Below are 72089 nucleotides of genomic sequence, written 5' to 3'. Positions count from 1 at the left end.
GTAATTGCTAGTATTCATCTCTTCAGCTTGCTTTTCTCTCAGTTTCTATGATTGGAGGTGATCTCTAAATTGACATCAACCTCTCCACTCACTATCACCATCAGATTAACATATAGAATAATTAAGAAATGATTTTTTTTGCTGTTGTAACTCACCACAATTCTGAGGCATTAGAGTCTATCCTGACTGCTAAAAGAGCAAATAGTTAATGACTACTCACCATATGCTAATGCCATATTCAGTGTTTTCCACAATTGTTAGCATGTTAGTGCACTGGAGCATCTCCAACATGCCTAGAAAAAATGAATATATCAGCACCATACAGACAAATAGAGTAATAGACGCCTTGTTCCTCCTTGCATTATCTTGGTGCAGAATGCTCACCAAATATGATGTATTACGGCCAGCAACAGATGATACATGTTAGAAAACTCAGGACCAAAATGTGCTCCACTGTCCATGGTGGGAAAGCAGACAAATCACATAGGACAGATGCATGGAAGCCTTAAAAAGAGGGCAGAAAAGAGAAAGGAGTTAAAATGCTGGCAATATCTTGTATGCCTATTTGTGAAGCAAAATCTGAAATTACTCTGATTCATCATTAATATGTGATTCCGACTCTTGGCTAACCATCTGTACTAAAACCAAACCTGGAAATGGAGCAAGGAGGAAGACAAAGCCTTGGTATACCAGAGGAAATGTAACTCTAGGGGAAGCTGCCAAAGTTATAGATTCTTGTCTTTAAAACAAAACCCCAAAGGAGGGAAGTTTCCCTGTATCATTAGGGGAACAATTATGATTAAGGAAAGAGTTCAGGGAGCACTAAGTGGAGTCAATAGGTTATTTAAAAAGGAAAGAAAAGACATGAATTTGAGATGAGGATGTCAGTGAGGAGCTAGAGGAGTTGGAGGAAGGCCATGGCTGTGAATATGATTGAAATTCATTGTATGTGTGTATGATATTCTCAAAGAATAAATAATATTGTTTTAAAAATCATCTTAAGACCTTTGCCTGCCTGGTTCCTTCCCATTACTTAGGTCTCTCTTAAAATGTCATCTCTTTAGAGAGCACCTAGAGACATCTAAAACAAATGTAGGTCCCTATTATTTTCTATTATTTAAATGGTTACCTTCAGCCCAGCTTTCATTACTACCTGATACTTTTCCTGTTGATTTCTTCTTCTCTCCTCTTGGTGAAGGATAAGTGTTGTGAAAGTAGTTGTCTTCTTCCACAAGGTACTTCTGATGAACATCGCAAACTAAGATAACCAATACAAGTTCAATAAGCTCATTAGTGAATGAACTATCAACTAACCACTGAAGAGAAGTTAGTGTATCTTAGTAGGGTGATATATGCACAAAAATTCGCAGAAAGGAATACCAAAGTGAAGATAGCCCAGCAAGAGCAGACAGAAGTATGTGCAACACCCAGTTTCATTCTACATCACAGGCCAGGACAGGAGCACAGGTTGGGTTTACTCTCTTGTCCAATCCCAAGAGTATGCTTAGTTTCTGTTCTCACCCATCCTGGAGTGTATGTGCGTGCGTGGACATACATGCATGCTCTGTAAGGATAATGCAGCCCAGAATGTATGCTGAATTCACTGTTGTAACTCAGGTTCCAGTCTACTTTATGCTCTTCCTTAGCTGGGGCAATCAACCGTCTTCTTTTCTTTGCACCACCTTCTCACTATCTGCACTTAGATGCACTTAGACAATTGATGATGTCAATTTAAGAAGTCTGAGCTTAAAATTAGTTTTCCTGCTCCCCAATTTGTTCTTTTCCTTCTGCTTCTTTTTTTTTGTAGATATTACCATGCCTTCTCTGCCACAATCCAAAAGTTCATTTACATTTGCAATTCTTCTTATTTCTAGCATTAAATTGATCCCAAAATTTTGTGGATCAGCCATCCTTTGACTTGCTGCCTTTCTCTGCATTTTATAACTGCTGCAGGAGACCAATCCTTATGCCCTCTTGTCGGAATAGTATACCTGGTCTCCTGGCCCCAAATTTCCCTTCTACTAGTCTAATTTAATGTGTTCAATTGGTATTTGCTGAGAAATATCGAGCTGATCCACTCTCTGTTGGTAAACTTTTAAGTCTCAAGTTGTGGGTTGTGTTGTGTCTTTCCAAAAATAGTACCCCCTATAACTCCTGTGACTTTACTTAGAAATGGGGAATTTGCAAAGATTATCAAATTAGAAAGACAAATAGTAAATGTGTCTATCAAATCTGCATATTTAGATAAATGTGCTTCATTTGAAATACCCATAGGTACTAGTGTCATTGGCATCAACATAACACACCTGCTGTTCTTATAGAAAAGTATTCTATACTAACCATGGGAAGTTGAATAATTGTTCATTATATAAGAGTGTTTGCTGTGTAAACATGAAGACATGAGTTTCAATCCCCAGAACATATGACCACAAACATTTCTGTGACCATAGCACTAAGGTGTACAGAGACAGGAGAATTATGGGGATTTTCTGATCACTAGTCTAGCTGCAAGTTCAATGGGGAACTATTTTTCTACAGAATGTGTTATAGTAAGATGAAACAGGACACCTGCTGTCTTCCCCTGGCCTTCATGCATCTACACACAGGTATGCATAGTAGCACACATATGCCACACAGAAAAACAATCCAGTATGACAAACATATATGGATGGGGTGAAAAGAGGAAGGGAAGGAGAGGAAGGGAAGGAAGGGGGGCTGAGTACCGACATACATGCATGGGGAATGCATGAGATAAATGCACAGATCAGGGTCATTGTCATTAGCAATGACCTAGAGCTAGAAGAGATATAGGGCAAAAAGTTTTTTTCCCTAGTATTCAGAAGGAACTAATACTTGTGACACCTTGAAGGTAGACTTGTAGCTCATCCAAGATATGTTTTAATACATTTTCTAATATCTCTCAAAATTATGCTATCTACAGACAGCATATAGCATCTAGAACCTTCTCAGGGCTCAGAACATGTTGCTACTTATTGTACATGTTCTATGTCTTGCTTATTCTATTTGAACTTTCAGTTATGTATTTGTCATCTTTAGAGGGGTGTCCTGAAGTCCTCTGTCCTCAAAAGGAGTTTCTTTTATTCTCTTGTCTCCTGGTGGAAGCCTCTACTGAGGCATTTATTCCATTGGATTACATCTTCTTCTTTGTTTACAAATGACTGAGAGAAAATTCATGGCGGAAATGTTCTTTTTCTCTTTCCTTCTGGTGTCAAGCTCAAGGAGGTAGCTTATAAATCCATCATTCCTTGTTAAGATGCTATTGAGGAGCTGTGAGTGGACCAGAGAGAAGGAAAGGATTAAAGATGGTGAGAACTTGTTTCTTGGGTTTCCTCTGGTGGTAATATGCTGGGAAATCTCAATCAAGTAGTTTCATCTCTCTAGGCCTTTGCTTTCCTATCTGTAGAGTGGTGAAACTGGTCAGATGGTTCCTAGGAATGACTCAGTGCCATTCAATGGCATCTACTTTCAAGGATGCATTTTTTCTTTTTGATTCTTTCTAGATAGGGTCTCATTTTGTTACTCTAGCTGGCCTGGAACTCATTCTCTAGACAAGGCTGGCTTTGAAATCTTGAATGATCTGTCTGCTTCTGTTTCCCAAGCACCTGGATTTAAGGTATACACCATCATGCCAAGGTAAAGATTTTCTTTTATTTTTTAGTGTTCTCTAAACCATCCCAAATAAAATTATAAATATTAGATTGAAGACTGTCTTAGTCAGGATTTCTATTGCTGTAATGAAACACCATGACCAAAGCAAATCAGGGAGAAAAGGGTCTGTTTGACATAGGCTTCCAAACTACACTGTTTGGTGTAGTTAGGTTTTTATTGCTGTGAAGAGACACCATGACCACAGTAACTCTTAAAAAGAAAACATTTAATTGAGATGGTAGTTTATAGTTTTAGAGGTTCAATCCATTATCATCATGACAGGGAGCATGGTGATGTGCAGACAGATGCTGTGTTGGCTACAACTTGACCAGAAGGCAGCAGGAAGTTGATTGTCACATTGAGTGAAGCTTAAGAAAGGGACCACAAAGCCTGTTCCCCCTGTTCCCACAGTGACACACTTCGTCCAACAAGCCCGCACTTACTCCACCTAGCACCTAGTCCAACAAGGCCACACCTCCTAATAGGGCCACTTCCTTTGGGGGTTATTTTCTTTCATATCACCACACTGTTCCTCATGGGAAGTCAGGACAGGAACTCACACAGGGCAGGAATGGATACAGAAGCCGTGAAGGAGTACTGCTCAGTGACTTGCTCCCATGGCTTGCTCAGTCTTCTTTCTTATGGAGCCCAAGCACACTAGCCCAAAGAAGTTACCACTCACAGTGGACTTGGCCCTCCCCCATCACCCACTAATTTAAAAATGCCTTGCAGGCTTGCTAACAGTCTGATCTTATGAAGGCTTTTTCTTAGTTGAAGTACCCTCTCAGATAGACTTAGCTTGTGCTGAGTGGACATAAAATTAGCCAGCACAAAGAATTAAGACAGATTTAAGTTAATGTCTATTTTGTTTGCCTAAGTTTTCTAACGTTCCTGTCTAGAGAGGCTGGTTGGAACCATAGCTGTACAGATCCTAGAGTTATAGCTTTAAACTGAATAGATCTTTAGAATATCAGCTAATTTGATTAGGTCCATCTTTAATGTATGGCAGGTATCTCAGAGAATGTTAGGAAAAAGATATAATTACATCCAATAAGAAACCTCCACACCCTTGCTGGGAAAGGACTGCCCACCTTGGAGAAGGCTGCATGACTGACCTACCCTTTACTCTGAGTCCTCCTCTCCCAGTATTTTCAATCTTTCTTCAAACAATAAATTGCTTACTTGTCAAGTTGTGTGTCTCCTTTGTTGGTTCACATGAACTTCCAGTCTCCAGTAGAGCAATAGGTTTTTGTGGCTGGTAATCATGATTTTGTGACAGAAGACAGAAACTATTGTTTCTGCAATGGTGTCAGATTGTATTGATAACTGGAAAATTTTCATATGGGAAAGTCTTGGCTAATTTTGCCTTTAGTGAAAGCTCCTTTACCTTCAACACTATTCCCTGAGAGATTCATATCTGCACAGCAGCCTGGGGCAGTTAATGAAACTGCTACCGCGTTCCCTGAGTAACTAGACAGGGCTCTGTGCAAATCATATAGATATGCTTTGCTTCACTTTGCTTTGCTGCACTTGTGTTTAAAATATTCGCTTCATAACTTTCTAGTTTGTACAAATTATTTGTTCTCCACAATGCATGCTGTAAAATGGGTGTAATGGTGCCTTAGTAACTTTGATATTTTATTTTTAAGGTTAATTTCTAAGACTAATGTATTCATTAGTCTCATTGGAAGCCTTCTACTCAATAGTATTGCTTCTAGTTTAAAGACTTTCAGGCAGTTTAAATAAGATTGTAACTTGAATGTAGTTTCACAAAGAAAAAAATTTACTTCATTAACTTTAATATGGAGGAAATCCTATTAAATTCTATTGCCATAGGTCTGGTCATGGCATTATGAAATATTCAAAGACTCTGGCTTAAATAACTTTAATGTCATTTCTTTGTAAGATTTTACCACTGCGTTTTCCTTCCTATTTTGAATTTCATTTTCACCAGTGACCATGGAATTTATGACTATTAGTACTCAGGTGAAAAATATAGTAATTGATCCAATGTCCTGTAGTGGCAAGAATCAGACCCAATCTCCTGTGCAGTGAGCATTCCTCTGTAGAGAGGATTCCCTTCCTTACATCCTAAAGCTGTTGGAAGTCTTTTCTGAACATTAAGTCAAGTACCCACTATAAGCTTGCCTGTCTGATAGACACTGGATAACTACAGTTCCTCATCTGAAGTTCAGAACTGACTGGTCAAATTTCTGAAGAAACAGACTCACTATATGATAGAATATACTTTGGGGATTAGAAAGTGCTCAGGTAAATTAGATAGTTTGGGATTTATTGGTGAGTCATGGGAGTCACTGAAGTCATTGGTGAGTGCACTGTGCTCACTGAATCTTTACCAAATTCTTAATAACACTAAAATGACTTCAGAGCAAGTATCTACATATCCACAGCTACCCAGGGAAAGCAGAAGAGGACTGGCCAATAGGAGGCAGTGATCTGTTCATATTACAATGAGAAATAGGCAGAAATGATAGGCATTCTCCACCAGATGCTTTATTCAGTTTCTTTGATTCAGGAGGGAAGACTGGGAAAAGAAAACAGGGCCTTGTAGGATACAGTGTAGAGAGAAGCCTTTTCCTTGCCAGCTGCTTTGGTTTTTCCCCACCTGTTGCCTGGGCTCTGCTGCATTGTAGTCCCTAAATAATACACAAGATACTGTATTAATTATGAACCTCTTGGCCATTTGCTTGATTCTTATTGGCTATCTCTGACTTAAGTATTTACTCCATAATTGTTAACCTAAGTATTTCTCTTATTGGAGAAAAGGGTCCGGACTTCTTATCCATATGGTAGCTACATCGTGACTCCCTATGTTTCTCCTCCCCAGAGTCCTCCTAGACTCCTAGTCCCACCTATCTTGCTTCCCTATTGGCCAACAGTGCTTTATTGACATATACACAGGACTTCCCCATCAATATAGCACTACTATGGGTTTAATCTCCTTCTTTTCTAGGTCACCATATACAAATATGCTGGCTCTTAGGAGCAGCTGTACCCATGCCAGTATTGTATCCATCTCTTTGAGAGTGGACTTGGCTATGCAACTTCTTTGGTTAATGGGATGCTGGCAAACATAATGGGAGTGACATCTTGAATGGCTTTGCACTCTTTGAGATTTGCTGCTTCATGTCTCTGTTATCACCATTTAAACATGCTGGCTTGTTGTAAGAAGACATTTCAAAATTGCTGGCAAAAAGAGTAGGTACTTGGTCAAGAGAGATACAAGGCCACTGTTGCAAATCACTAGACTTCATTTGTCACCGTGTTACCCTTCTTACCCCAGAATGCTGTCTTTCTGAAGAGTATAAACTATGTTCCATCATGTAGGTTAACCAATACCTAGACCCTAGTGCTACCTTCCTTTCAATTCAGCCCAAGTATTATTTCTTTCAGGAATGTTAATACTAAATGTATCTAAGTCCCGTGAATGATGTCATTCATCGGGTAACTACAAGTACTACTGATATCCTGATTAAGGTGCTGTCTTTTGAAATAGTGCTCTTTTTGTATGTTTCCTTTAAGCAAGTTTGGCAGACATGGATTTCAGAAAGGGGGAAGAGAATGTGTAAGCACATCACAAGTTGGCAGGAATCAATAAGGTGGAGAGTTCCCCACCACAGATGCGTATAGCCTCTTCAACAGTGGTTCCTTAAGAATTCCAGGAGAAGTCTAATTTGAAAAAGAAACAGGGATAATAGGCTCAGTTATGGGTAGATGAAAATTGTAGCAGTGAGCTTGGATTTGTGGACAACCAGGGCACTATGTCATTGCCAAAATTATCAATTAAATACAGCTGTCTTCTTAATAGGTGGTTTAGTTTGCTCCTGTCATATAGATGTTAAAATGCTCATTTAACAGAAGAGGAATTAAGACTCAGCAAAAGAAAATGATTTACCTAAGACATTTCATAATTAGAAATTTAAACTTAGTCCTGCTTAACCCAAAGCCTAGTACTTTCTTCTTTGATGTTTCCAATCTGTGTTCATACTGTTTCCATTTCCAGCTGAAAACTCACCTCTTTTATGTAGGCTATGCCCTTCTGCCTGAGGCTACAGTACTGAGAATAGCTTCTTGAGGAAACTCTGTTATAGAAAAGGCTCTTTAGTGAATCTACGTATAATCTCATGAGCAGGTATATGCATCTGGTTTCTCATGACTGGCTGTCTATATGTCCCATGGAGTACCGCCCCTCATGGCATTTGCTGGAAGCCATAGAGGTACTCAGAAAAGAAGGAACACAGATTCTAGCTCAACATTTGACACTAGCCAAGTTTGAGAACTATCTGACTTCAGTTACTTCAATGACAGTGCAATGGAGATGCTGCATAGTCAACAGACAACTGCTTGCCAACTGGTATTGGTGGTCAAGGAACCAGACAAGTGTCAGTGCTGATTCAACGGAATGTGTGGTATGCTGAAGATGGAAACGCCTTACTCATGTCCCCTGACATAAACGGGGAGAGAGCAAAGTGTTGGTATTGTCCTGTAGGAAATCAAGAAGACAAATATGAGGGATTAAAGAAGCTTGATAGGGAGAGAATAACTCAAGGTGGGAGCCTAGATCCTTTCTGGTCACCAGGTCTACAGATAGCAGTAAGTGAATGAAAGAAACCCATGAGTAGGGTCATTTCAAACTCAGAAATGCTATCGATTCCATCCTTTATAAGCTTAGAAAACAATAAACAAAGCAACAACAAAAAACAAACAAGCAAACATACAAAACAAAAACAACACAAAACAAAAACTGTCTTACTGTATTTGTATTTTAGAATTTGACCAAAATGTCTGGCATTCACAGAAATACTTCTCTTCCTCTTCTTCCTCCCTCCTCCTCCTCCTGAATCAGAGAGTCTGAGTGTAAGCATAATTCTCATCAGAAACATTTTAGAATGTAGGAGAAATTATAAATATGTAGCTAATTTTATCATCCAAAGATGAGAGCAATTAATATTTTAATAAGTCTCCCAATTCTTTCCCTATGTACACACATACACACACACACACACACACACACACACACACACACATACTGGGTTTGCTTCTATTCAGCTTCTGACATCAACTGCCATGTGAGGGACTCATCTTGGGCTTAAGTCTAAGACAACTTTGAAGTCAGTGTTATCCAACCACCAGTTGTCAACAGTCATAAGAAAGTCCATCTGGAAGAGTCCATAAGCTGAGTTCGGTGTACTCAGAGGACTGAGAGAATGAGTTGAGCTAAGTCATTTTTCCTATTCTTGTTATCGTTATACACAAACAGATAATCATAGTGGTGTATTTATCTGGGATGTATTTCAAGCTTTAAGTATTTTCCAGGAAATAGATTTTTGGCTTGAAAAATTCCAATTCTTATGTGGGAAAGATTGTCTTTGTTATGCAACTGATCATTTCTCGTAGATGTTTGCAGGGAGCATTTTTTGCATGTGTATTGGCAAAAATCTGTGAGTAGAAAGATGTTTCAAGAGATTACAATTTGGCAAAGTCATGGACACATTTATAGAGGAAGAAAAATATGGTGTCTGGAGCCAAAGGACTTGTGAACATTCCTGGAAAGCCATGAAAAGATACTTGGAAATACCAGGAGTAGATTAGGCAGTGGACTGACTGACATACAGTAATTGGAGTTCGTATGGGCAGTCTTTCTTTAGAATCTGTGATTGTTTTATTATGTTTATTCAGGTTTTGATAATATTTAATGACAACATGAAGAATTTTCAAAATTAAATTTTAAAAACCTGAACATATAAAATAGTACCAGGGTCACTTTGCTCCAAGGCTTGGCAGAAAGAATATCCCCGGTGTGTGTGTGTGTGTGTGTGTGTGTGTGTGTGTGTGTGTGTGTCTGTGTCTGTGTCTGTGTCTCTGTGTCTGTATGTATCAGGACAGTATGATTAGGAAGAAGTGTCCATGATGATTTATAGAATACTAGCTTTCACATTTTGCATATTTGTCTGGACATTATAGGACATTATGCCATAGCTAAGAGAGCTCTTGAGAAAGGTGGGTCTCAGAAAAGCAAATCATACATTTGATTTTAGAGAAATCAAAAAGAAGGGGCACAATGGTTGTAATATTCATGGTAGGATAAAGATAACATAAGAGCTGTACAGAAACCATATTTCAATATTGTATCAGTTTTCTAATGTTACTGAGACAAAAATATCACATACTGGATGGCTTAAATAATAGAAATTTATCTTACAATTATGAAGGCTAGAAGGTTAAATGTTGGAAATTATGAATCATCCTGTCCCTGGTCTAATTTGTACTAGTTCCATGAATTGTGTCACCAGTCCACACACAGCATTGCCCCCAGCCCTGTGTGTGTGTGTGTATGTGTGTGTGTGTGTGTATGTGTGTGTGTGTGTGTGTGTGTGCATATGTGTGCATCTAAGTTTTAAATTCTTATGAGAACAGTTTTATTGGGTTAAAACCCACTCTAATGCTCTATTTTTTAACTTAATTACTTCTGTTAAATCTGTATCTTCACATAAGCACACATCTGAGATTATTATGTTCAGAACCTCCATGCATTAATTTCCTTTGTTTCCATTAATGGAAACTTGGGAAATGCCCACTTTTCAGTCAGTCCTTGTTGCTGCCTTGAGTGATGTAACCTCAATATATTAAACATCAAACAAACAAACAAAAATACAAGCAAACAAAAAACACACATGATGCTAAGTAAAAGAAGCCAGCAACAGAAACTGTGTATTGTATAGAACCATTGGTAGATATCTGGCCTGGCCTGATGATCCAGGCCTGTATTCCAGACATTTTAAAGTATGAATGAGGAGGATAGCAAATTCAAGGCCCACCTAGTTCAATGTCAGACCAGCATGTTATTGGGACTACTGCGTTGGATTCCTAATGCAATGTTTTGTGCCCAAAATGTGGGTCTGGATACAAGGTTCCTTGGTGAGGTGATGGAAGTGCTCTTCAATTCATTTATGGTATTGGATATATAGCATGTGAATATACTAAAATCTATTGGATTATGACTTTAGCTGAGTGAATTGGGTAGCAATCTGAATCATGCTGTTATTAAAAAAATAGCTTTGTTAGCAGTTGGATATAAAAAATGTTTGTATGAATTTACATCAGCTGTGATGTTTCAAGACCCAACATTTCCATCTTGTCTTCAAATCTCATTTTCATCATTTACAGAATGAACAGGTTAGGTGTTATTTAACAGAGGGATCCTTCCATAATCCGAGTAACTTCCATTTATCTTGTTGATTCAAGCTTATTGTAAGCATTGGCTTAGGAGGTACATGTCTGTATTTAAATCTAGTTCTCCCAAAGACTTGCTTTGCAACTTTAGGCAAATTACGTGCCTCTCTGAGGCCTCATCTCCAAAGAGGGATACAGAGTGGGAATATTATAATAATAACAAGAATGACAATTTCTTCCTTGTGAGGCTATTGAGAAGATTTAATGCAATAATATCTGCAAAAGCTCAGCAAACACACAGCACATTGTAATTTACCAAAAGGCAGTACTTTATTATTATTGGCATACATTTCCAAAAGTCAAGATTAATAGCTCCACTTCAGCAAAATGGGCCAGATGAATTTTAGTCAACAGGAAATAGATCCACAGAGTTGTCCTTTCATTTTTGATGCTCCATCAATTGCACCTCCTACATGATTTTTAATTCTTAAATAATTTAACAGAGCAGCATCTGTGTTAATCCAGAACATATTTCTTCTTGCATTCCTCCTGCAGACTGGTAAGATGCTCATGTTATCAAATAATCAGTTTGACTCTGTTTCCAAGAAGCACCAACTGCCAGGCAAAAATGACAAATCAGTGATCATCCTAAGCAATTCTGACAGATACAAATAGGATTAGTTAGTATTCATTGAGGACCTACTTAAAAACAATATGCTGAGCACATAAGGAGGGGTAGGGATGTACAATTGTAAGACAGAAATGAGACTCTCATAGATACCACAGTTTGGGGGCTGGGTAGGCTGGTGTGTCTAGTTTGTGGTGAATCAGATATTTTGAATTTTCTAGGGCTAGAAAAACTCTAGTGTCCTGTATGATGTTGAAACCCAAACTAGATGCACAGGGCCCTATTCACTCCCTGAAGAAGGGAATAAGAGAAATTAAACCAAGTGGATTGGACTTGGGAGAAGCAACTTAGGAAAGACAGTCCTGAATAAATGTTGGCAATACATGATATTTCTCAACTTCTCATCATCTTCCACCCAAGCCATGCCTTTTCATGATCTGAATTTCTGATCTGGAGACAGGACAGACTTGTTTCCTAGGTAGGATTGCCTCTGAAATGATGGGTTAGAATTTTGATATTTGATTTGAGACTAGAAAGGGTGATGATAGGAAGGGAAACTTGGATTGGGTTATGGAAGGCTTCAAAAATTTTTCAGTAGGAATGACAAAGCTACATACATAAGAGAGAGAGAGAGACAAAGACAGAGAGAGAGAAAGAGAGAGAGGGACAGAGAGAGACAGGGACAGAGAGAGATAGAGACAGAGAGACAGAGACAGAGACAGAGACAGAGACAGAGAGAGCACACATGTGCATGGAGAGAGAGAGAGAGGTGAAAACTGCTTTCCCCCTACATTTTGCATAGTGTTCTCAAGTGACATTTTGTTTGCATCGATCAAGAAGTTGCTTTATATTTTTGCAAAACATGCAGGTATTTGAGCATCATGCCATTTAGTTTCAACATTAAACCCACTGCTTATTCATTTGTCTCCAGCGACTGAGCTTTTCGTTGACAATAACATTAATTATACCTATCATTCACTCTAATATGACCTTTATTTTCCCCCTTATAATATCCCTTCCACACAGACTCACATCTGGGTGGCTGAAATCTAGTAATGTCAACCCCAAGACTTCACTATATGGCAATTAGAATTCCCGAAGGTTAAGTCAGACACACAAACTCATGTGTTGTTCTGCCTCTAGCCTAACATGCCTGAACTGAATTAGGGAGCCTGCACTCCTGCCAGGGTGCAGAAAAGCAGGTTTTTCTGTTCACTAAACAATTTTTCATTTCAAAGGGTTGGGGCAAGTCTTGCAGAAGAAAGTTAGATAAAGCACACATTTATTAAGGTATTATTGGATGAGTGAGGCCCAAAGACTCAAGCCTGATCTTGGCCGTGTTATTTATTTGCTGGGTAATTTTGAACAAATGTCTTCCAGGATCCAGGTGTAATAAAGGTGGTAATATCTACAGCGCAGTGTGGACATAACTTGGATGGAGTTCAGACTCTGGCAGAAGCCCGACTCCCTTTCCCAGAGGCCCAGGAGAAATGACATCTGTGAAGTACAGTCACCTCCTGTAGTGTTGAGGAAGTCAGTACATGGAGAGAGAATCTCTTTCTCTATCTCCCTCTCCCCAACCCGTCTCTGGAATATCTGAAGTCAAAGAACTACATATATAATTTTATTCACAGAGAAAGAAATTTTTGAGATTAGTGGCCAAGCTGTAACATACAACTACCCAGGGAGCAAGTGTATGTTTTATTTTTATGACCATGCTTGTAATGGAGTGTGCTCATCACTCTGGAGATACTGGGGAAACAGCATCCATTGAGATATGAGAACAGGGAAGTCAGACTCAAGGCCAGCATCCTAGTGTTCAACCTAAGCAGTTGCAAAAGGCCTCACACTCATGGTTCCTGTGCTATTCCCCTTGAAAATTTTAATATTTGAATGAGGGCCCTCTCAATTTACCTTTTCTTCTAAGTCTCCCAAATTATATAGTCAGTACTGGTCATGTCTTTAGACAATTACTTTTTTACATTCCTCCTCATCTTTATTTACATGGAATAAAGGTTTCTGTGCCACTGTGGTATACTAGCTAATATGCAGCATCACAGTACATACCTAGAAATTGGTATAATTGTCCCCATTGGACAGATATGTAATTTATTCAAGGTCACATGATTTGTGAGAGGTCAGAGTGGCATCAGTACAGCTGTCTATTCTTTATATTATGTATGGTAAATGATAAAAGCCTAAATGGTTATAACTATTCAAGATAACCAGTTCAGAAGTAACACACAACATCAATGCCGTTGAAAGGCATTTGAATAGTGACAATGTGTAGGACCGTGTTGAACTTAGGAACACTGTTTATAGTAAAAGTCACCAAACACTCGCTTGCTTCTTGACATGGTATCTGCAAAGCTTTATTTACCACTGGTTTCCCAGCCTCTCCTGTAGGAGCTCACACATAGACTACACTAAATAAATATTTGTTAAATTCATTCTGAATGAATTTTGCTCCCCTTCTTTCAAATTTTACCTTTGTTGCCTTCTTTGAAGCTTCATGTGTTTGACACAAGAATGTTCTTTGGCAAGTTTGGTGACTGGTTATATCAGGCAGAAAGACTCAAGTTTTAATATTTGATGTTATTCCTTTGGTGTGCTTCTTTGCTGGGTAATTATCTGTTTTGATGCTGCCAAGCATTACAGTCACCATTTGATGCTCACTGGTTCCCCATGTTCTCACTGTAAACCAAGCTAGCATCTCTCTCTCTCTCTCTCTCTCTCTCTCTCTCTCTCTCTCTCTCTCTCTCTCTCTCTCTCTCTCTCTCTCTCTCTCTCTCATTCTGGGAGTTAACCTAAGTTCCTCTTGACATTCTCACCATCCCTCATTCTGTTTCCTTAGGCAGTATTCCATGGGTGGATACCTCTGCCTAAATTCTCCTTGGTGGCCTGTCACAGGTTGACAGTCTAGTTCACTAAGAAGTTGACACTGAGACTTTATTGTTGAAGTCAACAGGCTTTATCATTGAGAAGACACAGATACAAAGCTACAGTGATATAGGACCCATGGTGGCCTGTGCCATCCCCACCCAGAGCTCTGAAGTAAGAAGGCACCAGAAATGTCCCCATTAAATCCAAATAGTCAAGTGACCACCACCTCCACCTCAGCTATCCCTTGTAATAGTATGACCTAGAGTGAGGTCATGTACAGCTGCCACTCCTGAGGACTGACGGCTGGGGGTGCTTGCCCTTGTCGGGTCAGCACCTGTGGAGACAGTTCTTCCCTCCCAGAAGGGGAGACAGACAGCACAATGTCTGTTCCACTTAACCTCCTATCACTCCACAGAGCTTCTCCTCTCTTTAGCGGGTGCATGCCTGACACTCGCCTTTTCTTGTGCTTGAAAGATTCTGTGCTTGTCTCTTTCTCTGTTTGATCTGAGTACTTTCAGGTTTCCTTTACGACTGATGGCAAAAGTCAAGTCCTCCTGGGGCCTCCTCCCCTTGCTTTCCATACAGAGTGAGCTGCTGTGTCATGCCCTTAGTCAATGCCCGCTGCTTCCATGTGGTACATCATAGTCTCTGAACTAGCCTCTTAAGATGATTGAGGTGCAGCCCTTTCTGCCTGATGTGCTGAGAAAATACCCCTCTCCTGCACTCTCAAAGAGCTGCACCCTCTACTCTGTTATGTCATTTGGCCACATATTTACTTGCCTGTTTGATCATTCATTTGTTCACTGAGTAGTTATGAAACCCCAATTGCCCCTGTGGCTGCTGTTCTATTAAACCTTAAAGTTATAAAGACAATTAGTTTTACTAAAGGATAAGTGATGATAAATGTTAATCAATGGATCATACATAATGCACACTTTTGACTTGGATAGAGACTGTAGAAGTTCATAAAGCACACAGTTTTACAGGTATGGGTTTGACCCAGTTAGGAGATTTAGGGAAAGGGATAGTTTGAAATTACCATTACAGTATAGCTTGGTAAACTTGGAAATACAGAATGTGTACAAGGGAAGAGTTGGGAGATGAAGTGGAGAATTTGAAGGTGGAGATAAAGTTGAATGTAACAGGTTCATCAGGCAAGAGTAGAGAATGATGTACTGTGACTGCAGATGCCCACGTGAATACTTATGGTTTGTGATTACACAGGGAGCTGGGGGAAGTCATTAGAGGGTTTTAAGCAAAGTGTCAAAATGATCAGATTAGAGATCTGAACATGTGAGCTGGCTGCTTTGTGGAGAGCAGATTGTAGGAGGGCAAGTGCACCATGGGAGGCAGTTGGGAGACCATTCTCAGTTATCTGATAAGATGAAGGTTGCTTGAACCTAGATGCCCCTCAACTGAAGAGTGGATAGAGAAAATGTGTTACATTTACACAATGGAGTATTACTCAGCAGAAAAAAACAATGTAATCTTGAAATTTGCAGGTAAATGAATAGCACAGGAAGAAACCATCCTGAGTGAGGTAACCCAAGTCACAAAAAGACAAACATGGCATGTACTCACACATATATGGATTTTACACATGGATCAGGATAGTGCCAGTCTGCACTTCCAGTGACAGAGAGTCTGGGAAACAGGAAAGAACCTAAGAGATATGCATGCTACCCAAGAGAAGAAGAATGAGGCAAGATCCTCTGAACAGATGGGGAACATGGCCAGGGGTGGGGGGGAAGTGGGAGCTGGGAAGAAGAGAGGGGGAGAAGAGGAAGAGAGAGTAGGTCTTGGGGGAACAGGAAGGTTGAGTGGGGGGTAGAATAGGGGGAAGAGGGAATCATAGGTTAGAAGACAAATCAGGCACCAGTGTGACCTCTAGTGATCTAAAGGGATGACACCAATTGGCAAGCTAAGCAATAGTGGAGAGACCACCTCGAATGCCCATTCCTGATAATGAACTTGATGTCTATAACCATTCTGCAGCCTTCATCCAGTGACTGATGGAAGCAGAGGCAAACATCCACAGTTAAACACTGAACTGAACCCGAGGAACCCAGTGACAGAGAGAGGAGCGATGAGCAAATTGGCAAAGAATAGGCTGGCAAAACCAGCAGAGACAGCTGATCTGAACAGGGGAGAGCTCTTGGACCCCAGACCGACAGCTGGGAGGCCAGCATGAGACTGATCCAGACGCCCCCCCCCCCCAATGTGAGAGGCCTGGGCAACCTATGGGCCCTGAGTAGTGGATCAGTGTTTATCCCTGGAATACAAACAGACATCGTGTGTCCATAACACAAAAAGGGATGCTCTCTCAGCCTGGACTCTTAGGGGAGTGCCTGGACCCTACCCTAAGTGAAATGACAGACTCTAGATATCCCCTATGTGGAAGGAATTGGCAATAGGGTGGGAGGCTGGGGGGGGGAATGGTGGAGGGGTGCGGGAGGAGGGGAGGGAGAGGGAACTGGGATTGACATGTAAAACAAGCTATTTAAAATTAAAATAATAAAAAAATATAAAAAAAAAGATGAAGGTTGCTATGAACAGGGGTTGATGGTGAAGGAGATAGGATGGGGACTAGCAAAGCTGGGGACAAAACTAAAACCAGGCAAAACATCTGACAGTTCTTAGTGATATTTTTGTTTCAATATGTGCAATGGAAAAGCCCTGTAAAATGGCAGTATTATATTTCTGTTGATCTTTTTGATTCAGAGTTTGATGAACATTATAAAACTCATATACTCAGGGAATGAGGGGAAAAGAAGGGGGGGCAGCTGCATTCTGGATGAAAAATAAATGAATTAAATAATAAAAAAACCCTCTCACACAGTATTTAGTGGTGATCTTGGAGGGACACACAGTACTTCTGAAGCCCATTTATGAGCCCTGGGTGAGAAAAGAAACCAAGACTCTTATTCCTTTAGTGAATTCTATTTCAGAACTGATTGTAGGAACTAGCATAGGACATGTTTGTGGAAGAATGGATAATGATGACGGAGGATACATAGAGGCTCTTGATGGTCAAATATTGACCTTTCCCCTTACACTGTGGATACAAGAATCTAGATCGCAGAACTCATGACTTGCTTCACTATGAACTGAACTCTCCTTAGTTTGCAAGACAGCACGAGGTGGAAATATCCAGAAATGGACTCATGAGCCTCCAGGTGGTGAAGAGCAATACATTTCAAAACATTAATGTTCCAAAGACCCAAATTTCATCTACAGCAGATGCCTCTCCACAATGCTAAGTACTGTGGACTGAAGAATAAAGTTGTCATCTTCTATTTTATGTGAGGGGATTGCATCATTTAGGGATGAAGACAGGGTGCCTATGGCTGGGTGGATAAGTTACTATCTTGCATCTTGTGATTCATTTTTACTTTGTGGAAGAAACAGATGTGCTAATTGTGTTCATAGAGATTTAGAACAGAGCCTGCCTTTGCAGAAAAGGCATTTCAGGAAACCAATAAAGATAAGAGGGAGGACAGATGCAGAGGAGGAAGTGTTTAGGGAGGGAGGGCTTAGTTCTCAGGTGTTAATCATATACCAGGTAGGTGTTTCCTCTCTGTGCTTGTTACAGGTACAGTTTAGGAAAGAGGGAGAACCCCTGTCTGGGTTGCTTCAAAGATTGTCTGGCTTAAACTCTAATTAAGGAGCAACTCCCTCTGAAGGATCTTGACAGTGTCTGAGTCTCGCCCTGAAGCTGCTTCAGTGACACTCCAGTTTTGAGCACCTCTGACATGAAGTCCTGTACTGCTCACTTAGTGCATTCCAGGACAGAAGAATAGGCTTGGTTATGCCTGACCAGGCCAGCCACTTAGTAGTACTGGCCATTGTACTAGCTTGAGGAATTCCAAGGCTGAGTCTGGATTTAAAAATAAAAAAAGCAGGGTATAGTGTGCTTCTGTAATCCTACCACTTAGAGGATGAAGCTGGAAGAATGTCCTGAGTCCGAGGCCAACATACTGAGTTCCAAGTCAGTCAAAAATATATCATGAGACCCCATTTCAGGAGAGAGAGAGGGGGAGAGGGAGGCAGAGAACTAGAGAATGAGTTAGAGATAGAAAAGGGGAGGGAAAAAGGGAAGGGAGGGAGAGACAGAGAGACCTGAATTTCTGTCATGGAACCAGGAGAGGAGAATGAGAAGATGTAATCTCATTCTTGGACTACATCCTTTAGTTAATTAGTCCAAATTCTACCATCTACTCTGTGTCATCCACTATCCTAGGTGCTAGAGATGTAAACTCTATGGTCATTTGTTAGTCCTCAATTTATCTGCTCTATCTGCCAGCTGGATACACTTATCTATGCTTTAGTGAGTGTGTGTTCCTTTTTCATACCTCACCTGGGCCCCTGACTTCCCCAAACCAGGTTCTCTTTTGTGTTCATCTCACGGGCCCTTCCCATTCGATTTTCTCTCTCTCTCTCTCTCTCTTTTTGTCTATCTCATGATGTCAGAGGGACCTTAGTTTGGTCCTGCATCTTGTTGTCTCCTCTTTCAGTCTTGTCTTGGTGAGCACATCAAGTTCCAGGTCTTCAAGTGACAGTAATAGACAAGCTTTATGTCTCTGACTACAATATATATACATTGTATATGCCCATTGGCCACTTCCTATTTCCACCTTGAGAACTGGAATGATTCTCAAACACAAGCATTCAAATAATATTGATCCCCTCATTATCTCTATCTTCCTTCAAAATACCAACCCCCAACTCAAATCACGGGATTTTCCAGCCCAGGATATGCATCACTGTGCGTGCCAACCAGACAGGATTTCTTTCTTCCCCTTAGCTAAGTCACTAGCTATTCAATTCTTCCTCCCAAACATTACTGCACCATTTGCTTACCATGCTTAGCCCAGTGACCTTCTTACTATCTCAGTTGTCTCTAGCACGTCTGTCAATATAGGTCCACAATGGACCCATTCTGAGTCTGGTTTGGTGGCTCCAAGAACTCACAGCTAATCTCAACTGGGCAGTTGCTAGGGGAAGTGTTTACCAGGAGCATCTGTTTACCTAAGGGCCAAAGTGACCGATCCCTTATGATTGTGGGCCTGAAACCATAAAGCCATAATCACACGGCAGGATATCAGTGCAGAGAAACACTGGTCATAATAACATGGTGTGATTCGAGCATGAGGGAGGTACTTTGGAGCTACCCCACCTACCCACACCCTGTTAGCCCTGCAGCATTCTAGCAAGGCAGCATTCCTGGCCTCAGACGTAACTCTTGTTGTGTTGCTTCCAAATCTGACTGGATAGAATAACTGCTCTCTTCTTTCCAACTAACTCAGTCTCTCCAAGGTGAGTATTGTCTTCTCTCTCTGCACCAAGCAGGTTCTTAGGGCAACTTTAGATGGAAAATGCTCACCAGTCTTCACCAACAGTTATCAGGGCCATTTTCCTCCAAGTATAATATGAAGTTTCCTCTTATCATATTTCTCTTAACATGTTAGGAAGATTGCCTATTATGCCTGTTACACACTAAGTGTGTCATAATATTTATATTATTAACATGTGCCCTAGCTGATGAGTTGAAGATCTGAAGGATTCATTGGGTTGATAAAACGAGGCATTTAGGCTGGGGAGAGGATGGTTTTCTGTCCTTATGGTAGCACTTCCTAGTAGAGTGATTTTCAGTGTGATATTTATTGTTCACCAGGACCCCTGAAAATGAAAGTCTATATACCGTGTGCATAGCTACTCACTCTCTAAAGCATGTCTGATCCTTAACTAATGAAGAATGAATACAAGCACACAGGAGTGAAGGTAGTTTTCAAAGATTTATGTATGCATATGTGTGTGTTCATGTGCCTATAAGCACACCTGTAATGTGAAGGTGTTCATACCTCTGTGCATATGGAGGCCAAAAGGATGTGTCAGATCTCTCAGAATTGGAGTAAGAGGTGTTTTATGGATGCCCAACTTGGGTTCTGGAATCCCAACTCAGGTCATGACTGTACAACAAAATGCTCTTAACCACTGAGCCATCTTTTTAGCCCCAGGAAGAAAAACATTAACCTACCCTGCATCTCCTGTATGAGAGCTCAGGGAACAATTTGTACAATGTCTTGCCCATAGTAGATACTCACCAAGTGCAATTCTCATTCATTTCCCTTGGTACAGAGCTCTGTTGTTTGTGCGTAACTTACATGGGGACATACTGGATAGGTGACACACATGACAAATACTTAGATGGCTACCTCAGATTCCCTGGTGATAAGTACTCTGGCATTCTCAAAACTTCCTGGTTAGTACATTTAGTATGCCTCTCAGACCATTGTGCTGGGAGTCATAAAGATCTTGAAGATCAAGAAAGACCAGTCCCAGACCCAGAGAAGCAGTTATGGCTGTCAGTGTGTACAGTCTTTAGCTTGAGAGATCACTTGGTGAATGCCAGGTCTGCGTGCAGAGGTAGAAGTCAGTCATGGCTGTGACCAGATGTTAAGTGTAAGAAGATTAAGCTGGGGATTATGGATTTGGGGTTTACAAAAAGGAACCCAGAATTTAACAGTTAAGATACCATTGAGTAAGTAGAGGGTCAGTAAGTCCTTCTGCACCTACCCCCGCAATTATTGTAGCAAGCAATTGAGGTAATAAGGATTTCATTGTCCCTTTGTGTGTTACAGTGAGATGTGAGATGCTCAGAATGCGGTCCTTGAACTAGCAGCAGCATTCTTAATCAAAAGAATATCAGAACATGGGTTTCTCAGCTCCTACCCCAGACCTCCTGAATTAGAGCCTCAAATTCACATCAAGTCTGAGTGCCAGCAAATGTAAGGAACTTTTAGCTCCAGCTCTGTGAGTACTGTTTTCTGTAGAGCCACTTGGAAGAATGAGATATGTCCGACTTCTCTCTTTTGCACCTAGGATACACTTGACCATTAACTCCTGTTGAATGGATGACTGCCTAGAGACCTTAACCTTTGTAGTCTTGAGTCCCACCTACTGCTTGGAGATCTTCACCCATTGCTTTCTGCTTTGACAGCAGGGACTGGGGGGGGGTTCAGTGGTGACTGCAGCTGCCACACACTCAGCTGATGCCAGCCACAGATGCAGGCATTTAGCATGTGATTAAGGACAGGATAATCCACTTAATGTGGGTTGTGGGAGATACTTGGCAAGAACCAAGGTATTCAAGGGTTGGATTTTAGCTTCCAAAGATAATGTCTTTCCCAATTATTTAAAGCCCTCAGTACCTTGGATCACACCCAGATAGAAATAAGCCTCTTTAAGACAGACATCTGTAAATAGGATGCCTGTTCACTTGTTTTTTCCAGCAGAATCTTGAGTCTAATGTGCTATTATGTCAGATGACATAGGGGCATTGTCCAGTTGGGATCTTAGTGGTGCTCAAGCCAACTGAACTTAACACCTGTAAAGGAGCAAGTCCTTCTTTTGTGTTGTTTAGTGGAGTTTACCACTGGCTAACTTAATTAAAAAATAATCTATTCTATCATTCAACAAAATACTGCAGTGCCTGGCTTGAGGTTACCATAGTGAATATGAGAGCAGTTGCTGTTTCTACTCGGTAATTGCCGGGTGGTGAGGACGGAATGAGAATGAGGCAATTACAGAGAGAGCTGGGAAAATGCAGACAGAGGTGGGAGAGGAAGGCACACAAACCTAGTCACGGAAGAGCAGAGCTGCACTAAGCTACTGCCTCGGAAAGTGACCTGTAGGCTGATACTTGAAGGGCCACTAAGAGGTAAACAATTGGGGTAGGAGGGAGGAAATGAAACCTGGACAAAGAACAGACTGAAAACAAGAGCATGAGCCATGGCAGAGGAAGTGAGGAAGCAGTTTATTATGTGGACAGCTGGGGAGATGTGTGTGGGGTGTCAGTGAACCTATGTGAAGGTCTGACTGGTGACAAGAGATAAGGTGGAAGGAGCCAGCGCTGAACTTTACCAGCTATTGTGAAACCTTTTAAGCATTGACATTTTATCCCAAGTCTAACAGGAACTCTGGAGCGCTCAGGTCTTAGCAGAGTCTCCCATTGTTCTCAAAATCTCTCTCACAGACTGCACTAGCAGGCACCTTCATCAGCACACTCCTGGGTGGGACAAGATAGGTTTGGGTCTGTGTGCTTCACAGGGCCCTCAAGCTGCTGCTCTGGGCTTAACACCTCTTTCTTGCTTTGAATCTGACCATCCAAACAGTGCGAGCATTCTCAATGGCACCTTAGGAACTCCTTCAAAAACCAATGCAGCTGTCGCTCCATGTCTGCTCGCTCTGCATCTATGGATTCAGAAAACTCTGGTGACTTGCTTCCATGTACAGCCATTCTTCTTGTCATTATTTTCTAAACAGTACAGGATATGCCATTACTTGGACTCTGTCAGTGACTGCACATCCAGTCATTCCCTATGGCCTTCCCCTGGGCTCCCTGTGACAGGTCTGCTTCAGGTCACCTCCTCTTTGTGGTGTCGTTTTCATATCTGGAGATGTGCTGGCCACATTTACATTGTATGTCTCCATTGCCAAACCTATCCCTCTGTACTGTCACTACTAAAGGTCTTAGACTGGTCCCATAGTGTTGTGGGTGCCCCAGGAGTGGGGGTAGGAAGTTCTGTCTCTAACATGGCCATTTCCTGTGCTTGTCGAATGACGTTGGTGAGTCATTTGAATTATGACTTTAGTTTTCCCAGCTGTGAAATGAGCACAGCAGAGCACCTGTACTGTTCATTCAAAGGTGGTGCAGAGATCACAGTGGCTTATGAGACAGTGATCTGTGAAGTTACATGGAATGGTGGGCTTTTGTGAGCAAGGTGGGCAAGGATGGGGTTATCGCTGGCACTGTGAACAAGAACAGGGCCATCACTGGCTACATTTACATGTATGTCTCCGTTGCCAAACCTATCGCTCTGTACTTTCTGAAAGAGCTAGAGGAGATCTCGCGAGCTTCTCACCTTCTAGAACTAATCACCACCTTCCTGTCTGCAGCTTGCAAATGAGGTTTTATGTCATGACTGCCTCTACATGCAGTCACTTAATGGGCAGCTCAATTAGAGACCATTTGGCCAAATGTAAATGCCATTTGAATCTATAATAGTGGGGACAGGATAATTTCAAATAGTTTTTGATGACACAATCTACTCTGAAGCATTTAGGGGGGTCTGGTAGACCTGTGTGAGACAAACACACCCAATTTGTTCCCTCTTGTATGTAATTATCAGTTGGAGCTTCTTGCTGGCATTTCCCGAAATGTTAATGGAATGACATTAAATTCCAGTTCATTTCAGAGATCCTGTTGTCTGAAAAAAAATGGCTCTCCAAGAAACTTTTCAAACAGGTTTTATCTATCCATGGGTAGATAAAAAGAAAAGGAAATAATTTCTTATCTTCACATAATTGTTCATACTGCCAGGATAGCAGAGGAAGGTAGGTGGTAGGGATCAGCGATTGTGTGAGAAGGGCTTAGAGACTTTTGGAACATCAGGCATTCTGGCCTCAAGAAGGAGTCTTGAATCCTTATTGTTCAGTGCATATGATGCCGCTGGCCTGAATTAGGATGTCCAGACAGTTACACTTGGGCCAGTTGGGAGGAAGGAGCCTTACAGCCCTTCTCTTCTCTGGGGCTTCCTGGGCCTCGTCTCCACCACGATCAGACACCACTGCTTTCTTTAGCTTCTGGGACATACATCTTTTCCACCATTATTCTCCTTCCTTCTGCCCTCCCAGCTCTCTTTATTAAGAAATGGGCCCCAGTAAACCATGAACTTCCCAAGGGCAAGGACTAAGTGTCTTTTGCCTTGAAACATCTGTGAAATAAATCCCTGCCCCTGAGACCTTGCAGGGTCAGAAGACTACAATTGTCCCTGACTTCTCTTTTATGATCTCCCTTTGTTCTCACAGCAGTATAGAAGTCTCTAAGGTGTCAATCAGCTCAGTCTCCCCTGATCAATCCCTCCTGGTGGATGCTCTTGTCCTCAGTCCTGCCCAGACTCCTTGACATGGTACTGGAAGCCTTTGATCACCTCAAACAGGGTGAGCCATCCAGCTGTGTCTCTACCTAGCCTCCCTTCACAGACCAAGTTACAGCTACCAGCAAGCCACTGTGATTCTCTAGATCCTTCCTGTATTCCCTCATGATAACATCAGAGGAGAGGGCTGTGTTTCATGTGCTAGACACATCAATCCATCTCAGAGATAGGTCATAGATATTACACACACACACACACACACACACACACACACACACACACACACACACACACACACACACACTTTAAAGACAGAAAATCTGAGATTTGGAAAGAAAGGAAACTTACGTTAGTCCGGATAGTTACAGGCACTGAAGGAGAATGAGGCCTGTGACTTTGAAGCTTGAGAATTTTGTTTGCCATGTTATATGGAAATAGATGAATAAATGAACTTCTTTCTCACTGATAGATCTCTCATGTCTAGCTGGGAAGGCATGGCAGTACAGTCTGAGAGGTGCTGATGACATTCCACCAGAGATGTGGTCTGGATCCAGTATTATTGGAGGTGGGGGTAGAAATCCAAGGAAAGCTCAACAGGAGTAGATATAGAATTCCCGGCAAGGAAGATTTTTCTAATAGTAGATTTATGAGGCCAGAGACAATACCGCAATACTGTGCAGTTGCAAAGAAAAGGACAGGCCCACAGCATTTAGAGTCATATCTTGCAATGATACTGTTGGTCCTAGGATCTATGGACCTCAGAGGGTTTTAAATGAAGTCTTCAACATGGCCATAAGCCTATGTGTAGCAGTTCACATCTCTAGGCCAGGATCAAGAGGCTGGAGTCCTTGGTGGAATGGCCCTGTTTACCTGGTAATTGTAACAGGTGATGGGCTTATTTGATCTGCTCTACAGAAATCCGTGTACAGCAGGATAGCAGAGCACCTACTGAAGTACTTTGGGTAATGCTGGTCAGATCTCGCTTGTCACCATCCTCTTGATGAGACACCCAAGTGAGGCTGCCAGTAATCACTGCCTCTGTTTGCCTGAAGTAGAGGGTATATTACAGTCTTCACTTAAAAGTGTGAGAAAGAGACAAAGGCATGCTGGGAACTTCTCAGCCAAAGCAGAAAAGAGATTTTACATAAAAGCTCTCCCAGGGCCAAGTTTCATCTGCCTTGGAATCCTGCACATCAGGAAATCAACTTGCTGAAACAAGCTACAGTTCTCAATAACCCATAGCCACAGAGAAATAAAATGAGAACTTTCTATATGGGGATTCAAAGGATACCAGGAGGAACATTAAGGAAACACAGAGGGTGACTTGACTAAATCCAAAGTCAGTCTGAGAAAAAATAGTCATTGTGTAACATCCATCAATCCATTTATTCATGAATTCATTCACCTACTCCACATTTTATGTCAGTACTCCCTACGTGCGACAGTTTAACAGAGTTCTCTGTTAGAGAGGCACGTATCCTTTCTGTCAGCCTGCTATCATGGCTACCAGTGACCATGGTGGGATATGTGCCCAGCACTGGACCCTCACATGAGTGATTGGGAACTGGAACACAGCCTCTGTTTTGCTTGCTTGGGGCTCCTCCAGTTGGGAGAAACAGCTACTTCTTCCAATGAACACAGAGGCACCCACTGTTTGCTCAGCTGTGTTCCCTAAGAACTGTGTGTACACATTTTGATTGGTTGGCTCCAAGGATGCATATTCTATTTTCAACAAATGTTCTTTTTGTTAGAGTGGTGACCATGAATACTATGGGGCTGATAGAGTGATATTGCATTCCAAGTTTTCCAGGAAAAAATGTTTTAGGCACCTAACTGTTTACTAAGGAGGGTAGTCAGTTGGTATTGCCTCATTATGCAGAGCTGCATATAGCAAAATGATGACTCTTTGCCCTTTAGGGAGACAGTCACATAACCTAGTAATGTCAGATAAGTCAGAATAAATACCCAGGCCTGTGAAGAAGAAATAGTTTGTTATTCTTCCCAGGTTCTTTTCCTGTATTATAATAGCTCCCATCCGTGAGTGCTTTGAACCAATGTGCTAGGTGCTTCGAAAGCATCATCTCAGTGAAATCCTTATGAGCTTTCAAGAAGGGATTGAACTGGCACTCATGCACTCATGCATGTATATGTGTGTGTTTGTATATGCATGTTAGAGTGTGTGTTATGGATGTTGCATGTATGTGAAGGCACAGAGGCTAATATTGGGTATCTTTCTTGATTACTTGCCACTTTATTTACTGAGTCGAGTTCTGTTACTGAGCCAGGAACTCATGCATTCAGCTAATCTAGACAGCCAGCTTTCTCCTGGAATGCCTCAAATGAATTAGGATTACAGCCACCTGTAATTACAGCCCCGTGGCACTGTGCCAAAGCACTACATGTGTGTTCTGTGACTCCAACTGCAGTGTTTGTACTTATGAAGCAAGAGCTCTTCCATGCAGCTTCCCGCCCCCAGTTCACAACGTCTACATTCTTAATCACTAATATTATATATAGTCCCCTAAAAGGATGTGCCATAACACGAAGACGGGGGCACATAAATACATCTGAAAACACAGAAGTGATCACATGGTATCTTTCTCTTGGTCTTCTATTTTAGATTTCTACGTAATGGTCACATAGTCTACTCCTTTCTGTCTTGGAAAAATCACTTTTGGGTTGCTGGACGGCAAACCGTTTTTCTGTGACACTCGAAGCAAGTCAGTCTTGAAGATCTCTTTTTCATACACTTTACATTAGGCCTCCCTTCTGAGCTCCCTCATATTCAGTCCTTAACTCCTCACTCCTGTGGGGTTCTTGTCTGCCTTTTCCTCAGCTGTTTCTATTTCCTCTTCAGCCTAGGAGGAGGGGAAAGCTAGAAGCCGCCAGAGGAAGCCAAGTGCCCACATGCCCTTATTTTATGACAGCATGTCATAAGGGCATTGCTTCAGTCTTGAAGGCTTTCTCAAACTGGTGTGTGTGTGTGTGTGTGTGTGTGTGTGTGTGTGTGATTTCATATGAATAGGCCTGGGTGAGAGGGCATTTTGCAAATCAAGAAGTTAATGGGCTGGTTAAGCAATCAGGGTAGTGAATCTTCAGTAAGAGTTGCCATAAAAATTTAGGTCCTAGAACACCAAACTTTCAGTAGAATGCAAGCTGTTCACATATAAGTTGGAACTGGCCACTGGAGGCATTTTCTCCTGCAGTATGCTAATCCTGGGCACTGAGTTCCCAGGGGCACTAAGCAGAGTTGATTCGACTGTCTGGGAGTGTTCTCTTCTGCATAGATTTAGAAATACTGTTGTGTAGGTTTTCTGCCTAATGTTAATTTAGTCGTTGAATTCCATTCACTGACTGCTTTGTGGCTACTCAAAGCAGGCCAGATTCCTCTGGGAGTTCCTTATAAAGAGAGAACCTGCACCACCTCCCACCCCAAGCCTACAGATTAAAAACCTGCATCTTAATAAGATTTCCAGGTCACACTCCGGCATGTGGACATCAGACATAGGCGCTGCTGTTAATAAAAGTAGTTAATAAATTGGAGTCACCACCTAGAATCTACTTAGTTTCATAAACGGGCTTTGTGTGTATAACGAAAACAATATCAGTGAGCAGGGGACGTGGCAAAGGGACCTGATCTGTGCAGTCTCAGACTACTGACCATTCACTCTCCAGGCATATTCTGATGTGGGTGAAACTGCAAGCCGTGACTTTCTCCTGGGCCATTGTTCTTTTCCTTTTTAGGAGAGGGTGCAGTCCCATTGCATGGCCAAGATTGGAACCTGAACAGTAACATGCAGTCACATCCCATTAGCTAATAGCGCTGGGTGGTGAGGCCCCTGGAGAGAGGCTTCAGCTGGCAACACTGCAGCTAACGCCCCTCTAATGGCCCAGTCAGCTGTCGGGGCTATAAACACATTTCTTCCCATTTAGTGCTGTTTACCCCTCTCTGTGACCTCTCATGCTTCCTGCACCCTGGCCACGTGGCCCAGATGGCATAATCTGTCAGGCCAAAGCAGGTGACAGTAGGACTTGATGTTAGGTAATCAGTGACTATAATTAGCTAGGGTGGAAGCGATAATGGGACCAACTGCAGGGCTGGGGGAGGGGGAAGGCAGGGGAGCTATTCCTGGTTGGAAGACCAGTGAGGGAAAAAGGCTTGCTCCCTCTCCCACCCCTCCCACTTTCTCACTCATATTATGGTTTCTAGCACGTGGTGTGAATGCATGCTGGGGCGGGGGAGTGGGAGCTTCTTCCTCCACGGAGTAGGTCAGAACGGAGCACTGGCAATTTAGTAAAGGAGTCATTTGGCAGATGATCAATTTGATTTTGTAGGTGCTGTTCCAGAACCCTATGGTTCAGTTTGATAATTAGCTGGCTACAGCACCTTGTAGGAACAAAGAGTGGGGGAAGGCTGCAGAGAATTAGCTTGATTCTTTCTCGGGCATCAGACACAATGACACTCATACATACCCTGGCCTCAGTCAGTTGACATTATCTGGCCTGCTAGCCTGGCTATTTCTGACACAGGCAGACCCCAAGACTTAGCTCCTGTGCCCCTTACTCTGTGTTAAGTCCGCATAGCACATCGATACCACCAGAAACATATCTAACACATGGCAGGGAGTCTGCAAGTATCACATTTCCCCTGCTTGGAATGGTATGATTTCCGTACATATCAGTAGAACAAAACTAACGAACCCCAAACTCATGTGTCGAAGAGCTGAGAAATCTGGAGGCAAAGAGAAGCACTTGGCTGACTTTTATCAGAGAGTTATCGTGTGGCAGGCTCTGTGTGCCACTTGCATCAGGAGGTTAGTCCCTGTGTTTTTCAGTGGAGGGGGAAGCAAGGAGGACTGTCAAGAGGGAGCCTAAAGGCTGGGACAAGAGCAGCCTTGCTTGCTATGGGTGACCTTCTCCAGCCAGCTGGCACTGGTCTCCATGAGAACTTTGCGGGCGATTTCACCTGTACCTAGCTGAAAGTGTAAACCGAAAATTGTGTGTCCGATACCCTCGCTTGCCCTCAAGATTGTTTGCCAGTTTTTTTTCTCCCTCCCTTAGAGAAGCAAAATAAAAACATAAACCACCTCTAATCTCAGAAATAGTTTACAACATGGTACATATTTTTCTAGGACATTCTAGACATGGTCATTTTGTTTCATCAACTAGGTCTGAGTTGCTAACTTGTGCCATAATTTACCCCTCACCAAATTTGTTGAATATTATTTTGTTTCCTTGGGAATATTCCTTATCTTTTCCTCCTGATTTTTCCCCTAGTTGATTCACTTAATTTATAAAGAACAGACAACCCTTTTTACAACTGTCCCCATTTTTTCTGAATATCCTAAAAATTTCCCTTATTAGCATGTATATTTCATGTTTTTTATTATTATACTCACAAGGTTAGGCAACCCTATTATCAAATTCCAGAATTCAAATATCTACTTTCAGCTATGCCCATTTCCTGCCCCAGGCATCTCCCAGTTAATAATAACCAAGGTGTTCTTGAGCAGTCCCATGCTCCTGACTGGTCTCTTCACAGTTGCAAATGTAAATTGTTACAGTCATACCTGATTTCAAAGAACAACTCAGCGATCCAGCTAAACTTGTTTTGTCTTTTGAGATAGTGTCTTACTATGTAATGGTAAGTGGCCTGGAACTATTTAGGCAAGGCTGTTTGTTTGTTTAATTATTAATTAATCGCTCATATATTACATACTAGCCACAGTTTCCCCTCCTTTCACTCCCCCCACCTCTCTGCCTCGCTGAGATCCCCTCCTCCATTTCCCTTCAGAAAAGAGCAATTCTCCTAGGGGTGTCAACCAAACATTACATATGAAGCTACAATGAGACTAGGCATGTACCCTTCTCATATCAAGGCTGGATGAGGCAACCTATTAGGCAGATAAAAAGGTTCCCAAAGCAGGCAAAAGAGTCAGAGACAGCCCCAGAACTCTTCCTGACTCTACTTCTCAAGTGCTGGAATTAAAAGAGTATACCGCCATGCCTATTTGGACTGTCCTTTTTCAGTCATACTAGAGTTAATACACACATGCCGTCTCCACTTCAAAAGGACTGTTACATTTTTAAGACTGCATGGCTTGAGGGACAAATCTCCAAATCTGCAGAATTTTGCACATTCTTTGGGGGATTTCCTGGAAAAAAAAAGATTCAAAGGGATTTAACTGATAGTGAATGCGGTCCTTACCAAATCGCTTTTACAAATGCCGGCTATGGAGTCTCCCAGACTCTAGCAGGTACAAAATGCCATCGCTCTGCAGTTTCATAGCAGAGTTAAATTTCTGGCCCTACCCCTTGAGCGATGGTCTAAGCTGTGCTCTATGCCATTTTGAATAGTGTTGGGACTAGTTCCACTCAGAATTTCTAGGATCTTTATTATTGATACATATATTAATATATATATCAATATATATATAAATATACACACACCCAAATATATAACTGTAACCTTAACAATATGAAAGAAAAGGCTTTCAATTTCACAGTGGGAGGAAAAGGGAGGAGTTGAAAGGGGGAAATAGATGCGGGAAAGTGATGTAATACTATTTTAATTAAAATATCAAAAAATATCTTAATCTGATATAAAAGGAATCTGGTAACTATATTTAACACCTGCATAAACTTTGCACATGTAGGTTATACTTAAACATTCTTTTCAATAGTAATAACTATTATGAAGTTATGAAATACCAGGTCAGTGAAATGCAGTAAGTATTTCACATGCATTATCTCATCAATAGCCTTGCAAAGTTGCCCACAGGATCATTCAAGAAATGGAGTCAGATACTTTCTACTTAACTTTTGTGGTTCTATGGATTGTAGCTTGCTTATCAATGATGTTACAGCCAACATCCACATATAAGTGAATACATACAATAGTTATCTTTCTGGGTCTGAGTTATCTCAGCATGTTTTTTTCTAATTCCACCCATTTTATGGAATTTGGCTGCAAACTCATTTTTTTAACAGTTAAGCAATATTCCATTGTATAAATGTACCACATTTTCTTTATCAATTCATCTATTGATGGATATCTAGCAGACTTCCAATTTCTGGATATTATGAATAGAACAGCAATGAACATGGTTGAGCAAGTGTTTCTGAACTAGGATGAAGCATTCTTTGGGTATATGCCTGTGATTGGTATAGCTGGATCTTGAGGGAGATAAATTCCATCTTTCTGATGAATGGCCACACTGATTTCCATAGTGGCTATACAAGTTCGCACTCCTATCAGCAATGAAAGAGTATTCCCCTTACTCAAAGCCTTCAAGACACAGCAGTGCTGACACACAGAGAGAGTGTGACAACATACACAGGGTTCCTCGAGCTGAAAGGAGGAGCAGACACATCCTGCTCCTAACCCAGATGCTGTCTCCAACTGACAGCCACTTGCAGATGAAAACTTAGTTTTCTGTGAGGGAGTCTCACGAGGGAAACAAACTACTTTCAAGGGTAGGCCCCATGCCCAGCAGTACATGGCACCTTTGGAGGTTCTTTTTCTCACAATGTTAAGTCTGGGCATTTAGTTGTTGTTTTTCTACCTTTTAGGCCCTTCAGACATATATTGTGGCTTCTAGTTTTATGTTTTATGGGATTGCTGAGTATGGAAATGTGTGTTTCTCTGAATCTATATTCATTTCTTGTACTTTATTTTCTTTTGGTTCTTTTTATGGTTTGGTTGTTTTGACCTATCCCGATTTTTTTAATTTATCTTATTTTGTTATACCTTAGATGTCTGTTTGGTTTCTAACAAGAGACAGGAAGGGAACAGATCTGGATGGGAGGGGTGGCGGGAGGAACTAGGGTGATGAGGTGGAAGGGAAATTGCAATCAGAATATATTATATGAAAAATCCATTTTCAATAAAAATAATAAACAAATAGATAAATAATTAAAGAATTCAGAAATTTTATACAATGTAAGCATTGCTTGAGCAGCAAGCATTCCCTAGTGTCCACTTGGTACATCTGTTGTCTAGCAATTTCTGTTTCATAGTGCCTGGCTCACTTCCTGCAGCCTGCCCACTCATCTCAGTCTCTTCTCTTATACTTGGAAACAACTAAGGATGCCTGAATTTCAGTGACGAGAGTGTGTGCTGAGACTTGGTTCTGCCTCCTGGTCAGGTCATGAAAGCTTTCTACGACTCAGTTTCCCAGTCTATACGATAGGAATCTGAGCATCTACTCCATGCTTTTGTTGTGGTATGGGTTAAGAATTGAATATGGAGAGAAGTTGAGAACCACTTTGTACTTCCTGGTGGCTCTGGCAGAGGTGGTCCATGTGAGGAACAAAAAGGACCTTCTCTAATAGTTGCAGAAGAGCCTCAGTGGTAGTGGGGCTACACCCTGCTGCCATGTTACATTAGGGAAAAGGAGGGATGCAGAGTGGAACTCTAGATTCTGAGGTACCACTGATGCTCAACAGTCAGATCTATACAGTGGTTCTCTTTGGATTTGCCTGGTTTCTGTTTCTGTCCCTTCAAAACACACTACAGCACCTTAATGAACACAAGCAGAAACCCCACTCTGTTTTTCTTCATGTCCTCCTCAAGCTGCCTTATGCAGGCTTTGTCTTAGTTGCCTACAATGTCCCTATACTTGGGCACACTGGACACTTAGCCTCACTGCACACCCCCTACTGAGACTTTAGTACAGTTGCCTTGCAAAGGAAACCAGCTTTTACTAATTGGGTAAATATGAAAGAGGTGAGGAAAACAAACCCCATCCACACTCATACAGTGTGTGATTTGGATGTGTAGTGTAGAACTTGAAAACACTGAATCTCCAACAAGAACTTGGCCACTAGCTTGTGTGGGGCCTTGGTCAAGTTCCTTACCCCATCCCTACACCGTCCCAAACTTCATGCTCTCATTTGTAGAATGGAGACATAATCAGGCTTACCTTAAAAGGGTGTGGTGAGGATTATTAATGCTTCATAAAGTGCTTGGAACAGACTCTGGCATACAGTACAAGCTTAATAAATGTCACTCTTAAACAGCACAACAAAACATGCTGTGCTTCTATCTGCTTTTAAAGTTTCTATTTAATCCACTGATCCCTGATGCCTTCCTAGGGCCCAGGGAATTGAATTCGTACTTGGAGATTCCAGGCAGAATGAAGATTGTAAGGCATCCGAAAGCATGGCCTAGTTAAAAACCACACTCACTCACATACACACAGGCACAGCTACTTTTAATAGCTGGTAAGAGCCAGAGAAAATCCAATTACAGATGAATCAATCGATTAAAAAGAAAGGGGATAGAATAAAGGGAAGAATGTTGGAGAGACACAGAGCCAAATTACAGCCAGATAATAGAATTACCGGTCTGTAGAACAAACTGAGAGAAACAACAGAGGGCTAGGGGCTGGGGCTTGTTCGCAGCTCTGGAAGTGAGTGGGTCAGAAAGATCCAGGGTTCTGTCTGGCAGGTCATATTTTGCAGGGAAATGAGCTACCACACGCAGCCTCAAAATGGAAAGAACTGTTTTGGGGTTAAATAGATACTCCTAGAGAAAGGCCCAAGTAAAGGACCCGGCCTTTCCTTGACAAAGGTGTAGCCATGCTTCTTAATTTTCTATTCCCTAAGAAATTACATTTTGACTCTCAAAAAAATTTACGAAAACAAAACGCATGTCATTCTTAAATAGAATTTCTCTCTTGCATGGAAACATCAAAAACAAAACACAGGTACTTTTAATCTTCTGTTCTACATTTGGGGGAGGGAGCAATGAGAGGAAAAGTGGGGCTGTTAACCCAGTGACAGCCTCTACAGCTGTGCATATTATCGGGAGGTTCTAGAATAACATCCGTTTCTAGGTATTTATGGAAAGGCGCCCTTAGCTGGGCTACATAAAGAGCCAAGGCATCTATAAATAAGAAAGACTGTGCAGTGACGGAGGCTGTCCCTCTCGCAGCCTTGCTGTGCAGCTGTTGTCTTTGTGCCTGGTTTCCCCTGCTCCGTTGTCAAAGCCCCTCCACTACAGCCTGGATGGTGTGTGCAAGGCAGGCACACCTTCTTCCCAAAGGCATCTGGGGACACGTTCCATTATGGAGGCCATGCTGCTCCTCTGCCACGTGTTGGCCTTAGTGGGCCTTGAGGCCCAGACTCTGACCAGGCCCTCACAGGTGACTTGCCTGGGGTCACCTCCTGGGAGACAGCTGCACGAGGCTGGGCTCGGGTTGGCCTGGGCTGACAGATGGTGATGCTGGGAAGTGAGTGGGGGAGGAACACACAGATAACAAAATAACCCTGAATGTGTAAGATTAAACGGGCTACGGCTGCAGACAATAATGAGAATGTCTCCTGCAGCTTGGGCTTTGGAAAGCTGTCTGCAAACCCTTCTACCAGGCTACTCTCTGTGGACAGGCACGAAGGCTCCCAAATTAAGCTTGGGAGTATTTTCCTGTGTACGAGAGTGGGAAATTAAATATAAAGCATAGAGAGTAATAAAATAAAGAACAGCATTAAAATAATCAACAAAATATTAAAAGTAACTTTTTCCATTATTGAGATGGGGCAAAGCCTCTTTTTGTATAGCAATCATTTTTGGATCTTTGTGAGGCTCTTGTCTTGGAAAAAATATAAAACAAAATCTCAGGATTCAAAATTAGGTCCCCTAAACTTAACATCAGCAGTGTCCCCTGTTTACGAAATAAACCCCAGTGCCATCAAACCATGGAAACAAAATCTGGGGCTTCACAGGATGTCCTGATGGTTACTGGGTGCATTCTATATTAAAAGCTCCAACCAGCGTTTCTGGTTCTTAGACCTGAAGTTGTGGATTAACTTACAGCTTTCAAATACTGATGAAAAAGGGCTTGGTAGGACATCCTGACTGCTGAGAAGTCTAAGTCAGAAAGACTGCAAGTTCAAACCAGCCTGGGCAATTCACTGTGCCCCTATTTAAAAACAGTGAAAAGAAGACTGGCCATATAACTCAGTGGCAGAGTGTTTGCCTACCAGGCACATGACTCTGGATTTAATCTCCTGCAACCCGACCCACCACACACATTCTCACAAACAAATCCTGGCAAGAGGAAAAAACAAAAAACAAACAATCAAACAAACAAACAAACAAAACCCAAAACAGTGCTTGAAGTCCTAATCCCTGTGCTAGTGGATGTGAACTGCTTTGGAAATTGCAGACTATCACGCTAAAATGAAACCAGCAGGGTGGCCCCTAGTTCACCATGACTATGTCTATATCAAAAGGAGATATTTAGACATAGAGTCAGACAAGGAGCATGCCTCCTGAAGATGCAGTCAGACAAAGGTGATGCACGAAGAATCCAAGGAATGCTACATGTTATGGGACATCAGATGCTGAGAGAGAGACTCAAACCATGCTCTCTCATGCTATGCTCACAAGACCCTGTACCCCAGCCCCAGCTATGGCTGACCAAGTCTCTGAGTCTTGTTTTGGTCCTCCTGCTTGGCTAGTGCCATTGGGGTAAAGGTTATGAGGCCGGGGAAGAATAATGTGACCCACCAAGGATTTGACTTCCGGTTTGCCACATGTAGAACATGGATGAGCATGTGAACTTAGTTCTTGGGTCAGGGCCTATTCCCGATGCTAGCCGCCTGGTGGCCCTGGGCAAATGTCTCTGGCTCCATAACCCTTTTTGTCTGTATATGGAAAAGGGATGAGAGACTCCAGCTTGTTCACCTTAGCACCCTGTGGAAGTAGTCCCATGATATTTCAGGGAAGACTGCTTGGGAGGCACAGATGCTGTGACCATCACTCTCAGTCTGAGAGACAATTGAGGTTGTTCTCAGGACAAGACTCTGCTTCCCATCACAGCAAATCTAGCAAGTGCTCCTCCTAACCAGCCATTTGACTTTCTCCATGTCTTCTGAGCAATGAGTAAAGGGTGAAGTTGGGCTGTGGAAGGAGGATCGGACAGGCTGAGGTCCTGCTAAGAGTTTTGTAGTCTGTACTCTATTCCTCCCTCCTTAGGCCACACCCTACAATTAATCTGTTCTCAGGGACAGCAGGCCCCATTTTCTGGTATGTTGCATCTTAGATGGGTTTCCTGGGGTAAGTTAGTCCTTCCCCTCATCCTCTACCATTGATACCACTGAGTTGGCTCTGACTCACTTATTAGCATTCAGCACCCCTGCTCCATTCTATAGGATTCCTGCTCCTTATTCTGTCAACAGTTTCTGGAGCTCTTAAGTCTCCAACATCCCCTTGGAATGTTCTCACTGAACCAGATGCTGTGGGCACTGGAATATTAGATGATTGATTGACTCAAGACAAAGCATTCTAGGAGCTACATAGTTCACATTGACTCCCAAGGCTGTCTGTGCTGGTTGACTTCATTGAAGACTGGTGGAAGGCTCCTTGATGTATGATCTTGGGGAAGTCGTAGTTTCCTGACATTGTATATTATGTATAAAATGAACTCAACACTAAGGATATGGAATGACAGCGATGTGCCATCACTATTTCCCAGATCCTCTGCTAAGTGCTTCGCTTGTGTCAGTTGTCACAAAGGTAAGGAGGTAAATACTATTACTGAATACTATCAGTACGTTTTTATGAGATGATGAAAGTGAAGAATAGAGAGTTAATTATTTACCAGAGGTAACAAAACATGTTGCAGAATCAAAAGTCAAGTCCACATTCTTTGGCTCCAGAGTCCAGTTTCTCACTGAGTCGTCTATTATGTCAACATATGTCTAGGAGTAGACAAAGCTGGCTGAATGAGTACATGGAGAAGGAGGAGAAAAAAGGGAGAGGAGAAGAGGAAACCCTCACTCTCCCCCACTTCTTCCACTTTCTCTTTTTCCCTCTCCACCATTAAGAGGAACAAAATTCTTCTTTGATGAGCATGTCTGAAATTTCTAACAAAATCTTACCATTTGCTTCTCAGGTTTTTTTCCCTTTTAATCACGAAGTACATGTTTTTGGTATCAAAGAACAACAAAAGAAAAATACCATGAGAAAATGAACAGTGGCAGTTCCCCCCCAAAAAAACAAAACAAACAACAAAAACAACAACAAAGAAACCTTGAATGCATAGGATGTACTAAGTATGAATTTAGGTACACTTACATGAATGAATCTATTTATCTAGCTACCTGCCTATCAATGTACCAATCATCTATCAATGTTCTGAAAGTAAGATAGGTAAAGATAGACAGACAGAGGAAGGGAGGAAGAGGGGAAAGAGGATAAATAGAAGGGAAAGAGGGGGAACAGAAAAATAGAATAGAGAAGGGAGAAAGGTGAGAGGCAGAAGAGAGAGAACATATGATTCTGTACAGGACAGAGGTGCTATCGTGCTAATTTCACAGATGAATAAAAAGGACTGAGAGCTGGTGATGGACCGAGATTGGTTACTCCTAGCTTATCACATCTTACCACTTTGTTATTGTAATGAATTCCTGTGACTGGGTACTTTATGATTACTGGGAATCTCAAAATCTTCAAGAATGAAAGGTCCAAACAGCATGGTGTTTCACTGCATTAAAGCCTTCTTGACTACAGGAAGACACCATATGCAGAAAATACCAAGTACATGGGTGACCTTACTTCCCAAACCCTAGTCACTGATTCCACATTGCCATGGTTGCTCCTATCACAGGGTCTCAGTACCAAGGCCCTAATAATTTCCTACCAATTGTAAGAGGTTCTATTACCTTGGCATCACCACAGTATACCACAAAACACATCCAGAGTATCACTGAGTTTTACACTGTGAGATGATATAAATGATAGCATACAGCAGTTGTTTAAGAGTAGTGGCCAGGGGATGGGGAGATGGCTAAGGGTTTAAAGTGCTTGCTATGCAGGTGTGAGGCCTGGATCTGGGATGCCCAGAACCCAAGTAAATGCCAGGTAGGCATGGCAGCCTGCCTATAATCTCAGCCTTAAAAAGCAAATTTAGGAGTCCAACATCAAGCTAGGTCAGAGGACCAGCCATGTAGGTGAGCTCTGGGTCTGATCCAGAGACTGCCTCAATGAAGAAGGTGCAAGAGTTATTGGGGATGGTTGCCAGTGTCAACCTTGCTCCCCACATCCACATGTACACACATATATGTGTCCCCTCCACAGGAAATGATGCATTCACATAAGTACACAGGTGCATGCATATACACCCACTGTGAAAAGTGGAAAAGGATAAAAGAAAGGAAGTGTTGGCCATGATTATTGTTTTACAGAGATTTGACAGATAAAGAAGCCATGACTCAGAAGGATTCGGCAACTTGCCTGTGGTTGTACAGCTAAAGAGTGAAACAGAAGTGACCTGGCATGAACATATCGCTGGTCCCACCATCACTGAGGCATTTTCTTGCTACCAACTCTGACTTTGGGAAGAAGACAAACTTTTTGTTATTTTTTTCTAAGATGGTCTGGGTTTCATATATATATATATATATATATATATGTATATATATACATAATTTTTAAATTTAAATTAGAAACAAGGTTGCTTCACATGTTAATTCCAGGCCCCTCTTTGTTTCCCTCCCCTCCTCCAGTGCCCTCCCACCAGCCCCCCAGTATCCCCTCATTTCCCCAGGGAGGGTATGGCCCTCCATGGGGGAGTCCATAGTCTGTCATTTCAACCAGGGCAGGGCCTAGACCCTCCCCCAAGAGTTCAGGGTGAGAGTGCATCTCTCATTGTTGGATGGGAGTCCAAAGTCCATTTGCATACCCGGGATAAATACTGATCTACTACCCAAGGCTCAATAGATTACCTAGGCCTCCTCACTGACACCCACATTCAGGGGGTCTTGATCAATCCCATGATGGTCTGGGTTTCTGTTTCCCCCTGAGTAGTCCTGCCTCTGCTCTTTTTCTTTACCTCTTGTTTTATGTATAAGCAACTAAGGTCATTAATAAGATAACATATAGTCATTGATTTATGCCTGCCTTATGAGTTTTAATTTAGCAGGTGATTGTCACAGAGGTGATTGTCACAGACTCGGGTCTTTCTCTATTTCCATATTAATGAGTATTTTTAAAATACATTTATTTATTTATTTTACATCCTGGACACAGTTTCCCCTCCCTCCTCTGCTCCCAGTTCTTCTCCCCATCCCTCTGTTCCTGCCCCCTAATCCACCTTCATTTCTGTTTAGAAAAGGCCAGGTCTTCCAAGAATATCAACAAAACATGGCATATCAATTTTCAGTAAGACTAAGCACCTCCCCAAGTATTAAGGGTGGGCAAAGTGACCCTGTATGAAGAATAGGGTTCCAAAAGCCTGTAAAAGAGTCAGAGACAGCCCCTGTTCCCACCATTAGGAGTCCCACAAGAGGACCAAGCTACACAGATATAACATATATACTGAGTGCCTTGGTCAGTCCCATGCAGGTTTGCTGGTTGTCAGTTCTGCCTCTGTGAGACCCCTAAGAGACCAGGTTAACTGAATTTGTGAGTTTTCTTGTTTTGTCCTTGACCCCTCTGGTTTCTGCAATCCTTCCTCACCTTCTTCAGCATGATTCCCCAAACTCCACTTAATGTTTGGATGTGGGTCTGCATCTGTTTCCATCGGTTGGTGGATGAAGCCTCTCTGATGTCAACTGGGCAAGGCACCAATCTGGTCACAGGAGATGACCTGTTCAGGCTAGGAGTTTTAGCTGGGGTCATCCTTGTAGAGTCCTAGGAGATTCCCTTATGCCAGGTTTTTGCCTAACCCTGAAATGCTCCCCCCTTTCCAGTCGTCTCTTTCAGTACTCTCCCACTCCATCCCCCTACCCCCAATCTGGTCACTCATGTTCCCATTCCCACCCACCCTCAGTCCACTTATGAAATCTCTTATACTAATGGGTCTTTACTGTGACTCACACCCTCTAGGCCAAGTGAGTTAAGCCTCTCTGAATTCTGACACTCTCCAGAGAGGTCAACTTACACACACTCTTGGACTGAGACCTCTGGTAAATTCTGGGGTACGGGTTCCAAACAATGGGTGACATAGCAATGTTAACATGTGTCTCATTTTACTCCCTTGTATATTCATTAGAACTGTAGGCATTAGAATGAGGACGCACCAACTCCCTTGACTTGTCAAGCCTTTGGAAGTCCCAGACAACACAGGGACCCCTCAAGCTGTGTCATCTCTGTGGTTTCAGGGTCAGGTTATAATTAGAAGATGCCTCATCCTGGAGGAAGGCAGAGAACATGCCTCAGAACTGGTCCCTCTGCCTCTGACTTGGCTTTCTTCCAGCTTACTTCATCTTCCTGTCACTGTGAGCTCTAAGATCTTTAATGACTTCCCCTTAACCTCCATTTAACAAGAGGAAGAACATGTTTATTGATTAAATAAAAAGTTCAAGAGGCACACCCCTTCTTCCCCACTCTGGTGGCCACCTTTCTGTCCCCAACTCTTCCTGGTGCTCAAAGGCTCAGCTGTGCTCGTGTTCCTTCATGGGCTGGGTTAGGCACCTGCTCTGAATCTCAACTACTCACCTGGACACCAGCCCTTCTACACTCGCCTATCTACTGTCCCAGCCATGCCACCAGGTCCCCAGGAGACAGGACTTATTAGCACTAGTGATGTGGTAGGTGTTTAAAACAACGAGTGACACAGTTCAGTCATTCAGAAACCTATCTGTGTCCCATTTTATTCCCTTGTGGAGTCATTAGAAATGGAGGAAAGTCATTCCTCCCTTTCCTAGCAGAATTATCTAGTCTGTCTTGTGAGACTTGATTTTTTTTCCCTCTTAATGAAGGCATTTATTAGCCTTTTCGGTTTCAAGGCTGTAAAAGGAAGTGAACTGGGCATTTCTCAACCCCATACTATTGTTTATAACATGATGTCACAAACCTACTGAATCATGGCTAAAGTACAGAGAGGCTTCTTTGGGGTTTAAAGGAGACAGAAGCTCACGCAGTGAGTTGGTAGGATCTTCTGGGATGGGTCAAGGCATGTTTGTGGTAATGTTCAATGAGTTGCTTCGGTTGAAAAGTGGGATTCCAGAGGGAGGTGGCTCCATAGATCCTGGCATGCCTGACTGTTGAACACAGAAGCTTTCAAAGGCCCAGCAGAATGAGGTGGGCCAGAGGGAGAGTGGGCATTTTTTTTTTTTGCCAGTTGAATGAAATACAGAATAAAAATGGAAGGGCACACCTGCTCCTAGGTACAGTGGAGGAGAAACTTCATTGTATATAAACTGAAGAGCATAGCCAGAGGCAGGGACATCTGTGTCCATAGTGAACATGATCGTGTGCTAGGCCATGTGGGGAGAGGAGAGGGGGGAGCGAAAGGGGAGGGGAGAAGAGGAAGGAGACCAAGAAGGGTGGCAGGGACCAAAAGACTCGCTAAGAGAGTAAAGGGTAGGTAAAAGGATAGGGTAACTAGAATGACTGGATTATAGGGAAGGCCATCTAGGGGAAGGGTAGCCCCGTCCCTGGCCTGGAGAAGTTTAGGGTAGGGACCAGAGTATGCCAGCGATATCCTGTAACAGGTAGGGACTGAGGGATGCTGGGAGAACTTGGCAGCCAAGTCCTGTTTTGATGTTAAATAGGCACCTCAGCCATTTGTCCCAGGTTTGAGACCTAATACCAGTGACAACTGGGTTTATGATTGGCAAGACAAGGCTTTAAAGGTTCTGTGGTCACTAATATCAAGCCTGCAGACCAGGCGAGGAAGCTGACGACAGTTATGTAAATATTGTTTAAGGATTAAGTCAGGGGATGGGCAAATCACTTTGATTCACATTTAATTGTTCGGAACACAATCATCTCAGCCACACTGCTACAGCCAGCAGCAAGAGGGGCTAGGAAATGCAGCTGTAGGGTAAAAATAACTTCTCTTCATGTTTATTGCTCTTTCTTGGGTAAGCCACTGTAACTAAAGTTAGATCAACAAGAGATAAACAAATAGAACTGATTAACCTACACACACACACACACACATACACACACACACACACACACACACACAAACACTATTGCTACAACATGATGCAGCTGAAAAGTCTCCCCACTGATGTAGCGAAGGACCCTTTTCAGTGATGCAATCGATGGTCTTTCTATAGCTGAGTGCCATAGCTGAGCGACCCCCTACAATCCCCCCCCACAACTTGAAACAGCTGAGAGCCCATCCCAGTGGAGTAGCTGAAGGACCTCCCCAGTGGAGCAGCTGAGGGACTTCCCCAGTGGAGCAGCTGAGGGACTTCCCCAGTGGAGCAGCTGAGGGCCCCCCACCCAGTGCAGCAGCTGAGAGGCATCTGCAATGATGCAGCAGAGAGGGCCTTCCAAGAAGTAAGACAAGTATCTTACCTTCATATCAAGCCTCAATATCTGTCAGCTACATAAATTCCATCTCCTTTTATTAAGACTTTTATTAATTAATTCTTAGAGAACTTCATACAGTTGATCTTGATCATATTTACCTCCACTCTTCACCCTTTACTCCCTGTCCCTTGAGTCCCTTTTTCTTTCTTTTTAAGAAGCGACTGTCTCAGGGCATTTGTCTTGGCCCTCTGGCCAGCTATGCTCCTCATGCTCCCTCTTCCTAAATTGTCCTCAAGCCTTCACTGTAGGGTTTGTGTTACAAATGTAATAGTTGGATTTTTGTGTACCCCACAGTCAGTCTCTGCATTTTGACCAGTTGTGGTTTTCTGTAAGGATCCCCATCTGTCTCAAGATGTTTCTTTTGTGAAGGATGAGAGCTACATGCATATGTGGGAATATGGATGGGTATTCAGAAGGAAATTAGATGTTATACTGGTATAGGAAGTGGAAATAGTAGTTTCTCCTCTAATTTCCATAGCCTCACCAGCCACAGGTAGTTAGGTACATTTACTGTATCAGGCACAAATCCCCTCTTATTTATGGGGGCTAAAGTCCAATTAGATGGCTTCCAGTTACTCCAAGAATGTAAATGCCAGTGTTGTACCTATTGGAATATCCTGCTATGCTGGTCATTATGGTTCATTTTCATTACAGCCAGGTAGGATCTTTGATTGATTTTCTCCACTGAAATCTTAAATGGCTACTTGCAAAAACAATATTATCTGTCTTCAGTGAGGAGGCTTCCATATCAGAGCCAGATCCATTCTTCCAAATTCTGTGTCTAAAGTGTGTGGTATCTTCAGTAACAGGATCTTACCCCCCTTTTCTGGAAGGCACCAGAGCAATGGAAATTGTCTATATTGTTTTGGGAATTTCTTAGGCCCTCCTGAAAAACAATTCAAAGGAGGGTTCCCACGCCTTGAATGGGGTTTTTGCTTGATAGTCTACGTTTTTTTTTAAGGGGAGCAATGTTGCCCCTGAAGTCCTAGACATAACTTCAGTTAAATCATAGACACACAGACACAGACAGACAGACAGACAGACAGACACACACACACACACACACACTCACACACAACTTGCATATACTGTATGTAATTTTAAACAGCCATAAAATAATACACTTCCCGATGGATTTTCCAAACATGGGTAGTGTTATTTGTCCCTCCTTTTTTCCTTCTTGCCTGACTGTGGTCCCTCTCCCATTTCCTCCTTCAGAGCAATCATACTTTACAGTCCCCCTGTCTAGTGCTCTTGTCCTATACCCCCCATCATAGTCTCTTTTTACTTTCCACTTTACTCTTCAATTGCCTCAGATTCTAGAGTCAAATCTTAAGAACATACATGACATTGGTTTTTCTGACTCTGTGTTACTTCACATATTCTAGTGCTGTCCATTTATCTGAAAACTCATTACTCAGGCATTTCATTGAGGTAATAAAAAGCTGGCCAATAAAATAATTCTGCCTTCCTGCATTGTTTAATGTCCCTATTGTGGGTATATATTAGTTATTATGAGAAAAGATTCTGACAAAAAGATAAATTCAGGCCCTAAATTCAGGCCTCATTCTCACCACCTTCTCTCACGCTTCTTTATCATGTGATAACGTTCTATGATGTCATAACATAACAGACCCGCACTCACCAGATGTAGCCACTTGATCATGGTCTCCAACTTGGAGGATCAAGGACCAAATTAACTGTTGTCTATAATTTACGCAGTCTGTGTTGCAGCAGGATAAAATGTGCTAATAAACCAAGGAAAAAACGCAAGGATAATGTTTGTCATATAAGCCTGTGCCCTTGCTACCGAAAAGAATCTAGTGATTTAGTAATGCTACTCTCTGAGGTACAGAGAAGGGGAAATTCCAACAGATGATTTACTTAGAAGCTGTTCATTTCCTATAAAAGGGTTCTTTCTCTGTATTTGTCTCTATGGAAATGACCTGAAATAATATTTGTGCCAAAGAAGCATGTTTGGGGATGATGCACTGTGGTCTTCTGCACAAACAAGGCCATCACTATAGTGGAAAAGAGAAAAGCAATCATTAAGTAGATATCACACTTCTGCTCCCAAAACTTAAGTCTTCATCAATAGAAAATGAATTTAAAGAGCACTTGTCAAAAAGCTGTGTTACAGTAGCCCAGTCTCCAGGCACCCTCAAGTGATAAGAAGAGAAATTGAAGCTACAATAGGAACACTCACAAAGACTTCATGGGCAGCTGTGATGTACAAGTGTGTAAGGAAGCGCAGTGTGAAGGGGAGAGGTTCCCTGAGACCTCTAAAGATTAAAAGTGATCGAAGGAGCAGCTTTGGCCAAAGTAAAATTGGATAGAACTAATAACCACAGCTTTGGAAATGCTGAACGTGTGCTGCCTGTGGGACAAATGGCCACCTGAGTGACAGGTTAGACAAAAAAGGACAAATTAGAGGGATGACTAGGGAAGAGTGATGTTTAAAACTAACTGGATCCCTAAAGTAAGAAGGAGAAGAGAGAGAAAAAGAGAGATGACAAAAAAAGGGGAGGATGAAAGAATCCTGCAAAGACTGACACCAAGGGCATCTTCTGGCGATTTCCCCGTGTGTTTCCATGCTGAGTGTCCTGACTTAAGTTCATGTGTTCCTATTTTCCACGCACCATGGACCACACTAAGGTTAAAGGAACTCAAGGTTAAGTGGAGGAGTACTTGGGTTTGTCTTAGATGGTGTTTCCTCACAACTAGAGAGGTTTCCTTCCATTTTCCTTTTAATGCATGCATATTTGAATCACCAGGTGATTGTATATATTTTTAAGCTACAGTGTGACATTTCAGCACATGTATACAAAATGTAATAGTCCTGTAAAATGTCAATCACTAGTTGGAAAACCTTAGCAATTCCTTGTATTAGGTATTTTTCTCAAGGCTAGAGAAAAGCAGCTCAAGGAAGGGTTTCTTTCAGCTCATGGATAGAGGAGACAGAACGCATCCTAAGGGGAATTCACAGTGAGAGAAGTATGGGGCAAATGATTATGTTGTCTCCATAGTCAGGGAGCAGAGAAATGAATGCTGGTCCTCAGCCAGCTTCTCTCTTTGTTTCTTTTTATTCACTTTAGGACTCTAGTTCATGACTAGTCTCGTGTACATTGAGATACATTCAAGGTGAGTCTTCCTTACTCTGTTGGACCTCTATGGAAACTCCCTAGAGAGAAACCCAGAGGTGTGTTTCTTTGGTAATTCCAAATACAGTCAGTTTGGCAATAAGGTTTCATTTATTTATCATACAGGAATGAGGCCATCCACTCTGCGTTGAGGATCCTTTGCAACAATGTGCAGGAAGTCCTTGGTATTAATGCACAGTGCTCCATGACAAGAAGAAAGAAAATGAGGCTGTTGTTGATGACAGCTGACAAGCAGTGGTTTCTTCATCCCTGGATTACTCTTAGAGCTTTACAATACCTTATGCCCCAGCACTCACAATCCACTCAAGTAGCTACTATGACCTTTTTTTCTTCTGAGCAGGTAAAAACATTGAGGCAGAAGTGTCCTCTGGTTTGAAGGAATAACTGGTTCTGAGTGGACATGATCAGAACTGCCTCTGAACTCCTCCATCAGGTTGCAACTCCAGGAACTGACGGACTGGCTGCACAGGAAATCATTTATGCCTACTGAGCATGGACCTAGACAGGGGGAATATCCTGGAGACTGGAGAATTCTCATATCTCCATTTGTTGTGCAGAGCAGAAGGGAACCAGTGAGTCACTTGCTGGGTTCAAGATTACCTTCCCTCCCTGTCTGGTGTCTAGAGTCTCCTATGGATGCCACTAGGACTTTTCTCAAAGGGCTCACTGGCCATCCCATGCACACTCACATCTGCACCAGCATGACCTCCATTCCCTTGTTTCTGATTTCCTGTGGGCAGTCACTGCACAGCCACCTTATGAAACACTCATCAAGTTGATGTGAGAATCAAAAGGAGGTGCCCAGATATTCTCTCCACATATTTTTTTAATAAGTGGAATGATACAGAGATGGGGAATTGCTGAAAGCACTTCCTCTAGAAACCATCCAAGAGCCTTTGGAGAGAATACCAACCTCCCTATTTTATAGTTACATTTGTGTGTGTGTGTGTGTGTGTGTGTGTGTGTGTGTTTAAATATGCACACACATACTCATTCATCTTAAAATCATATTTTTTTATCCTTAGAAAAATTAGTTTTGTCACTTGTTTTATGTTGTTCAAAACAAAAGAAATGAGGCAGGCGAATCTCTGTAAGTTCAAGGCCAACCCAGTCTACAGAGTGAGTTCCAGGACAGCTAGGGCTGTCATACAGAGAAACCTTGTCTCAACAACAACAACAACAACAAAAATGTACCCAGTACATAGTTCCTCTAGCTGGTAAATGGGGACAGAGAAGCTTGCCATTCACCCTCGGGAGTCTGTGCAGATTAAAAGCTATGGGTCAATAAAAGTTTTGCAGGTGCTTCAATGAAAGCTTTGGGGAACTACAAAGCCTCCATCCAAGTTTTGTATCTACTTTCAAAAGTCTTTCTTCATACACAATAAAACAGCTTTCATCCCCGGAGGATGTACTCGTCTTATTTCTGCCTCTGTAAGCATCTCAAGGATTGCACCCTGTTTGCTCTGAATTTGAAGCTACCATTTGAGCTGAAGCTCTCTTTCTTGTGGGAAATTCCTATAGGACACAGGGAGGACTTGCTGATTAATGCTATGATGTATTATTTAATTTGAGGAAAGTGTTTTTTATTCCTGATGGTGTTAGCTTTTTATCAGATCAGAGGGAATAGTCCCCATCTTCCCATCTTCTCCTTTTAATGCTTCTTCCTCTGGCCTCAAACTTGTAATACTCCTGTCTCAGCCTCCTGGATGCTGGAATCAAAGTTACACATCACCACTTCTGGCTTAGACCTGCTTCTTAGAATGTTTGACAGTTATGTACTCTGTGTGTGTGTGTGTGTGTGTGTGTGTGTGTGTGTGTGTGTGTGTAATGTGTGTAACATGCATGGCATATACTTATGATATTTATTAAGCATATCATATACATGTTTATATCAAGGTAAAAACTGGCATTTTACTACATTGGTTGATTGTGAAAATGCTTTTCTTAGGTTAGTATCCTTACTAGATTGTCTTTATATGACACACCACAAGATAAAGTCAATGGGATGCCAGGGGCTTTGTTCTTTGACTTCCCAGCTTCCAGAACCAAGAGTCAAAATAAACATCTTTCCTTATAAGTTATCTCTAGGTGGTTTGTTATTGCAGCAGAAAACAGACTATACAACCAACCATCAGAAGTAACTTCAAATATTGCCCTGTCTTATGGCACTTAGATTCTGCTGAAGTTGAACAAACAGCTTTACTAGAGAAAGATTTTTAGACTTGAGATAATTTTTAGAAATATACTAATATTGGATCATAGAAATTAATTCTTTGTTTATACATTTATAAAAAAATTCTATTGACTTATTTGTCTCCTTTAAAGAACTTTCAAAATGGTCTCCATAGATGAACATCCCATTCTTTTTATATGATGCTCATTTTCCTGCCCTGCCATTATATTGACAACTTCAAAACAGTCTCCCTTCACCCAGTATTTAGTGATGTAATTTGTATTTAACTGCTAATACAAGAGTAAAGAAAAGAAGGGAGGTAGAGAGAAACCAAGGAAAGAAGGCGGCTTTAATCAAACATGGGAAGCAGATGCTTCTGGTTCCCCTCAGTGATTCATGAATCTCCCGCTGTTGCTATCTTCTCAAGAGTCAACAAATATGTACATGCCCTCAATCTCTGGTATTTTCCTTTGTCCTTAATTAGTTTGATCACAGAGCTCATTTTCTCTTCCTTAAAATCAATTGATATCTTAGAGCATCTGTTTTGAGTGGGGCATTCTCATGAAAATGGGACAAATGATGAAATAAAATGTAGCTATTTCTCATGGTTGGAGTTTTAGATGCTCTAGTTAGCCAGGAGGGACACTAGGCATAGTTGGGATTTTCAGTCATCCTTAAACTCATACTAAGCATCGGGGTAAAGAAAGGAGTGGTGTTGATGAACACACACACACACACACACACACACACACACACACACACACACACTGTCTTCTCAGCCATTCTTTCTGCAGTGATATGTCCAAGAATTTTTAGGCTTTGTTTTAAGTGGCAGATTTTGAAATTTTTTCTCATCTTCAAATTTCCACCATATAATGTATCTGACGAAAGACTGGGGACTTTTGATCACCTAAGCTATTGCTGCTGTGAGAGGGTTCTGTAGACCAGCAGTATCCACATCATCCACAATGTGGACTCTCAGATGCTGCCCAGACTTACTGAGCAGAGCCTGGTGGAGGGTTTGTCCTGAAGGTTCCTGAAAGTGGAAACTTACACAGTGCCCAGGAGTACATGTGTCACCTGAAGGATAAGTTTCTTTCTCTTTACTCTTAATATTTTCCTTTGCTTCTCTGAGGTCTAAGTCAGCTACCCCATGCTGCAATGCACACATATATTGCCCTTGCTCTTTTCAAAACCTGCCCCATGCAGGGTGATAATTCTATTCCTTTGGTTCCTTTACATGTAGTTCAATGCACTGGTTAAAAAAAAAGTTACAACAACAAAATGGGAATGTAAAGAAAGATTTACAGCAAGCCCCAAGACATACATGGTGCAGAGCCTACTCTTGCTGCACCCCTGTAGATGTCTTGATTCACAAACTAACTTTCACTCCTAACTCTCTCTTGGGACATTGACCCTCTGTTTCACCATGACTGGTGAAGGAACCCACAAATGTCCAGCAGCCTGCTTCCCTGGTCCTGGCCTCCTAGCCTTGCTATTTCCTGGAAAGTGACTCACAATTTATTCATGTCCATCTCCACCCCCTAAAGCAGAGAATAGTTCTCCAGGATGAGAGATTATCCCAGGCTCCACCCACTTTTGCAGGTGACTAATGACAGGTATCTGCCTCACCCCTGTCATCTTCAAACGAAACACTGCCTCTAGCCAATTCACAGAGCAGTGACTATTAGAGCTGTCTAAGAAGGTCATGTGTTCATCATGTACATGAATCAGCATACAGAGGTCATTTCTGAATGGCTGCTGGGATGAAGGTTATTGGTCGAAGGACAGCTGCTGGGTGACAGAAAGTAAGGATGATGAAGGACAGTCACTACTTAGATTGCTGAGCACTTATAAATGGTGTTTCACAGAATGGACTATCCAGAACTTGGTAAGATCAAGGACCAGAAAGCTACTCACTCTCTAGTTGTACCATTTATTGATGGTTGATATTAGAGAGTTTAATAAACCCCAGAGAGCCACAATTTCCTCATGTGTGAAAGGAAGAAAAGGGGATTCCAGATTAGAGTTTCCAGAACCAAGTACTACGTGAAAGTGTTGAAAACTTAATAAGAATATCAAGGGGACCTTCCCGAGATCAGGCCCCTTTGCCTGACACAGGCTACCAGTTCATAACTTGCTCATGCATAGTTCATTAGAGCTATCAAGGTCATTGTGCTTGCACATGATAAGGATTCAGTTAATTCTCTTTATAAATAAAGTCTTCAGAGACTTGTTTTATTATCAGACTATATTATCAGTCTATTTTATAAGTAGAACAACTGAGGACCTGAAAGTCCAACTTACAGACAGGACAGAGCTGAGTGGCAGGACCACAATGACACCTGTGTCTTTCTCTAGAGCCAAGGGGGAACAGCCATTCCTAAGAGGAGCCCAGGCAACTTGGTCCCTGTCTTCTGGTGGTGTTGAGAGGGGAACATACATGCTGCTGCTATTTATAGGAGGCACAATGGGTAAAGACGCACATTCCTACATGTACTATCCAGAGATGGTTAAGGCAGCTGAGAGACTCCAGCTCTGGGTCAGCCTACATGAGGATTTCAGGAGAGCTCTCAGCTTCTTTAACCAGCAGATTGAGACTGACCCTGGCCTTAGGCCTGTGCTTTCTTAGGCACTGGGTGACTTTTCCTTAACCAGGGTCCTGACTGGTTACTGTAGACCACCCACCTACTGGGAATTTTCATTTTTGCTCTTCAGACTGTGATGTTTTCTGGCCTCCAAAGAGTAAAAGGCAATCTTAATGAAACTCCTGAAGTCTGAGATCTGAGAAATCTGGTTAATTATTCTGGTGGAGCATAATTGGATTTCTAATGAAGAGCCCTAGCCCCAGCACTAGGGGAAGCTCCTGGCAGTTTCTTTAGAGGTGGTGAGGAGGCTCTCAACAATTTCCTGATTTTTTCCTGATCTGGATGCCATATTAGGCCTCTTATACACAAGAGCTTATAATTTTCCCTGTAGCTATGGGAGTCATGCATGACTAGTCCCACAGTGTAGACAAGGTAACAAAGGGTCAGAAATGTGAATCACAAAGCAAGAAAAAGATGGAGTCAGGTGGCTAATTAAGATTTCTCCGGTGATAACCACCTTGTTCTGCTTTATCCTATACCACATCATTCTGTAGCATTTCACATTTAAAACATCCCACCCAATATATACTGCTCCATAGCATGCATACCAAACCACACTGCACCTCCTCATCTCAACTTTTAACCACTGTCCAATGTCTGTTTACAATCAGGGCAGTTAATTCTGTCAACTTGAACAGGTCACATAGTGCCCAGCTATTTGGCCAAACTCTCGGATGTTTCTGGATGTGATTAACATTTGAAATGGTAGAATGAATTAAACAAATGGCCATCCCAAACATAGCTGAGCCTTAGGCAATCAGTTGAAGGTATAATCAGAGTGAAAAGGTTGCCTTGCAGGCTGGTGGTAAAGCTCACTGTAGGCACTTGTCGAGCACACCCTAAGCCCTGGTTTCCATCCCTAGCTCTTTGAAAACAAGCACAAATGAGAAGACCCTGAGCCCCAAAGCAAGAACTAATCCTTTCCAAGATAAGAGACATTTATTCCTGCCTTAGAAAGAAACTGAAGCATAAGCTCCATCTGGGTCTTGAGTCAGCAGCCAGCTTTTGAACTGTTACTACCATCAGCTCTACTGTGCCTTTAGCTTACCAACTCATCCTACAAACCCAGCAGACCCAGAAACATGTGACTTCCCTAATCACATGAGCAGTGTCTCATGAATTGCTTGAGTTAGATACTGATTCATATATGTATTCAGGGATGATCACCACATCTAATTGTAGAGTGTAACAGATGACCTAGCCGCTGCAAGTCACTGTCCTTAAATTCTCTATTAAGCTTCTGCTCCACTTCAGTTTATCAGCGCAGACTTCCTGGTAGGACTTCCAAACTGTACTGCTATCCCTCTTGCACCTGGAACTCTTTGTGTCCCTCTTTGACATATTCATTTTTCACTTTTAACATGCTACAATAATTTCCTTGTCATTTATTTCATTTATTGTCTCTCTCCCTGACTGGACTGTGAACATCATGAAAGCAGAGTGTTTGGTCGGCTTTGTTGTTTAGCATATAATTGATATTCAATAAATACTCATTGCACAAATGGATGCTCTTTTCTAGCAAATAGGGAACGTTAAGAAACATTAGCCATCATGAAAGAGGTGAAAATTATTTTATTAGAGCTTTAGCCTTTCATGAACACATCACTACTACATAAATGAAACCCTCTGTACAAAACAAGATGTTAGCCCACTTTGAAAGGCACTTCAGAGAGCCAATTGAGTACAAGCTCTTGGATATTTTCTAGCCCTCAGTACCAGTGTGACAGTTTGGACTTCCTGACATTTAATATGCATCCCTCTGAACTGGACACTGGAGTGGCTTTCTGGATGTGACTAAGACATGACATCTGTCTAGGTCCATTTCTCGGCCAGATTTGAGATAAAGGACTTAGAAACAGAGCTTTAGTAACTGGAGCAAGTCACAGAGATACTATCAGGCATGTGAACTTCTTTATCTTCCTTCTGCAGCAAAAGACTACCAGATGGAACTTGTAGCACCCAAGCAGAAATGGGTATTTTTGTCTATATGCCACAAATACTTTTTAAAATGCTTACTTGCAGTTATTTGATGATTCACTTCAATAAATGGATCTCTTAACATGAGGACGAAATGCACCCATGTACCAGGTTCTCACTCATGTGCCAGTGAAGAGGCTTGTTTCTGCATGTAGTTGTGAGGTCCCAGGAAACATATCCTGAAGGTGAATATCTTTGCTGTCACCAGCTTGGGCTGGTGGGTACTTAGGAAAGAACTAAGAAAAGGTGAGGATCAGAATGGACGACAGACTGCTTTTCTCTTCCAGTTAAAGGGAGTTGCCTCTCAAGCATTAGAAGGTGTAGACAGTACCACACAGTCCCTTGGGGTGTGAATGACACCAGGATGATGGATCACAGGCTGTGGATCATATACTGGTAGGTTTTGTTTCATCTGCGGTCTCTTCCGGATAGCCATCCTTTTACTGCCTCTTCATATGGCTGCCTTGCCTTGATGGTTGTTTATGCATCCCTACCAGCCAGGTTGGATGAGGGCCCACCCTCCCAGCTTTCCTTCTGAAGGCTCTACTTCCCAATATAGTCCATTTTTGAGGGAATGAGGGTGAGGGGCTGTCTTACTTACCTAGCTGTCTATTATCACAAAATTACCTAGGCCAGGCAATTTGACAGAAATTTTTTTGTTTGTTTTCTTTTAGTTCTAAAGGCTAAAAGTACAAAGTAACATTCCAGCTGATTATCTTTCAGTGGACCTCTTTCTTGCCTTGCAGATGGTATTTCTTAATGTCTTTCACATGAAGTGAGGTGTGTGTGGGAGAGATAGAAGAAGAAAGAGCCAGATAAAGACAGAGAAATCTTTCTCTTACATGGTTTCAGTTATACCAGATCAGAGCCCCACCCTTATGGCTATATAACCTTAATTAGCTCCGGTTTCAAGGTATAGTCATATTGGGGGGTTAGGGTTTCATTATATGAATGTAAGAGAAGCACGATTTAGTTCATTACAGAATCAGAGACAGTGCTTTTAGCTATTTTATAAGAAAGAGTGCTGAGAATCCAGAACCTCATAAGCATTACTTGTTATTACACATATGTCTGCTTCTTCCCACTGCCTTTGTAACACGGTTAGGGGAGCAGTTGGTCCTCAGATAACCTTGCTAAGGTAAAGGGACCCTCTGTCCTTCCTTGGGCTGTGGGATTAGGGGCTGCAGCCCCATGGACAGCTTAGTGGAGGCAGGGTAGTTAGTGAACACATTCTGAGGTAGATGGCTCTTGGGCCAGTTATTCCATCCATCCATTTGTCTCTTTCCACCCTGTGAAATAGTCACAATAATTAATAATGTCTGATTCCAGGAGATATTGATAGCATGAAATAAGATAATAAATGTTAACATGTGCTAAACCCTTAACAAACGACCAGACCCCAGTAAGGAAGTACCGTTTTTTTTCTGCATTAGTTTAGTTTAGTTTCTTTCAATTAAAATTTTAAAATGTCCCTGAACATCTTAGTCTTCTACAGTTGCATTTTCTAAGATTGATTCTCTATATCCTGGAGCCAAAAGTTGTCTTGCCTAGAGTGAGCCCCTGAATCAATTATCCTTGGAAATACACTTAAAATTTCTCCCTCTTTGCAAATTAAATGCCCAATAAAAATCTTGTTTAACTGGTCCCACACAGCATCCTCTAAATGAATTTGTTATGACATTCTTTTTCTCATATAGCAGTTACTGTATTTTTGGAATCTGTACTCTAGAACTGCATCATCTGTAAGTTCCTATTTCTTTTCCATCGGTTTCTTTATATCTGCAAAGCAGTGCACACACAGTGCCATTCAACCAATTCACTGGCTTCTGTTTGATTTCACAGAGAACCTAGTATGAAGTGACTTTGCCTCTATCCAGGCAGCTTGCATCATGAATAGAACACTGGTTCAGGATTCTCTGTGGTTTGTTTACCTTAAAGACAGCATTAATGATGAATTAAAGCATGCTCGGTTATTTGCTACTTTTAAATTCAGTGTAATCCTGAAATATTGAGATTGGTGACACTTTAACATGGGAACAGTCAAAACAGAGGAATAAACAATAACTTTGTGTTAGTAGATGAAGGATTATAAGGGGCAGGCAAGCCTCCGGAACTAGTTACAGTAAGTGATGGGTTCCTTGGCTGACTGCTGCAAGTTGTATGCCTGTGTTCTGCTTCCATATGTGTTCTGGTCATTGTCAGTTTGTATTTTCAGTGTCTTATCTTCATCAGATGTTGGGTAAAATTCTTAAGCCAATGCAATTAAAGTTCTGTAAGTGAAAGGAATGTGTCTGGATCCTTGTTGAGTTTCTAGTCAAAATGACAATAGATGACACTAGAAAACTTCTGAAGATTCTTTCTTACACTTCATCAGTACTGCTCATTTGTAGAGTACCATGTTTAAGCATGTCCGAGCTGGAGGGATGTCTTCCTGAGCATTAGAAGACTGTTGAGCCTGGAGACTATAAATGACACTGCCAGGCAGTCCTTGTGCTCCAGGAGAGTTGGAGGTGTGATCAAGAGTACTCACCTCTTTTCAGATTCCTCAGGACCTCAGTTAAGACTGGATTTGCCCCTTACTAGTTCTATGGAATGTGATAGGAGACTATCTGAGAAACAAGAGTCTCTGACGAGGGGGTGGGTAGGTAAAAGGTCACAGGTGAAGTAGGAAGGAGGCAACTGGGGTAAAAGTGCACAGGGGAAGAGGGGGATGGGGAAAGCAGCAGGGGGTGAGGGAAGAAACTACAAAAACACAGTTGTTTTTAAAGGAAAACTAACCTAATTCTTTGTGAGCTAATACTTTTTTCTTAAACATGTAATTAAATAAACTAGCTTATGCTCCACGTTCATTTGCCAGAAAATTTCGCACAATCCTTAGAGAGGTATCATTAATTTTCATCAAGATGAGAAATAAGTCTCTGACCAGGGATGCATCTTTTCTGTCATGAGCCCGAGTGAAGGTGCTTCATCTGCCCCCACCACCCACATCGTCTCCAGTCCATTAACAACAACAAAGACAACATGACACAGACACTAAGTGACCCACAGGCCCGGCATATTTACTCTTTGGTCCTTGACAGCAAACATTTGCTGACTCTTGTGGCTAGTTACTGGCTTCAGAAGACATGCCTCCTTCATTATCAGCACAGTGGACTGGGAGTGGTCCCCGGCATCCCACACAGTGGTCAGGGAGAAAAAAAAACCCGCTGAACTTGACAAAGACGTGAGTGGGTGGGAAATGGTCTAGGAGTGTCTGCCATCAGCTGCCACCCAGGTAATGCAAGCCTACCTCAGGGTTTCTCTAGGTTTTATAAGCCTCAGCTCCTCCACTGTGGCCTCTCCCTGAGCTGGTCCTACTGCCTTTTCTGGTTCTGCCTGCCCCACAGCCAGCGATGAGTCAGTGCCTTTAGTGTACTAAGCTGCCTTCTCCCCACAGTCAAGTCCTTCAGAGTAAAGCCTAAAGCATGTTGTTTCCCCTTACTTGCTCCATTTCCTACCTGCCCTGAGAAAAATGTAGTGTAGTAACCAGACACAGGGGCATGGTGTTTATTACTATCTCTCAGCTCTCTCTCTAGCATAGCATTAAGCAGCAGGGTGGCTTATGGATGCGGAGAGGCAGCAACTCCTTACTCCCTGAAGCAAATAAACAAAACTAATTCGAGGGGATATATTGTCAGCAAGGAAACACTCCCAAGTTAGCCGAGCATTCCTTAAGAAACTGGAATTTTGGGTCATGATTTTCTGTTTTTCCCAGTTTTTCTACAAAGCCTCGGTTCTCAACCTGTGGGTTGCCACCCCTTTTGACCTTTTTTCAATGACCTTTCAAGGGAGTTGCCTAAGACCATTGGAAAAATACAGATATTTACATTAGTATTCATAGCAGCAGGAAAATTACAATTATGAAGTAGCAACAAAAATACTTTTATGGTAGGGGTCACCACAACGTGAAGAACTGTTAAAGGGTTGCAGCCTTAGGAAGGTTGAGAATCACTGCTATAAAGACATGTCATGTCTTAAAATGATTGAAAAATAGCTTGACCCAGCTTTGCCTTGAATAAACACATGTATTTGTATTCATGTCTCTCTGGGAACAGTGGGTAAAAGGATTCTTAAAGGTGGTATTAGACCAAACAGTCAGTTGCCACAGGCACAACAGAAAACAACAATTAAAGTAAATGATTATGAAGGGTCTTGCTTGTTCTCTAGCTGCCTCCTTTCTTTACATTGTAACTGGAGACCTTTATGTTTCTCTTTAAATGTGTTAGCATAGGAGGCCCTCAGAAGCACAGCTGTTCTAACTTTAGTATATTCAGTAGCCAAAGGACAAATTTCAAGTTGAAATGAAAATCAAGGAAAATCAAGAATATATTTGAAACTCACTGATGCTTTTTGTTGTGTTTTTTTTTTTTCTTCTTGTCACACAGGGTAGATCCATGGCATCTCTTATTTATTTATTTATTTATTTATTTTTACATCAGTAAATCTATTGGGAACAATAAAAAGCTGGAATATCAGGAAAGGAAAGAGACTTGGTCATGATGTGTGGGTTAAGTCTTTGAAATACATATTTATTTCAAAGCGTAACAGCACTGACAGTGTCCTTATTTTCTGTCTTCTCTAATCACCAGCCAACAGCTTGGCAGGGATCCCATCTCTATCTGTTCAGGCCATACTTCAGCTTTATTGGCTTGACTCTTGTTCTTTGACTTTGTTTTGTTTTCTAGAAATGCAGGTATTGAACCCAGGGACTCATGAGTGCTAGGCAAGCAAATCTACCAACCAAAATATTAAGTCCACTGTCCTTGGTTCCTATTCTTGATGCTTGTCTCTGCCTCACTCCCTGGGCAAACCTGAAAAGTGTGAGAGATCAGGGCATAACATTCTGTATGTATTCTCCATATTTCTGTCTCTGGCCTCTTCCGTTCTTTTTGTGAGGGCTGCCATGGTTCACCACTCAGTTAGCCATTTAATGCTGTTGTGTGCTCATCCTTTTCTGATGTTCTCCTTAGATGCTAAACACTCTAGTCTGAGAATCATACATTAGTCACTTTATATTTTAAGCAAACAACATGGGCATAGGAATAAGCATCAATGTATTCCTTTTGGGAGTAAGTAAAATAAAAAGCAATTAAGCAATAACACAGAACATTTGCTATAGTTCAAGTATTATTTTAAGCACTTTGTGTGTATTAATCCATGTCACCCTCATAAAAACACTTGCAGATAGTACTATTATTGCACTCATCTACACATGAATGGGAAGGAGGTTCAGTGGTGCTTATAGACTTAATATCTTAAGAATAGTATCTGTGCTATTCCTCCTAGCCTCACTGGATGGCTCAGTGGCAACCATAGCAACCCTATCATGGAGGACAATGCTTGAGTACAGCCATGACACCATGTGGAGGCTTTTTTCTCTGCTACCCCTCAACTGCTAATGTTCCATAGTGCTCCTTTTCTAGTCGGGACTCTAGGCCTCAAGCACACTGATGGGGTCCATGTAAGCAAGTTTTGGCATAGTGGGCCCATGCTGCTTCTCTTCTATACTAACCTCCTATTTCTTTTTAGTTTACTTTCATACCTCTGCAACTCGAGGATAGTTTTAGCTCTGCTCCTTTTCTTTCAGTTTTTGCAGCCATCTTTGACTTCAGAGGGTGAGCCTCACTATTATCTTTCATCCACCCTGGGCCCTTGGTTCTGGGAGTTCCTAGAGTATCTCCTTCTGGACCACATGCCAAGTTGAGTCCCATTGCCCGGTGCTGGGTGTTGTCTTTCAAGCAGGGTGTGGTTAATTCAGAGTTTGTCACAGATAAATTATATGATGGGCTATGCATCTCTTCTCTGGGGGTTAGGCAGTGAGAGAGGGTGGTAGTGCTTATACAACATGATTAGGTTTGAGCTTCTATCTCAATCTTACTGTCTGTCATCTTTGTGTTTGCTCTAAACTCATATATGTCCTTGACTCTGCGCTGTGGTATACCCATGCCTACTACTTGGAAAATGTCCTCACCTGCTCTTTACCGTTTTCCTTTTGATTCTTGGTCACCCTTTGGGTCTCAGTGTTGACAGGTATGCTTTGATGAATTATATCCCCCAGTCCCAGTCTAGATCATAGACTGGGTCAACTTGACTATATGTGGAATGTATTACAATCCAGGGCACACCTGTGAGGGATTTTCTGTTTGGTTTGAAGTTGGTGAATTCAGTTCTAGTTCAGACCATTGAGGTAGGAAGACACATGCCTTTGCTCCAAATATTGAGGCTGGAAGACACAGGCCTTTAATTTGGATTTCAAGGCAAGAAGACACACATAATTAAACCAAATATTGAGGTGGGAAGACATACCTGTAGACTGGGTTATATCTTCGGCCAGAAGTCTATGTAAGGACATTAAAGAAGGAAGCTTTTGCTCATTGCCTGCCTGCTCTTGCCTTGCTAGCACATCCATTCTTTCATTGACATTGGAACCTATACTTCTTTGGGACTCCACATACACAGATCATCAAGACATCCAGTCTTGGGGGACTGAGCAACTAGGTTTTTGGACTTTACATTCACAGGTAGCTATTGTTGAAGCTGAATTAGCTGGACTGTAGCCTGTAACTCATGCTAATATATCTCTCTCTATCTCTCTTTCTCATCTATCTATCTATCTATCTATCTATCTGTCTGTCTGTCTGTCTGTCTGTCTGTCTATCTATCTATCTAACTATTGATATTCATTCCATAAAAACTGTGACTCTAGAGAACTCTTATTAACACAGGTGCCTTTATCATCCAGCACATTTCATCATTATTATCATGGGTGATATTCAAAGAACACTTCCTGTGTGCCAACACAGTTCCACCAGCATTATAAGAACTGAAAAAATTGATCCTGCACCACAGCCCTGAAACACACACTATTTTTACCCTAGTCTTATAGGTGAGGATGTTAGACACAGAGAAGCTAAGTGGTTGGCTAAGGTGCATGAACACTTAATTACATAATCAGGTATGGACCCAAACTGCTTGGCTCTGTATCCACAAGGTTGGGAAGCTCTCGGCTGTTTGCTGTTCTGACTGACATTTGCCATTCTGTGTTGTTGCGATGCCTGGTTACTTCTGTTTTATTAGCAGCCACATGCTAGCATTAAGTAAAATCCTTGTGAACATTAAGATCAATTGATACATTTCATGGTATTAATGTTTAGATGCCAGTTACAAATACCTAAATTCTTACAAATTCAAACAACACTGCCTGATTCTTAACTTTATGGATCATATCTAACTAAAAGCTAAAGTTGGCATGCTAATCAGCTGATGTGGGATCTTTGGAGTTCTTAATGGTTTCTGTGTTGATTCATCTAATTCTATTTGAGAAGTTTGTGAAGATAGAGATACATTTGTCCCAAGCCCCACACTTGATAAAGTTAGAGATTAGAGTTAGAACATTTAAGTGACTTATCCAAGGTCACACGTGGAACCACCGACAAACAGGATGCCAGTAGGCTGGTTTCCAGTGCTGTGTCCTTTCTTTGCACCTGGTTAAACAGAAACTATGGTCACATGTGAGAGTGTTGTTAAAACAAACATGAGGTCTGTAGCTGGTTTGATTTTGACTCCAGTGTGAAGAGACTCTTGGCTTCAGTCATTGCTCCTGGAGACTGTGACCATTGGCCCTCAGAAAACACTGGCATCAGAGAGTGAGGCTGGCCTGTCAAGGCCTGAGGCACCTGGACCCAGCAAAGCCTCAGGGTTTACTAGCAGTGAGGTCTTTGTTGTGTGATCTGCCAGAGTATACCCATTGCATTGTTCCTCTGCTCTAGTAGGTACACTTGTTTTCTTGTCTAGGAAAGTCTGGCATTTCTTCTCCCATGCTATTGGCTGTATTCACTCCTGCCCTCTGCCTTCATCTGGGCCATGCCTTCCTAAACTGCATTGTCTCCTATAGTGCGTCACTCACTGAGGCCTCTCAATCAAGGGTTGAACCCCAGTCTCAGCATTTAGGAACAAAGAAAGAGAAGTGATGTTGGGTCAAATCTAGATGCTTCTATGTGACAGAAAAGTAGTTAACTTGTTTCTCCAAGTGTCTAAATGCAAATCATTATCAATACTCACAGAACGAAAGTTGTTGCAACGAGTAAATGAGAGAAAATGTGTAAAGCACTTAAAAGGACCTTGAATATAGGAACTGGGTCATTCCCAACATTTTTCTGCAATTAGATTGACAGTAAATTGTAGTCAGAGTTTCTTTTCTACCTGGTCCCGCCACCCTTCTGTCCCCAATAAATACACAGAGGCATATTAATTATTAAGCTGTTTGGCTGATGGCTCAGGCTTCCTATTGGCTGGCTCTCTCTTAATTCGTAACCCATTTCTATTAATCTAAGTATTTCCACGTGGTCTTATCTTGCCGCAGAAAGGTCCAGTCCTGTTACTCCTTCCTCTGCTGTATGGCATCTCCTGGTGGCCTCTTGTCCCTTTGCTCCTCTCCCCAGAATTCTCCTTGTCTGGTAGCCCCACCTATATTTCCTGTCTGGCTACTGGCCAATCAGTGTTTTATTCATCGACCAATAAGGGAAACATATATACAGAAGGACATTCCCCCATCAGAAAATACTTTCTGCTTTGGGATCATAAACTTTCATAGCTTTGCTATTATTAGACAAAATGCAAAACATTCAATTACAAATAAAAAGGTATTATTGTATTTACTGTTCTAATAAGACTTTAATTTTTGACATTTTGAAGTTTTGGTATGTAGACCAAGCTACAAGACCCTCTTGTTTCTGCCTCCTGAATATGGGGACTACAGTTGTGTACCACCATGCCTGGCACCAATCAAACTTTATTTATAAAAGTATGTTCTTGGCTAGATTGCTTCCCTCACTTCCCCACTAGGCTCTTGGGTCCTAGTAATAGGTTATGGCTTGTTTTGACATTTCAATTTCTCTGTAGACAAGCACGAATGAGGCTGTCTGTTCTGTCTTTGTCTTTCTGTCATCTCTCCCTTGTCTTATTTCTTCTTTTGCAGAAGAATGTTTATGCTGACACCTCCCTTTTCCCCCAGAGTACTAAGCAAAAAGACACAGGAGATATGCTCAAAGCACTTGATGGGATGAAATCATAGAGACCTCACTCTATTTTCTAGACCCAAGTGCCTCAACTGCAGTAGTAAGGAGCCTGCATCAGAAAAGAAGATCCTGGTATACAGAACCAATGGGGCTTGCTTCTGGGAAGCATCTGCTGCCTGAAAAGGGTTATACTTTGAAATCAGTAAAAAACCCAAACACTAGCACCTAGGTAGCTGTCAGCAGCAGGACTGGTGTGCAGCTCCAAACAAATTTCATTGTTCCAGCTTCACTGTGGCCTCCATTGATGGCAAATGGACTCATCTTTTGCTGCCTTTGGCAGAAAGCAGTATTTGAAACCCTGGGCAGCCACTCATTTCACAGAACTCAGCTTGATAAAGCATGAAAAGGAAGGGGGTCAGAAGCATGGAAGATGGTGCTGGCCACATATGCGTGCCAGCTCAGAAATGGACGTGACCTGCTGGGATCTTGTTCTTGTATCAGAATTGCTACAACACTCTGGGCTTAGACAGGGAAAGGGGCTCTCAGATGTTGGTAGCTGGAATTGCAGAGATGCTGTGACCCACCTGGCAGTAATTTTGCTGATCTCAGTGTCCTGGCCAGAGGGCAAAATACTAAAAAAAAATCAAGTTATCAAGCTTTCTTCACTTAATCTACAGTGTTGCACCAACTGGTCTTAGCAGTCTATACCCTGACAGGATTGTAGTCCTCTCAGCTAGCTTCAAAAGCTTAGAGAAGCCCCTAGAAATGCCAGGTGAGTCAGTTGGTCACATCACAGGGTATTGGAACATAGCCAAACACCCAGGAAGACCAGAGATGAATGTGGGTGAAACAAAACCTTGGCTTTCAGAGTTCTTGGCAGGGGAGGAGAGTTTGTTTTGAATCCTAGGGCTCTATAATTGAACCACAGGACCAACTCAGCCTGCAAATGAGAGATTATCTCTTACCTACTTTCACACACACACACACACACACACACACACACACACACACACACACATGCACAAAAAATCTTGCTTATAGCATGTGCCTACATGGGTATTCTGTGTCCTGCAAGCTTTGCATGTTGAAACTTAAATCCTCAGTGGCATCTTTTAATGCTATATGAGAAGTGAGGAGACTTGACTTGGAAACGACTGGGTCAAGAGTGCTCTGTTCTGAGTGCAATGGGTTAATGTTATTATAGGAATGGCTTTGTTGTAACATAAGGATCTCTCTGGTATGCTGAGTCTACCTTGTCATGCAGTGCTTCCATCATGCTATCCAACAATAAGGCTTTACCAGATTCCAATATCCTGCTCACAGAACTCCTCCATCTTTAAATCCATGAAGAAAAACCTCTATTGAATCTAAGGAATGAAACCTCTTTTCTTTGTTTTCCAGTCTAATATTCATTTATTGCAAGTGAAAATGGATCAAAATAACAACTCTGAAAATTTTGTCATCATATTCTCACTTGTAAAGTAAGGATTTGTCACTATTCCCTGCTGTTCTGATGACAGCATGAAGACAAAACTCCATCCTTGGGTTTAGCACAAGTTGGTTCTCAGCAAAGACTGACATTTTTTGTGGCTCCCTTCATTGTAGCCTCATTACACAGTACAGACAGAACCAATTATGGAGAGACCTGGAGTGTAGACCTAGTTCTTCCATCTATCCGCTCTGCAAAGTCATGCTGGTAATCGTTTCCCAAGGGGCCCTTACTTTGACATTAGGAGAGGAGACCAGATTCATTCTTTCTATTCTACTGTCCCAGGCTTCCCACAGGGTAGAAAAGACTCTCCACAAATGATGGTCTTATAGAGATTTACCTTTACTGGTACCCCAGCTTTAGAAAGTAGAGGTCACAGGAGGATATATTAGAGACACATGCTAAAGTCACGGCTCACAGTTACAACACATTAAGCTTTATTGAAAAAGTAGTAAAAGAATCCTTCAAGTTAGTAGCCCCTATACCTATCACCATCATCACTGTAGTAGCAGTAGTAAATATTCATTAACTACTTCTCACACTGTTTCATTTGACCCTTACAAGCACTCCACAAAGCATACACCATTATTAACTCTATACAGCAGATGAGGAAACAGGACACAGAACAAGGCTCTTAGCCAGGGTTATGCAAGCTTTGATCATGGTGGCTTGATTTTCCAGTTAGACTTGTGACCATGAACTTAGTTGGCAAATGGTGTCAACAGATCAAGCCACAGGCTGCAGAACATTGGGTAGAGAACTTGGGTGAGTGTCTGTCCAGAGGGAAGGCACACAGTGTTCATCTGGGACTCATCCCAGACCCACTGGAGGCCAATACCAAATTGCACAACTCTTCTAGGTCATGAAGCCATAGGTGGACAGAAGAGAATCATGCAAGAGAATTTCATCTACAGTAAGGCCTGATGGGGGAAGGGTACCTCATGGCAGTCATACTAGGACAATGTAGCTAATGAAATGAATTGCCCATACTTGGTGGTGGTTGGGAATGAAGAGCACAGCTGTGGTCAATAAGAAGTAGGGAGGCAGTTTATGTTCAAGGACAAAAGAAAACTAGGAAAATTAGTTGACTGGTGGACCCTCCTTATTGCTTGACTCTGTATTAAAGGAAAAACTTGATTTTCAAATAACACCAGCCATTGAAAATGTCATTCATTCAGACCTATTAGAAAGCCCAATGCCAACCTTTCTGGCAATCTTTGAAGAAGAAAACCATGAGAGAATTCCATGTGATGTCCAAGAAATTTCCATAATGTGGCTCCAAGAACTTCTCTGACAACACACCAAAGACTTAGCAATTTGCTCAGTGGCACAGTGCTATCCTTTCTTCCTAGTGACTCCAAGATTAAGCCACGAGTTATTCACCAACAGCATGTGAGGCTGTGACAGAGTTGGGATACACTTGGCTCATGTGCCAATCTCTTAAGAAAGCTTTACTCTTTGTTATTTTCAGGAACTCTCAATGACTTCGGTTTTGCACTACCAAATCTACTGTCAGAGACCCAGGAGAAAACAAACCTGATGCTCTTCAAGTGCTGGTAGCTCCCTGTTGCTCTGCAGGTGGCCTGAAAACATGTGATACTTCTGTCTGGTTCTTGACTGAGTGGTTCTGAACTGCCAGACTCCTGTATGCTCCAAATCCTTCCTAGTTTTCTAGACCATCCTCATGTTCTTACTGTTCCATGGTCTCATGTTTCACTCTCTTCCTGGAGCCTTCTCTGCTTGTCTGCAAGGGCAAGTATTTCCTCATTCTTGTACTTCGGTTGACCATCCCCTGACCAGGGAGACTTCCTGTTTTCTAAGTCATGTCAACCACCAAAGTTCTGCTGCAGCTCCCATTGTGAAACTCATCTCTGTGCTGCTGTGTTGGTGATGACTCTCTTCCTTAGAAGACAGGGAGATTCACTAGGCAGACAGTCTGCCTAGGATATTCAGGGCTCTTGGCACTTGTACGGAGATGGGTTGGTGTACAAAAGGGAAGTAGTCTGGAGCCTGTTAACTCTGACTTCTCTGTCCCAAACTGCCTCTCCAGATCTACCTTCCAGATCACTATTTTTTGTCCAGTGACTACTTGAAACTCATGAACTGCTTCTTCCTGATCTTATGTTCCCCTTTTAGATATTGTAGGCTATTATACTCCTTATATTTTTTCTGACAGTAAAGATTCATGTCTTAGCTCTTTAATAGTTTTTGTCTCTTTTATAAATTTCCCTGTATGCACTTCGAACCCACTCAGGATCTCATGGGTCTTGTTTTCTCACTTTCCTAATACCTTTTTTTCCCCAGAGCCTCAAGTTGCAAAGCTCTCTGACTTGGATATGAAGTAAGTCTACAGACAATTACTGAGCTTGGTGCAACTTCAAAAGGCTTGGTTCTAGTCTTCAGGAAGCCAGGTCCTATTCTGTAATTCATGCATGCCTCTGTGTTAGGAAGGGAGCATACTGGGGCATTCCTTCATGTGGACAGAATGCAGGCCCTTTGCCCTTTGCCCAGTGTGTTTGCAAAGTCATTCTTGGAATCCTCTCACCCCTTTTTATCTTTCTGCATATTCTGGCTTGCAAATCTCTGTCTTGGAAACTTGAAGGGTAGTAGGCTGCTCTCTCTGGCTGCCTTCTTAGAGAGAAGACTTACCATGCCCTTGAGTCAGGAGACTTTGTTTGGAATTTAGGTTAGAAAGCTGTGCAGTCTGAGTTAGGAAGTCCTGAGGGTTCTTGTTTGTTTGTTTTTTGATATAAGGTTTTGTTGTGTGGACCTGGTTATCCTGGACCTTTCTTTGTTGACCAGTCTAGCCTCAACCTCAGAAAGCAGAGATCTGGCTGTCTCTGCCTTTCAAGTGCTAGAAGTAAAGGCTTTTGCCACCACGCCTGGTGAAGTCCTGAGTTTTAATCTTCAACCTTTTTTTTTTAGGTTTATTTTATTTTATGTAGAATGGTGTTTTGTGAACATGTATGCAGTTGCCTTAAAGCCCAGAAGAGGGTGTGAGATCCCCTGAGACTCACGTTATGGAGGGCTGCTAGACTCAAGTTTGTGAGGGTGGGGAATCAACTGTTCTTCCTCTGGAAGAATGCTTTCCAGACCCCTGAGTTTGATTCTTGATCACGTTTATTGTTAACTCCATACTTTGGAAAAGATTGGCAGGATCTCTGCATTCATTAACTATGAAAAGGAGGAATGAACTGCCTTAGAGAGCTTTTATGAAAACAAAGTGATGGAACACACAGGCTATTTCTGGTGCAAGGGTGCACCAAACGCTGCAATTTCTTCTAAATCAATAACTCAGCATAAGGGCCACAGGTGTCGTTTGAAACTCTGCCTTGTCTGTGGTTTTATAAATGAGCTACCTTCTCATGAAGAGACCGTACCATGATTTGAATGAGACCTTGTCACTTAGACATACAGCTGGTGTTCATGCAGCCAGAAATAAAGCACACTTATATTTTTATACTTAACCACATGGAAAGAATACATGTAAACATGTATTAGAAAAATTCTGATTATACCAGGCAGAGTGAAAAATGAAACAGTTGACATATCCAATGATGCATGAAGTCCCCTCTATGCACACAGTCAATCATTCAACCAGGTTTTATTTAGATTCCCCTCCATACCTAAACTATCTTCACGAGTAACTGATGCAGCTACTGCTCTCTCTTTCTCCCTTCCCTAGCCCCTCTGTGTGGACATACCTATCATGTAGATGACACGGGGTGGCAGAGACTGTGATGGACAAGATAGGAGAGTAGTGGGGCAGGGAACAGAGAGAGGGGCAGCTGACCCCATTTAGAGTGTCAGGAAAGTGGCCTGGAAAAGATAATCTTGTAAACACATCTCTGTTTATGGTGATGTGGACCAGTCAGAGCAGGTTCTGCTCAAGCAGTGAGGAGTTTACTCTTGGGTGGCTTCTACTATCCTGGGCATTTACCCTTTTATCACTGACTCCCAGGAGTGGGTAGGACAGGGAAGGAACCCAACAATCATTGTCACTTGGAAGACCTCGGGTCACATACAGAAGACTTCTTATATTTACCTTCAATGTTTCAGTCCACTTGTTCATAAACTGTAGGATAATGAACCTAGTTAGTTAGTAAACCAGGTTAGTAAAGGACCCTAGATCTGACACATGATCCGAATTTCACTGATTTTATTTTATTCTTTGCTTCTTGTGCTTTTTCTTTTTCCAACAGTGGTAGAGATCTCATTGCAGTGTTTTGCTAAACACGACCCATGCCCAGGAGTTCCAAACTCCTCAGTCATGACAAAGTGTATATATGATAGTTTTTTTTTCTTGGACTCTGCCCACAGCTTTCTTTTGAACTCCTCAGCTTGTCTTTTTAACTATATTGTACATTAATCCTAATTGTTATTTATATTTTTCTTAGCTTCTGCATTTTCTAAGAGTCATTCAGGATGTGACTGACAGTTGCTTATAACACAAAAGTTTTAGAAAGTTAACATTTTAAGTTAGCATATTAAGTTGTGGGCTTCATTATGCCATTTTCATACCTACATATCACTACATTTTGTTCTTATTTAACCACTTTCCCATATCCTCTCTGTCTCCTCTCTTGATGTTGCCTTGCTTCCTCCCAAATGGCACCCTCCCCTTCTTTCATGTCTGGAAACTTCTGTGCATCTATACGACAGGCAGTCCCAGAAGCTAGGCAAATGCAGAGAAAGCACATCCTTTCTTTCTTTGTTTTGTTTTTGTGTTGCTGAGGATCCAAAACACTGGCGAAATGCTGTAACTCTGAGATACATACCCAGCCCTAACATACATACTAGAGTAAAAGAACTCCAAGTTTAAGCACTAGATTTTTCCTGATTGTTCACTGGCTGTAGGCTCACTAATTTTTTGAGATTTTATTTAAATACTGGAGTTTATATAGATTTATGACAAAGAAGATGGCAAAATGGGATTAAAGGTTTGAAGTTCCTTTTGAGGATGTGCCTGTGAGAAAGGAAACCAGAGGGGGTTGGGAAGGGCAGGGCAGGCATCAGAAGGCAATGCAAATCAGACTCCAATGCAGGTACAGGAAAGAAAGTGGAGGGAAGTCCCGGGCCACTGTTTAGTCTATGGAAGGGGTGGCAGTCCTCTGGGGAGTTCTTCAGTCTCAGCTGGCCAGAAAAAGGAGCTTTGGAGTACTAGGTCTCTGGTTCTGGTGACCTAAGTCATTGTTGGAGAATAGACTGGGACTATGGCATAAATGAGACATCTGCATAAATGTGGTTGTGGGTTTAGATCAGTTCTGTTTATGGCTTGGAAGGTGCACCCTTATGGCCGCTTCTACATTTGAAATGGTTCCTCACACACAGTGCTAACTTGATGACACTTAAACCTGAAATGACAGTTCACGACTGACCCAAACTTTCAAGACAAATCTTCATACTGGTGAAGAAAAAAGAAGTGTACATACAAGGAAAGGATTGAGGAGGATTGCCTAGGAATACTAGAAAAGACCCAATTATTAGAGAAAACATATCCCAGGTCCCCAGGACCCATCCTGTCGTGTATCTTGGAGCGAAAAGCTCAAACTGCTTTTACGTATTGCGTGGAATGGGTAACAAAGGAAGATAGCAGTTCTAGACACAGGGTCCTGGATGCAGGACAGTTCCAGGTCTACCCTCTTTCTCTTGGCTTAGATTGTCTCCTTGGCTTAGATTAGGAGTTTACTGAAGCACCTGTCCTAAAGGTCAGCATTCAGGTGTTAGTACTACATATCTAAACCTAGAAAGAGTCTAGGCCCTGTCACAGAGAATGCCTGCGGGGGAAACCTTTTTCCTGATGCAGTGATACTGGGATTTCATAAGCCAGAGATGTAACTGGGCAGGGAAGGGCTCCTGGAATCCTTCACAGATCCATCCATTCATTTACCTGTTCTTAGCGCCCTTCCTGGAGGTTTTGCCTGTTTAACACGGTTCTTTATTTGGTGACTTAGCACCCACTTTCAAGCTTCTATGTGTGTGTTTGTAAAACAAATATTTGAGATTGTATTCTTTGCTGGCAATTGTGTTGGGTGTCAAAGTCAGGAAGATACTAGAAAAATCTTAGTTGAGGTTCTCCTAAGAGCCAAGTGGACATAGAGTGTGGTTTAATCGTCTTACCTGGGTTGGGAAGTGGTGGTACAAAGAAACAGAAGTGAATCCAAGATGGGAGAACGACAGAAGATATGTGCTTCCTCTATGTGAGGGAGGCTTCAACCCTGCTACAAATGGTTGGCTAGTAAATATTTTGGGCCTATAGACCCTATGAGCTCCTTTCAAGACTCATTAGAAAATTCGTTTGTTTCTTTTTATCTTTTGGTGATAAGACTGTAGTGGCATTACTCCTTTATATGGATTTTCCATATGGCTCAACTCCATAATCCAGGTCAGTCCCTGGATCAGAAGCAAGGATGCCAGGGAGTGGTGGCACATGCGTTCAATCCCAGCACTTGGGAGACAGAGACAGGTGGATCTTAGTTCAAGGTCAGTCTTGTCTGTATATCGAGTTCCAGGACAGCCAGGACTGTTACACAGAGAAACCCTGTCTCAAACTCTCCAGCCTGCCCACCTCCCCCCAAAACAAGGATTATAAGATGAATAAGACATAGTTGTGATTTGGAAGCAAATGAGTTCAATGGGTAATTCAGAAAAAAAGTGTGTTGGGGGGGCAGATAAAGAAATTAGAATACAATGAAGTCCAGTATTGTTGAGTTGGTGAGATGAATTTTATTCTGGTTCCCCTGGTTTCCACTTTTACTCTTGTCTTTTTTACTGATCATCATTTATTGATCTCTGAGAATAGTGGGAGGAGGTTTGTTTGAAAACAGTGGCAATCATTACTTCTAGACAAGGACAACTTCTTCTTCCAGGATTTAGCTTCTTTATCTATGAAGTATATTCAGCAGGACACAGTGGATTTTAAATGTAGAATGTATAGGGTCATCTGAGGAGATTTTAACAACTGCTACTGTATGAGTCATCTCTAAACATCCTGATTCAGTTGTTATAGATGAGCTTTTTACTTACTTAATACAACAAAATAACCCCCTGTCTAGATTGTTCTATTATAAATCCACCTCGAAGACTATTATTTAAATCACCAGGGACCATCTGCTCTGCCATTCTGGTCTCAAATCAGTTATACACCTTTATCTCCAGATATAATAGTGCTGTGGCCTAAATTTTTATATTCTCATAAACTGTATATGTTTTAATTCCAATTCCCAGTGGGGCGATTTGGAAGTGAGCTCTGTGGGAGGTTATTTGGTGATGAAGATAGTGCCCTCATGAAGAGAACTGGAGACGTCTACAAAAGACATGAGAAAACCTGCTTCCTCTCTGTTCTTAATGAGAGGGTATAGCCAGATGAGAGCCCATGTAGGACAAGGGTCATGCTGACAACCTTGACCTTGAGCTTCTGAGACTCAAGTACTACCTGAAAGAAATTGGCATCATTGATCTCACCTGGTTTGTAGTGTCTGATAGGACATCTAGAGGTAACTGAAGCATGGTTGCTTTTGCTCTTTTTTTAATTTTTACTGGAGTTGAGTTTGGTGAAGATTCCCTGGATTTTCTTGCCGTACGGAAGTTCCAAGTTCTTTCCTCCTCTTTAACAAGCTTTGAAAACTTCCAAAGCTTCTCCACAGAAGATGCCCAGAGGAATGCTTTGCTTGGGTGTCACTGACAGCCAGGTTAGGGCACAGACACAGGAGCAGTAGCAGTTGTGTCTTTGGGATCGATTTCCTTCCTGACTAAGCCAGCTCTTTGATGAATGTGGCTCAGGGGCCATGAAGATTAGTGAGGTAAACACATTTCTTTTCTCTTTGGGACTTTGGAATCCAGGTGATGCAAAAGTTTGGAGAAAATAACCTGGTGGGTGGCCAAAAGTTGGAGTATTTATTGTAAGCAGAAAACCACAAGACAAGTTGTAAGGTTTAGTGTTTTTTTAAATTATTACTTCTTTATCATGTCTCTAAGCCAGACTGTTCCTAAGAATTCAGACTTTATGGCTCTTTCCTTTTGTCTTTACATTATTTCTTATTTAACCTCTCTGAGTTTTGGTTTCTTCAGCTATTAAGTGGTTATTAGTAGGGTAGATGACTGACTATATTGTTGTAACATGGATAAGATTGTATGCAACATTGCTTATACAGTTCTGAGTATGCTTCCTGGCAGGTAACATTTAATCCATGTTTGTCTTCACTGAATTTTCCTCTCATTATTTCCATGGGAGCGTTGAAGGTGACAAGAACAGAAACTAAAGGACATCAATACTTACTGTTCCAGACATTAGTAAGCAAAGGCAAATGCAGAATCTCACTTGATGTTCACAACAAATGTGGGGTAGGAATCAGGACATCATTCAGCATTAGGGATGAGGAAACTATGCCCTGAGTTGTTAAGTGGGTTACCAAAGATCTCACAGTGGAACAGGGAAGGAATTAAACTCCAATCATATTCTCTCCATCAACAATGACTTTACCTGAATGCCACTGCGATAAAATGAACAAAAGGAGCCTGTGGTAGGAGGAAGAGTTCAGAGAGGATCAGCTTATGGGATGTGCTTGGATGCTTGTGCTCATGAATATCTTCATACATACTTGCCTGGTGATAGCTGTCCCTGCAGAGTATTTCATGGTATAAGCATCCTCTGTGAAGTTTTAGTGGCTACAGTTGGTGTTATGGCAATAGATGAGAATCATTGAGTGATATGAGTCCTGGGAATCTATTTATTTGCCTGCAGTCCTCCTGGGACACCTTTAGCACTCTGTAAGACATTGTGATTATGCATTAGTAAGGCAGCATCTTATTTATTTGTCAAGAATCAAAGCCAAATTTTTCAAAAGTTAACAACTAAGACTTCAAGGGCAGAAGGAAAGCCTTCTGCAGGCAGGCTGCTCTGGCACCACCTCAAGGGTCTTCTAATCTACAAGTACAACTGAACCCTCAAATCCACCCAATTCTGGAGAACTCAGTGGTTACCCAAAGCAGACAGTGAC

The 72089-nt window shown here is 42.0% G+C and overlaps 1 long non-coding RNA gene across 1 annotated transcript; it reads left to right on the top strand.

Moving 5' to 3' along the window:
* The first annotated feature begins 21985 nt into the window (after nucleotides 1–21985).
* LOC121140806 lies at nucleotides 21986–45938 on the top strand. The gene is made up of 2 exons (XR_005877727.1): nucleotides 21986–22094; nucleotides 45853–45938. It is a non-coding gene; the product is annotated as an uncharacterized LOC121140806 (long non-coding RNA).
* Nucleotides 45939–72089: the final 26151 nt, after the last annotated feature.

The sequence above is a fragment of the Mesocricetus auratus genome, unplaced genomic scaffold, assembly GCF_017639785.1.
Source record: "Mesocricetus auratus isolate SY011 unplaced genomic scaffold, BCM_Maur_2.0 Super-Scaffold_100006, whole genome shotgun sequence".
Taxonomy (NCBI): Eukaryota; Metazoa; Chordata; class Mammalia; order Rodentia; family Cricetidae; genus Mesocricetus; species Mesocricetus auratus.
Note: the sequence above shows the minus strand (reverse complement) of the source record. Positions and strands in the feature narration are given on the sequence as shown.